Source organism: Mytilus trossulus, chromosome 1, assembly GCF_036588685.1.
Source record: "Mytilus trossulus isolate FHL-02 chromosome 1, PNRI_Mtr1.1.1.hap1, whole genome shotgun sequence".
In the NCBI taxonomy this organism is placed as follows: domain Eukaryota; kingdom Metazoa; phylum Mollusca; class Bivalvia; order Mytilida; family Mytilidae; genus Mytilus; species Mytilus trossulus.
The window spans coordinates 57,416,737-57,477,684 of NC_086373.1; the positions used below are offsets into that span (position 1 = coordinate 57,416,737).

The 60,948-nt window shown below is 32.9% G+C and overlaps 3 protein-coding genes across 3 annotated transcripts; all 3 read right to left on the reverse strand.

Moving 5' to 3' along the window:
- Positions 1 to 17,102: 17,102 nt before the first annotated feature.
- Positions 17,103 to 21,433, reverse strand: LOC134728021 (homeobox protein MSH-D-like). Its single transcript, XM_063592424.1, has 4 exons — positions 21,193 to 21,433; positions 19,416 to 19,737; positions 18,441 to 18,796; positions 17,103 to 17,743 (listed from the first exon to the last, which is right to left on the reverse strand). The coding sequence occupies exons 2-4, from the start codon at positions 19,732 to 19,734 to the stop codon at positions 17,225 to 17,227; spliced, it is 1,194 nt and encodes a 397-aa protein (XP_063448494.1). The 5' UTR covers positions 19,735 to 19,737; positions 21,193 to 21,433; the 3' UTR covers positions 17,103 to 17,224.
- A 6,254-nt stretch (positions 21,434 to 27,687) lies between these two features.
- LOC134728032 (pituitary homeobox 3-like) lies at positions 27,688 to 30,672 on the reverse strand. Its single transcript, XM_063592433.1, has 4 exons — positions 30,465 to 30,672; positions 29,603 to 30,020; positions 28,764 to 29,074; positions 27,688 to 28,289 (listed from the first exon to the last, which is right to left on the reverse strand). The coding sequence occupies exons 1-4, from the start codon at positions 30,474 to 30,476 to the stop codon at positions 27,834 to 27,836; spliced, it is 1,197 nt and encodes a 398-aa protein (XP_063448503.1). The 5' UTR covers positions 30,477 to 30,672; the 3' UTR covers positions 27,688 to 27,833.
- Positions 30,673 to 41,007: 10,335 nt separating this feature from the next.
- LOC134709036 (uncharacterized) lies at positions 41,008 to 46,966 on the reverse strand. Its single transcript, XM_063569333.1, has 3 exons — positions 46,910 to 46,966; positions 44,896 to 44,965; positions 41,008 to 44,222 (listed from the first exon to the last, which is right to left on the reverse strand). The coding sequence occupies exons 1-3, from the start codon at positions 46,953 to 46,955 to the stop codon at positions 41,435 to 41,437; spliced, it is 2,904 nt and encodes a 967-aa protein (XP_063425403.1). The 5' UTR covers positions 46,956 to 46,966; the 3' UTR covers positions 41,008 to 41,434.
- Positions 46,967 to 60,948: the final 13,982 nt, after the last annotated feature.

Genomic DNA, 60,948 nt, shown 5'->3' on the forward strand with positions numbered 1-60,948 from the left:
ACTGCTGCACTTACCTTTTCTTGCATCTTTTATTTCTTTGTCAATTCGAAATTAAATACCTTAAATTCTAAATTTAGATATTGTTCTATCAGATTGTATTTAAATCAGAATTTAAGAATGATAACTTACCCTTAAAATGCAGATTAATATACACATTTTTAGTTTTGAGGTATGGCTTTGAGTTAATCAAATGATCAGTTGAGATGAACACTTCTGCTCAGTTGATTAATTAAATGTCTACTGATTACTGTTCAAATGATCATTCAACTTTTTAACCAAAGAGCTTTTGTTTCACAATTAATTAATTAGGGTTTTACTTTCCAGGCTTTGTTATTTGATTATTAGTCTGTTAAAATATTGACTAATTAATGGTGTCCGTGAAATTAATACACCAGGACTTTCGACTTCAAATAAATTTCCAACATATTTTGGGGGTTTATTTTTTTTTAAACTCTTCCAAAGAGAAATCGGGATATAGAGAGAAGTGATAAACTAAACGAAAGACAAATAAGGAAACAGGTGAAAGAGAACCGATAATTGACGTTTATGAACAAAAGAGTTCTAGTCGTTGTAATATTGCTGTGTTGGTCGCACTTTATATGTTTACAGTGGCGGATCCAGAAATTTTCATAAGTGGGGGCCCACTGACTGACCTAAGAGGGGGCCCGCGCCAGTCACGCTTCAGTGATCCCTATATAAGCAACCAAGTTTTTTTTCAAAAAAGGGGGGCGGGCGGGCCCCTGGGCCCCCCCTAAATCCGACTATGGTTTAATGTGATAATGTACGTATATTGAACATTTTTTAGTGATATAGATTTCATCTCTTCTGCAACCACAGGCACTTGTTTCTATCCATGGATAGTCGACATTCCCATGGATCAAAAACAAGTGCCTGTGAATGCAACATATCAGGTGTTTTTATTTGGAGGATTTGATCCAACTATTCAATCGGAAAACTTATATCTCAATGAAATTTTTAAAAAAATGGATATAAAACGCAAAAAAAAACACAGCTAAAATAAACTTACTGTCAGTCAATAAAACACCAAGATACTTGTATAAGGTGTTCCTTCATGAAAACAATACAATGCATATATAGCAAAATCAAATCCTGAAAATTAAGCGATGTCCATACTCCGCTTGTAATAAATGACCCTGTTCAATCAATAATGAAATTGGAAATAAACTCTTATTTGGCGTCTGATTTGAAAGTTTTATATAAATATATGAACATGGGCACAAGTTGATGTAATCATCACTTTTTATGTTCCGCCTACGATAGTAGAGGGGCATTATGTTTTCTGGTCTGTGCGCCCGTCCGTCTGTGTGTCGTATCGTTCGTCCGTCTGTCCCGCTTCAGGTTAAAGTTTTTGGTCTAAGTAATTTTTGATGAAGCTGATGTCCAACCAACTTGAAACTTAGTACACATGTTTCTTATGCTATGATCTTTCCAATTAAGGAGCCAAATTAGACTTTTGACCCCAATTTCACGGTCCACTAAACATAGAAGATGAAAGTGCGAGTTTTTTTATCAAGGTAGTTTTTAATGAAGTTGAAGTCCAATCAACTTGAAACACATGTTCCCTATGGTTTGATCTTGCTACTTTTAATGCCAAATTAGATTTTACCCAATTTTACGGTCCATAGATCATGGAAAATGATAGTGCGAACAGGACATCCGTGTACTTTGGACACATTCTTGTGTTATTTTTAACATTACCATAAAAGCGGGAAGTTATGCTACCCATAAAACCAGGGTCAACCACCATCTTTTCTTAAAATGTCATATACCAAGTCAGGAACATGGCAGTTCTTATCAACTAGTCCGTTTCCATGTATGTCGGCGTTTGTTTTTGTAGGAAGTTCAGTGTTACTGTAATTTCGTTTTTTTTTTCTTTTGTAGTTGATGTGTTACCCTTTGTTTGGGTTGGTGACCCGGATTTATTTCAGTTAAGGTGCACAATACAAAGATAATTTCACTCCCAATCAGACAACTTCAAACGGATGTAATTCATTTCATCCTTCTTTAAATTTTATAAATGATGTACCAATAGAAAAAAGAAAGATTAATCTTTCAAATTGTGATAATTTCATTATAATATTTTATAACACAATTCGTTGTTATGTTATTCAGGGCCGTAACTACAATGAGGCACATGAGGCAAATGCCTCATGTTAGAAATTTCAAAAAAAAAGGAAAAAAGAGATTGTCTAAATTTTAAAATTGTTTTCACGGAAAGTGTCTAGCAAGAAGCAAGTTCTCCTCACTCTGTGGCGTCGCCCCTCCATGTTTCTATTTTACTGTTAGTTTTCAGAGTTGATGGTCAATTGTTTGTACTTCTGTGTCCCGGGTTAATTTGTCTTTTGTTCATTTATTGTCCTATTAAAGTTGACTTTAGTCTGAGTGTTGATTTCTCTTTGTAAACGTGAGGTTTTGCAATGTTGCAGGCCCACCGATGTCCAGATATTGTGCGAGAAATATTTTAAGAATATACGATGCTACAAGACACAGAAAAAAATGGTCGTTTCTTTATGAAGAAATGAACTTGATATCAAAGAATACAAAACTGGCTTATTTTAGTGTAGATGAAACTAAATAGATGACATGGTTTAAATTAAAGTAAGGTCACCAATTTCCCGGTATCAAATAATTTGAAAAAAAACAATTATGTATTGCCATATGACCTTTTACATTGAAGGGTTAAACTTGCATTAAGTCATTTTCAGACCCTTTAACAGAAAATAAAGGAATGTGGAGTAAATGTGCACGAAACCTAATCGCACACAAAGTTAATGCATAGAAAAATTACTAAATGATCAATGGTCAAAGTTGCTGGAGGTCTTTAACAATAATAGAATCATTAATACCGTAAAACAGGGTCAAGATGGTCGTTATTGTTGACTTAAGCAGAATACTAGTACTTAAAGTATACTACTGCACTGTCACTATATTTAAATCTAGTCATAAAAAATCCACCTAAGAGTAATTAATGGTTATGAGAATTGCGATATTTGCTTTATCCTACTTTTCTACATTGACTAGAGGTATAGAGAAAGGTGTTGCGATCTAATAAACATGTTTAACCCTGCCGCATTTTTTTGCCTGTCCTAAGTCAGGAGCCCATAGCCTTTGTTAGTCTTGTATTATTTTTTAACTTTAGTTACTTGTGAACAATTTGGAGTTTAGAATAGCGTTCATTATCACTGAACTATATATATTTTATATGGCCTTCCAAATACCGTTTCGATCCCTAACATCACTGAAGAGACATTTATTGTCGAAATCCGGATATGGTGTACTAAAGAAATATTGACGCCGAAGTTTGTGGCTCTACATCCTGTCCACAAGTTAACAATTTTTTTTTCTGTGACGTATTAAATTTATATTGAGATCCATTTTGTTACATCTTGTGATCAATTTTATTTGGCAATCGCCAATGGCAGTCAGCAGGGTTAAAGAACATCAGTTGTTCGACCTGTTAGTCAAATGCGTTTTGTTAAAATATACTTTTTCACTCTTTTGGTCTTTTGGAAAATGTTGTTTGTGCTGTTTTTAGACCCTTCTACAACGAAATTTGTTTGACATGCACACGTATAAAAATTGCGGTTTTTATCCAACGCAGTCATAGGTTTGAACGTAGTTTTCAAATTAGACTCGTATATATATACATATATATATTTTATTTGGCAATCGCCAATGGCAGTCAGCAGGGTTAAAGAACGTCAGTTGTTCGACCTGTTAGTCAAATGCGTTTTGTTTAAATATACTTTTCACTCTTTTGGTCTTTTGGAAATTGTTTGTGCTGTTTTTAGACCCTTCTACAACGAAATTTGTTTGACATGCACACGTATAAAAATTGCGGTTTTTATCCAACGCAGTCATAGGTTTGAACGTAGTTTTCAATTTAGACTCGTTTATATATATATATATATATATATATACAACTCGTCTAAACATCAACCCAACAATGTTAGATCTGTAAATTTGCTTTCGCAAATTTTTGGTTCTTCCCTCGCCGGGATTCGAACCCATGCTACTGTGATATCGTGACACCAAATCGCCTGCACTGTAGCCGTCCCGCTAGACCACACGACCAGTCCTGGGCTCTCAAAAAAAGAGCCGTCGGTGGGCATGTGTTACCTTTCCACGCCAGTTTTAATCTAGCGGCGTACTACAGTACATGATATATAAGGCATGAAGATGTTATTGTTACAGATCAGCTAAATTGTCTATAGTAAAGGATCCTACAAATTAATGTAAGATACAGTCACAGAAAATAATTATATTCATAAGTACGTCTGAGTCAGTGACAACCCTACACAACAGATGTATCCATCGGATCGCATATATATATGTTTAGGGGCCAGCTGAAGGACGCCTCCGGGTGCGGGAATTTCTAGCTGCATTGAAGACCTGTTGGTGACTTTCTGTCGTTGTCTGTTCTATGGTCGGGTCGTTGTCTCTTTGACACATTCCCCATTTCCATTCTCAATTTTAGATCCTTCTTTGAATGTTGTCCATAAAACATAAACATCTTAGATTAGAATGAATCTATGTTTTTACTTTGCGACCATAATATTGTCGGAAAATTAGGCTAAAAACTAATTGCGTTTCAATGTCAGAAAGAGTCCGGCAAACGCTCAGAATGCACGGTTTTGCGTTATTTTTCCCAGAGCTTCTGCGGGCTCCCAAACCCCTCGCCAAAAAATTTTCATGGATCAGTGAACTAGATTACGTTTTGGTGGTCAAGTCCATATACATGTATTAGATACTATAAGCAATAGGTAATATTTGGTATATGGAAGGATTGTAAGGTGTAGATGTCCAACTGGTAGCTGTCATCTGACCTTGACCTCATTTTTAAGTTTTTTGTTTTTTGTTCTAATACAAGTATGGACACAGACGCAAATTGTCAGTGGGGTTAAAGGTCGTTACAAATGTATTGAAAGCTAGACTGGAAATGTGTATTAACAAATTGAGTTGATGTGTACATGTCTTCATTCAAATGCATTGACTGATAAAAGGGGGGCTTCAACTACCACCCCTCTCTGTGGATTAGTTGTTTGAGTGTTTGAATATGGAGTTTGTTAATAAATAGCTGCACTGTAAGCGCATGATATGCCTTGATTCCTTTTAAGCTTGCTTAAAGGTTGAACTATTTTGTTTTGTACAATTATTAGTCTATTTGTTTTCTCATTTCATTTGTTTTATATTTGTCATTTTAAGGTCTTTTATAGCTGACTGTGCTGTATGAGCTTTTGTCATTGTTGAAGGCTATTTGGGGACCTGTAGTTGTTAATCTTGTTTTAAATTTTGGAATGTAGCTGAAGTCAACAGACTTAGACAATTCACCCAAGTTTTATAAAATGATGTGGAAGTGTTTATGTGAATAATTGAGATGGGAAATGAGGAAAGTGTCAAAGTGACAACAACCCAACCATAGAGTAGACAACAGCTGAAGGCCTCCAATGGGTTTTCAATGTAGCCAGAAACTCCTGCACTTATAGGTGTCCAAAAACTATAAAATCCCTTCTTTTTTTTAGCATATATAAAAATTCATAACACAAAAATGTATAATCTGAAATTTATTACAATCAAAAGGGACCTAAGGTCAATAGTGTAAACAATTCACCAAAGTTTAATTAAAGGTGATGGATGCATTTTTGTGTTATTGTTCAAAATTGGAAAATTGTCTCTTTTTTAAGGATAAAATCTCTCTTCATAACATGGAAATGAAAATTCGAAAATTTATAAAATCGATGTGGAGCTTATGTCAATAGATATAAACATTTCAACAAATGTTTTTGAAAGTAGGGGGAAGTGTTTTCTAGTTATTGTCTGAAGTGTGAATGATGGACTGATAGACAACAGTATACTATATTATGTTGTGTGTGAGACATTGGTATAATAAAATGGTTTCGAATGAATAATGATTAGAAACTGTTTAATGCAGTTATTGAGGGAACAACAGTGAAGAAATTCCTGAGATCAATGCGTTTGAATCCGAAGAATTCAATTTTTGTTGAAATGAAACAAAGTTCAATTTTTGACCCTTTGGATCTTAATATAGACCAATTTGAAAAAGGGACAATCCTGTGCAATTGAATATTTCTTGCTATTGTGCAATACTGTGCAATTAAAAATTTCTTGCTATTGCACAATACTGTGCAATTGGAGATTTCTTGCTATTGTGCAATACTGTGCAATTGAACATTTCTTGCTATTGAACAATACTGTGCAATTGAAGATTTCTTGCTATTGCAGAATACTGCACAATTGAAAATTTCTTGCTATTGCACAATACTTAGTATAATAATTTTTGACCCCGATTTGGACCAACTTGAAAACTGGGCCCATTATCAAAATCTAAGTACATGTTAAGACTCACCATATCAAAGAACCCCAAGAATTCAATTTTTAATAAAATCAAGCTTATTTTAATTTTGGACCCTTTGGACTTTAATGTAGACCAATTAGAAAACAGGACCTAAAATTAAGAATTTGGACATGGTTAGATTTGGCATATCTGGCATATCTAAGAAGCACAATACCGTAATTCATTTTTTTAATGAAATCAAACAAAGTTTAATTTTGGCCCCTTATTCCTTGGGACCAAAACTCCAAAATTAATCCAAACCTACCTTTTGTGGTCATAAACCTTTCTAGATTTCTATTAACTTATACTAAAGTTATTGTTCAAAAACCAAGAAAAATGCTTATTTGGGGCCTGTTTTTGGCCCCTAAATCCTACACTGTTGGGGAACTAAAATTACCAAAATCTATCCCATCCCTCCTTATGTGGCCATAGACCTTATGTTAAAATATCATAGATTTCTGTTTACCAATACTTAAGTTATAGAGCAAAAACCAAAAACAATGCTAATTTGGCCCCTTATTCCTAAACTGTTGAGACCAAAATACCCCAAATCAATCCCACCCTTCCTTTCATGGTCATAAATCTTTTGTCTAAATTTCATATATTTCCATTTTACTTTTACTGAAGTTAGAGTGCGAAAACCGAATATCTTTGGATGATACCAATGTACAACCAAAAAGTTTTCAACTTTTGCGGTTGTATAAAAATGATGTCAAATCAAATTTTTAATGGGGTTTGCAACAGTAATTATTCAACTACTCATTTTAATACATCATAAAGTATTAAAGTGTAAATGTCATACAGTCATGGTGATGATGCCTCCGCTAGCATATAATGTATAAAGGTACATAAATCAAGAACTGTAAAAGTGAAGCTGCTAAAAATTGAACTTAAACCAAGTTTAGAGGTACCGGTAATAAGCATTGTATACACATTTCACTAAATTTAGTTGAGACAAACTTGAGAAATTTTTCCATTTGTGAAAGGGGATAACCCTAGAATGATAATTAAAGTGCTTGTAATCACTGAATGGCTATTAAAGACTGCTTAAATTTATCAGTTGGTAGTAAAGTGAATTTTGCATTGTATATTGTATATATATAGCATTATTTTAAGTCGATTCAACTACTATTCTGGACAGAGAAAGATAATTCCAATTTTCAAAGAAGATTTCATAAAGCAAGGGTTTTAGGTAATATTAATTCAACAACCATTCTGGACAAAGAAAGATAACTCCAATTTATTGTCTTGAATCTACAAAAAATTTTGTTTTTGGCCCTCAATTCCTCGACTGTTTGCCCCATAACCCACAAAATAGACCCCAAACTTCTACTTATGGTATTAAATATTATGGTACAGTTTCAGAACAATTGAAATACTTATACACAACTTTTTGTACTGACACAAGATTAATGCTTGTTTTGGGCACCTTTAGAACCCTTATTCATAAACCTTAAGGACTATATATATATAACCGCCCCAAAACAATCCCAAGCTTCCTTTTATGATTATAAATATTATGTTATAATTTAATGGCTTCCTTTTTACTTATACTGAAGTTATTATCTGGAAACCATCCGTCTTGGGAAGACCACGACAGGATACCTACATGTATTTCAACTGCAAAAATTTCTGTGGTTGTATAAAAATTTCAAATATGTACAATGAAATATAGTTTCAAAATTGGTAAGCCTAGATAGGCCTTATAATTTTTTTCCCACATAGTTGAAGGACCATTTACACTCAGGACCGAGTCATAAGTAGGCAGTACAGTCTACAGATGTATTAAAACAACCTAGCATCATATTGCTAGTAGTGGGAGTAACATTCTCGGGTAAATTTGTTCTTTTTTTTTTCTAATATGTTTGGTTCAAATTAAAATGGAATGCTTTTATCTCCCCAATACTTACATTGTAAATAGAGGTGGTACTACTTTGACAAATCCTTGTACATGAGAGTTTTCTGTCAAATCTTTATTTCACAAAGAATGAATTGCATAACAATGAACTGAGCTCAAAGCAAAGTACTTTAATAATACACTTAGACAAAGAGCTAAATCCAGTGATATACTTTGTACTACAGGTCCTTCATTAACATCCATTGACCAAAACCATATCTCAACGACATTCCATACTACATGGTTGGATTCGGAAGTCCTGAAAAAGACATGATTTTTTTTAACATATTTTAAGTATATATATACACAAGTTAAAACTTTCTTGTTGTATAATCATTCCGTATCTAGCAACAGCTATCAATTTGCTTAATGCACATATTGATATATGTTGAGTGTACCTCTGTTGGAAATAAGAACACACAAACCTCCACCTAGTTTTAGTCAATGGACAAAACATTCAAAACTATAAAATATTATAGATCTAAGACTTGTCAGTGTCTATTTACCATTGCCACTGAATCAGTGATATATGTATTGTACACCTAATTATATACATGCAAGACTAAAATTATAAAGTACATACATGTTTGTATATAAGACTAAAACTGACATTCAGTCTTTACAATATCTTCATTCCCAAAGTCATTTTCAAATCTGACTTCATGGTAAAATAAGATTCCATATCTACAACCAATTAAAAGGAAAAATCCCTCTGATAGACTAGCATTTAAATCCGATTTCTAAAATGGAAGCTAGGTCACCATGGAACTTAGAACTAAAAAAAATCAAACAATATATCTGATATATTTCAAATGCATGTACATGAAATAATATAAATCTCTAAAATTCACCATATTGTTCTCTTTTTCATCTTCTGTTAGATACTGTATATCCAGTGGCGGATCCAGAAATTTTCTTAAGTAGGGGCCCACTGAATGACCTAAGAGGGGGCTCGCTCAAGTCATGATTCAGTGATTCCCTATATAAGCAACCAAATTTTTTCTCAAAAAGCAGCCCCCCCCCCTAAATCCGCCTCTGATATCAACCTCTAGATGTCTTTCAATTACATTCAGTTTAGTGTGGGTTGATCTTTGATTGTTGTACATGTTACAACCAGATTCCCAGCAGGGGGCAACTTTGTAAGACCGCAGAGGTTCAAGCTTAGATTTGAAATAAGGCGGAAAATGTAACCTTTTCAATTTATAAAACAGGTTCAACATCATTTCTATACATATATAAACATATTCTAAATTGTGGACACACCTTCATTAAATATTCTAATTCAATTAGTGGAGGAGATCAAATTAAAAAGTTGCAATGGTTAAATACTCCAATCACAGTCTTTCCTGCTAAAATCTCATGTGTAGAATGTGATAAACGGTTTTTGGGTCAATATATTGTCCTTGATATTGAGGTTATTTTGACACAGCAAAATATAAAGAAAATGTAAACTATGATCTGGAAATTGACTTCGTTTTCCCAAAATAAGCCCACTTAAACTGAACTTTAAATGCAAAAGACCTCTAAATGGCTAACAGATATTGCTATATAAAAGAATAGTCCTTGATTATACATGTACATGATATTAAAGAATTAATGAAATTTACACTGATTCTGTCAGTTGAATGGACTAGAATGAGATAAGTTATATACATGATAGACATAAAGGTTTTTTCCAACAGTTGTGGTGTAAATTAAATTAGTTGTATTTTATGGATGATATATTTATGTATATACATGTATGTAAATCATTGGCTCTTCAACCAATGATATTTTACAATATCGATTATTTGTTTATTTTCCTAATGTTGGTATTTTTCAGCATACTAAAAATGTTTTAACACAACACGAGCACAAGCTTGATAGGGTGTCCTCACACAGGGTTTCCGCTGGCGGTCCCCATTTTCCCAATTTGCGAAAAAATAATACTTGTGGCGATAAAAAATTGGTCATTTGCTGAAGAATTTGGCGAAAGAAATATATAGAAAGATTTATTTTCCTCCTTCTTGTTTATTTACTTTTTTCGAGTTTCTCTGACTTTAACTTATCAGACAATACTCGGAATTCACCTTGACGTCATTAAGATTTTGACAGAAAATCAATTATCAGCTGATTGCAATTTACAGCTATCGACAACCAAGGACTAATTAATAAAGGTGTTGATTGAATTGTTTGACAAAATGATATGGTTGAATGGCTTCCACTAAATGTCACATACAGGAGTTATTTACCACTTTTCAACTCACGTGTTTGAAGAACTCTTTTGACGTCTCCTCTCCATGTAAAGATAGTTTAGAAAAGAAAGCTGTTGTTGTGACAATAAATGTTAAAGGGCAAGAAAAATCTACGATTTAAAACTTGAATTATCCTTTGACTTTGATGTAAGTAATTGATCAGGGAGACTACTATAAAGTCGTTTGAGTGACACACGTGTTTCAAGCAAGTTTTACGTCTCAACTTTTTCATTTAAGAGATGGTCAAGATGGTGATTATGAAGAAAGGGGGGGAGGGGGCGGAATGCATTCTGGCGTCACAATTTCAAATGAAATAGGATAACATATGATCTGTCCATATACATGTATGAGGGTAGAAATGGGGGTATCTTATTGAAGTATTCTTGCCAAATGAAGATTAAACAGTAATTCTTAGACATGACCATAAAAGAGGGGGATAGGACCTTTATCGGGACTCCGGGATCGGGTGTTTTTAAGCTCGGGATTATCCCCCCTCATAAAATGTACACTTTTTTCAAGACGATTAAAAAATCAGCTGAATTTGACAAATCACACTATTTGTTTTCCAAAAATAACCGTAATTGGATGGGGGTTTTGTGTATTCACATTATTTGAACAACTCTCCTTGGGCCGAGAAAAAAAAGATCTGTGTTTCAGGTAACCTGACCGACCCGTGTTTTAGCCCCGACCCTAACTTTTTTATTGGATCTTTCAAAAAAAATAAATAATAATTATCAACCGACCCTGTTTTTGACACAGGCTTCTGATAAATGACATAATATTTTTTCTCTCTTGCTTCCTCTTGCATAGAAAGTCAGTAAAACATTTTACTAATGTCAAAAGGTATTCCAAAGAGGTTAAAATCCAAGAAATTTGCACAGCAGGTGCTTCAAAAACATTGCAAATGGCCCAAGACCACAATTAATGACCCCGCTTTTAGATTTTATTCCGTGGAAATGAAAGATGAGAGGTAAAATAATTTTTTGGATGTTGTATTTAAACTCATTTTGATATGGAATGAGTGATTAGGCCAAGTGCAAAAAGTTCATATATACAGTTTTCGGAACATCTCTTGACTTGTCCATAGGGGTAAGGATGTATATTGGCTAAATTTGTAAAAGTGATTGCTTCAATCTTTCTGAATATTGGATATATTTTTGGACTAGTGCTATACATAAGACACACAAAAAATTTGACAAAAGTGCATGGTGCAATTTTTTTAATGATACAAAATGTTCTAAAGAAATGATAGAGAAATTAATTGTGGTCTGTGGCCAAATGGCACACTTCCCGTTTTTGAAACTAATTATGGATCCGGACTTGGAAAAAACATGATAAATACTCAATAACTCAAATATGAAATTTTGAATCATCACCAAAAAGTATACAGATATTAAGATAAATGTAACTAAGAAGTGTTTAAAGTTTTAAGCCATTATCAAGAATTGTTTTTGAGATACGGTGTGACATGTGAAAAAAACACCCCCCTGTTTAAGTTACAATGTGCCATAACTCAAAAAGTTTTAATCTTATTTTCACCAAAAAGTATACAGATCATGTGACCATCATAAGAAACAACTATATTAAGTTTCATGAAATTTGGATAAGTCGTTCTCAAGTTATGGTGCCACATGTTTACGCTGGACAGACAGACGGACACCTGACATTTGTATACCATAATACGTCCCGTCTTTGACGGACGTATAAAAAGCAGTACTAAGCGTGCATGTTACGCTAGAAACATATTCAAAGAATAAAGTTTTATAACTTCTTAATGTCATATCCAATATTTATCAAAACCTAAAGGGGTTACATTTATCTTACTTCCTATATTTTTTCGTGGATGTCAATACACCTAATCGCTATATATTCCATACCGGATAAATTCTAAAATTACACAACTTTTTCATCCAGTTGAAGCTATCTGGGGGCCGTTGAAACAATTCACCATGCACAATACTTTTTAATGAGACCCGTTTTAACTTATTGTAAATACTTTAAACAAAATAATTTTTTACTTCAATTTTCAATTTCGAAAAATAGTGGATCATACTCTATTAAAGTTTCTTGATGATCGCTTTCTAAAGTTTTTCCTTCCTCAGCTCTCTAGTAAAAAAACCTTTATTTTCAGTCGCATGACCCAAACAGAAAGTTGTACATACAGTGTATGACTGTTTTTCCCAGATTGGACTAAATAGCGATAATTAAATAAAGTGTAATTTCCGGGATTGTTGAAAACTTGCATTTTCATCCCTATCTGATTTTGTGGTTTTAACAATCCAGACAGACAAATAGCAATAAGGTGTTTAGGAAAACATGACCTAAAACCTCCTTCATATAAGACAAAAAACATGGGAACTCATACTGAATGGTCAAATGTGTGCAATATGAAAATTTCAGTTAAGATGGTAAAATCACAAATCAGCCGTTAATGTAAATGGACTTTAAGTATGACTTTGGAGCAAATTTAAAGGGAAATGACGGGGAAGGGGCAAATTAGCTCTCAAGGGGAGCAAATGCTGTTTAAATTGGTAAGCGGGTTTTAAATATAGAGGGAAAGTGGAGTCATCTTTTTTGACTTTAGTTACATGTAAATATAACTTATGTAGACTTACCTTCTAATTCTATACTAGCCTATTAAAAAAAAAACACACACTACTCGGAACTATTTCTAATTCACTTGGACTACTGATATGCAAACCTAAAAACAAAAACAAAAATATCATAAAATAGGGATTGAAAGATTCATAATACTTTGAAAGGATAATTCAGACACGTGACGTGTTACACGGGGAGCATGTTTGTTTACAAATAATAATGTCACATGATCGCGCACTGACCTCGCATGCTGCATCGCCCTTACAATTCACTAATACATGTACATAACCATTTTCATGCAAACATGCAACGTGAATGTGATTGGTTATCAAATAATACAAAAATAATGCATAAACCGTTGAAGAAGAAATTATTTCATCAAATAGATTGGATTTTCACTTTCGACACGAATAGGTCGAGTTGACATTCCTGTCATCGGAGATAGTATTGAGATAAATGGGATAAAACGAACCGTCAAAAAGGTCTAGAGAAGCACATCAGTAGAACCTTAACATAAATAAGTAATACTTACCAACATTTCTCTAATTGATAACAATTAGAACTGAAATTTCACAAAAATACCGGTAAATAATTTTGTTGTGATGCTGGTAAATTGGCGCTAAATAAATATTCTTACTCCTATTGCTTCATGTAAAAAAAAATGTATAGAATTGAATTCGACTACAGTTCAGAATAAAAAAACGTGCATATGCAAAAGCCAGGTAATATGTTAATGATAAAGTGTGTATAAATTTTCGTAAAGGAAGTTACCCGTATACTTCACCAAGAATTACATTTGAGCGCAAAGTTCTGTATGTGTGAAAAAATTTGGTTGGTTTATGTAACATAATTTAGACTGGGATCCTGGCTAATCTTGATCTTACGACGCGCAGCTAGATTGGGCCGGATCCCAGGCTAATGTAACATCGTAGAACTCAAGGTAACGGAATTTTTTGCGTTGCTATTAGATGATTGAGGCCATCTATTTTTATTGCGGGTTCCACATATTTAAATCAAAAGGAATTATAGAAAAAATGGAATGTTGTGAGCAGAATCAAAACAGAAATGATGAACACTGCAACATTTCCAGCAAAATATAAATAGGATGGAGGATCTGTGTATTCACATTATTTGTAAAACTCTCCTTATTCATGTGAAGCGTGTGCTTTACATCGAGGCTTATTCTTTACATCGAGGCTTATTATGCTAATCATTGACGCCACAGTACTTCAACCAATCAGACAATGTTTATTTGGGGCATTCGATCGATTTTTACTCAGATTTTGGAATATTTCAATCGAAATTATAGAAAAATGGAATGTTGCTGGTACATATAAAATAGAAAATGATGAATACTTTTAGCTAAAGATAATTTGGATGGGGGTTCTGTGTATTCACATTATTTGCACAACTCTCCTTACTGATGCCATATTTTGGAATTTCCGTGACCTAAATGGTTCGCGAAAATTAATATTTTTATATATAGTATAGTAACTATAAAATGTCGAATATATTTGATGTATGCAAATACTTTAGAATGTACAAACTATTCTCGCATGTTTTATTTTACCTTGATTTCATTTTCACGATTAAGTGATCTTGTTCTTAAACTATAAGTAATAGTTTAAATATTTGTGTTGTATCATATGGAATGATTGTAAGGTGTATATATGTATGTCTGGAAGGTATTATCTGACCTTGACCTCATTTTTATGGTTTATTGGTCAATGTTAAGTTTAAATGGTTAAGTTTGATTCTAAGATACTATAAGTAATAGGTCAACTAGGTTTAATGCATACGTTGATTGTAAAGTGTACATGTCTGTCTGGTATTGTCCCTCTGACCTTGACGTCATTTTCTTGGTTCATTGGTCAATGTCACGTTTTCTTTTGTAAAGTCTATTTCTTTAAAACTATAAACGATAGGTCACCTTTATTTGGTCTAGGTGTACATCTATTTCTTGTTTAGTTTATCAATTATATCTGACCTTGGCCTCATTTTCTTGGATCATGTTCAGTTTAAGTGATACTTGTAGTAAAGCTTTAAATCTAGGAAATTCATTTCAGTGTGTACACTCTTGTTGTTTTGGGCATTGAAATTTTCTACATATTTCTTATTTAGGCATTTTAAATGATCATGCGTTACTTCTTGTACATTTTATGGCGTTTGCATATTATATTTCTACAATGTTCAGTCGGCTATATTACAGTGTATAGAGCGGATGGTGACAAAAATAAACGACACAAATATTCAGACATCTAGATGGCCACATACAGTTTTCAACCATAGACAGTTGTCTGTACAGCATATTAAAAAGTTTTGAATTAGTTGCATAAAAAACTTTCGATTATACCACTGGTCTGGACGATGAAAGAATGAGTGAGTAACTTAACAAATAGTTTTACCTGGCAAATATTCATATATTTGAGTGTTCTTTGTCCTTGCTATTGATTTTGTTGCATCTTTAATCACACATTTTCTACTATAGACTATTTAAAACTTTAAAATTGTATGGACATTTGTCTACTATTGAAGGTCTTTTATTTCTTTTAAATATCTTTTTTGTATTGACGCAGACCAAATTTTAACCAGCAGTGACCAAGTGGTATAAGAAAAGAGGAGAAATACCACAGAGGACTAACAAAACCACCAGGTTTTAAAAGACTAAAACATCATAGAAAATCTATTATTTAATTTTACCAGCTTAAGGTTGAGCGCTCACAAACATGTTAAAACTGGGTTTTGTTTTGTAAAATGTTCTGCGCCTTTGTTTTTTTCCGGTTTGAATAATTTCACAATATATAACCGACTATACAACCCAGGATTTTGAAGGTCGTACGTTTGCCTTAAATTGCTCACATCAACTTCATTTGTACTCTGGTGGATGATCGCCTTATTGGCAATCATACTTCATCTTTATTTGTATATCATTCATATAAACACCGTACCTATTTATGACTGTAAAATTGAAAAATTTCCCTCAAAGCAACGACTGAAGTTAACAGTCCATTTTTGCAACATTGAAAAATTAACAAAACTTACTAATATTAATATGAAATGTGGTATGAATGCCAATGAGATAACTCGTCACCAGAGAACACGGAATAAAGAAGTTAACAACTATATGTCACTGTACGGCCTTCAAAAATGAACAAAACCAGTACCGGTCCGCATAGAAAGACTATTTATAAATACATGTGTGATAATTTGGGTTCAAAGCTAATGGCAATTATTCTGTCAATAGTATTCAGACTTTCGATTTTTTATGTATAAATTGGATGAGAGAGTTGTCTCATTGGCACTCATACAGCACCTTTTTATTTCTATGTACAACATTACTATTTTGAATTTGTGTTTAGTGACGGATACATACTACATGTAACAAGGTTAAAAGAGGGGAACAACTAAAGCATATCCGCAACTGACAACAACACATTTTGACATGTTTGTGTCACATGTGCAGATTATAGTAGCCGTTTCGCCATGCTTGGTCGTGGTTTTCGACATGGAAAATAGCAAAGGTTAAAGTTTATGTCTGAGGAAGTTGGGCCTAGTATTACGTGACCTGTGATCAATGATGTTGATGCCTATCATTATTTTCCCGCAACAATATATTTACGAAGTTACAGGATGCTCAGTGGTGAAAAGGCGCAGACCTAAACAAAAGATAAATGATGGTGCACCTCATCTCAGTATCATTAAATGGTAAAGGCGAGATAAATCATATTCTGTTCATTCACTCAGCATGCGCAGGTCAAATTTAGTATTGTAGACTTTGGCATCTTTATGGATTTTTGGGGCCCTTTATAGCTTGCTGTTCGATGTGAGCAAAGGCTCCGTGTTGAAGGCCATACCTTGACCTATAATTTACTTTTATAAATTGTTATTTCAATGGGGAGTTGTTTCATTGGCACTCATACCACATCTTCCTATATCTAATCACATAAACATATTAATGATAAATATTTTATTTTCAGGTGCACTATACATGTATAAATAAAAGATAGCATATATACATATATTTGTCACATTCGGCACTATTATTTTAAAAGCATGACAGTTACTATAATTTACATAAATTTAATGTTAGTTTGATACAAATGTACAATCAAGTATAATTTAATAGCCATAATATGGCGGACACAATCCGAACGGGTAGGAGAATTGCTGCAAGGGTGGCGTAAACTTTTTCTCCGCTTTTTCTGAAGTCTCTAAATTCTGCAAACTTGCTGATAATAATGTCGGTTGCTTTGACGTTGATAAAGTTTGTGAACTTGGAAGATCTCCTTGTTGACTGATGGTAAGATGCAGGTCATTCTCATTCCTGATTGGTGGATTCTCTAAAATAGTTCTATCCATTCCCATAGGATGGCTTGGCTGGAAAAGCGGATGTTGAATAAAATGAGCAGGTGACCCGTATAACATAGGGTGATAGGGTGGCAACATTTCATTTGGTCCCATGAATGGCATCGTTGTTTGTGACATCATCGTCTGTGGCATTATGGCCTGTGGCATTGTGGTCTGTGGCATCGTCGTCTGTGGCATCGTGCTCTGTGGCATCGTGGTCTGTGGCATCGTGGTCTGTGGCTTTTCTTTACCTTGTCGTCGACTTTTAGCCCTCTTGTTCTGGAACCAAATCTAAAAAAGTAAAAGGTGAAGTTATATCAGTAACATCTTTGGTTTAATCATCAACCATATATTGTATAACAGTATTTATAGAAACAAATATTTATCAAGGAGGTAGGCCTATGTTCAGGGAAATAAGTCTTAAAATCAACAGTACGTATGAGGCAACCATTTTCGTAAAATATATTTTAAACTTCTAGGTGACATGAATTATTTCTTATGTGTTTCAGGTTAATGCTTGAAATACATTGATGAAAATTGACTTTTACAAATGCATTTTTTTATATAGATTACACCGTTGGCATTCCCGTTAGAATGGTTTTACACTAGTAATTATTTGTTGGAGCCTTTATAGCTCGCTTTTCGGTGTGATCCAAGTCTCCGTGTTGAAGACCTTACCTTGACCTATAATGGTTTACTTTTATATATTGTGACTTGGATGGAGAGTTGTCTCCTTGGCACATCTTCTTATATCTAATAACTTATTTAAATAGTTGTCTGCTTAGACCTTGTTAAGTCAAAATGCTCTCGGCTATGGAAATATATTTCTTACGGATTTTCTACAATAATGCGATAACATTTAAGGATGTATTTTGTTTATCATATATCTTATGTATTTCTTACTGCCTACATGATTGACGCATACATATCATCTCCTTTAATTGACGTTGAATTAAAATGAAAGAAGAAACAATTATACATTTCATACCTTCAGTCTAGTTTCTGGTATGCCTAAATCTCTACACAATAATTCTAGTGTTGCATGGTCTGGATATTGATTTCCTAAGAACATTCTCTCTAGTTCCTGTATTTGGCGGTTCGTGTAATTCGTCCTGTTTCTCTTCTGTTTGCCATTGTTTGTAGACGGGCATTTTCTAGAACTTGAAGATAAAATTTTGATTGGCATTATGTCTTTATTAGTTAAGCTGTCAGCAGAATCAGGAGAATCTAATTCTCTTTCACTCTCCGGTGATCTTTGGTTGTTAATTTCGGATCCGTTTGATGACCATTGACTATTGATTTCATATCCATTTGATGACCCCTCACTGTTGATGTCAGTTGCATCTGAAATAAAAGGAGAAATGAAGCTTTGTAAATCCATAGCTTTTTCAAATGAAATTAATAAAAATCTTCACACCAAATTAACACTCATATTCCATATATAACCACGACCCCCCCCCCCCCCAAAAAAAAAATGAATAGATTTGGAAACAACTACCCAATCAAAAATTGAATCACTCCCCCTTCACACAATCATACTCCAAATAAAAAAAGCAAAATGTAAAAATAGACAAACAATCAAAGAAACAACAATTTCAATTGAGGGAAGACTGATGGGATATAAAAAAAGAACGAAATTCAGATGAACAAATTAATTATTTAAACACATACACTTCATAGAATGTACTTGAAAATTAGCGTATGTTGTCACGTGTGTTTGTGCTATAGCTGCAAGAGCAATCGATTGCATTTGTCATATACAAAACAGTTGCTACTTTCAGAAATACCATTAAGGCTATAATTTTTTTTTGCAATGAGACAGCAACCCAACCACAAATTGTGAGAAATATCAAATTGGAAATAACAAGTCGGGAAGTATTTGACACCCAACACAAAACATACCCTTGACAAGTGACCTCAAAAAATAGTTGACGTGTCATATATGCTTTTTATGCAGCCTTACCATATTCATACGATCTATGCGAGTCTTGGTCCGATATTGTTCCTTGTACAATATACATCTGTGGAGGGGACACATTAATCGGGGATTGTAACTCCTTTTTCGTCTGTAACATCGGGTATACGGAGTTTCGGTTCATCAGAAGACCTGTGTTCTGCGGTGCAGGATATGGTGGCATATAGTAAGGGTATGTATCGTGTATTGGAGCGGACGGGTCTTTGGGTATATCAATAATTAGCTGTTGTGCCAGTCTGTTGTTTACTGATGACAATACTGTTGGTCCCGCCTTCTCAGTAACTTCAATGTTACACATGTCTTGCATAATCTATAAATAAAATTGTCATAACTTAGAATTAAACAAAAGTATCATTATTAATAACTCAAAGCAAATATTGTAAGCAAAACGTAAATGAATAGATATTATTAAATCATGTAACCCCGCCACATTATGTACAGAAGATCTGTATGTATGTGCCTGTCCCATGTCAGGAGCATGTAATTCAGTGGTTGTCGTTTGTTTATGTGTTACATTTGTTTTTCGTTCCTTTTTTTGTATATAAATGGGGCCGTTAGTTTTCTCGTTTAAATTGTTTGACATTGTTATGTCGGGCACGGTCTTTTATAGCTGACTATGCGGTATGGGCTTTGCTCATTGTTGAAGGCCATACGGTGACCTATATTTGTTATTTTTTTTGTCATTTTGGTCTCTTGAGGAGAATTGTCGCATCGGCAATCATACCACATCTTCTATTTTTATATGTTAATACATCTTTTTCCTAAAATCTAAGCGTCTTTCATACAAGAGACCGCGAGATGACACAAAGTATTTTATCTCTATGCAATTTTAATGACATTTTACTCCATTAACCCTCCAATAATCGTATGTGTTTTGTAAGAGAAACGCCAACACTGCTCTCCTGACCTGGTGGCAATAAGCTCCACAGTCTCGCTTTATCAAAAGTTTACTTTTTATTCTTCAAAATATATATTTGATTAAAATCTCTAGGGAAAGCAAAAAAATGTGAATATGCGGAAAGTAACACGCATTTGACCCCAGCTTTCATTAAAAAATATCTATTACTATTTTACAAAGAAGATGTGGTATGATTGCCAATGAGACAATTCTCCACAAGAGACCAAATCGACACAGAAATTAACAACTACATGTCACTGTACGGCCATAAACAATGAGCAAAGTCAATGCCGCCTAATCAGCTATAAAAGGCCCGGAAATGACAATATAAATCAATTCAAGCGAGAAAACTAATGGCCTTATTTATGTTCAAAAAATAAACAAAAAACTAATATGTAACACATAAATAAACGACAACCACTGAGTTACAGGCTCCTTATATCATGTTCTCAAATCTAGATATCATCTCCCATTTAGAAAAAAAACACGTGAAAAAATGAACCTATTATGTGTTGTTCTCCCAGCTACAAAATGTATCCAAAACCAAAGACGTAGAACATGTTCTATCATAATCATTTGGTAACTAATGTAATTACTGTCTCCCCATGTCTGTATTGAACATAAACAAATATTAAATAATAATACTCATAATGCTCAGATCGGTTGTCACCGTGCAACACAGTTATTACACCATATAGGAAAAACGTAGAACTCCTTTTGTCATAAGACACTGTCAAACATCCAAACATACTATCCACACTCATCTGTGTCCACACTTGTACTATTTTACAACAATTTACAAATGTCGACCAAACTACAAAAACAAAAATGAATATACAAATCCGGAGATTTGATATTAAAACTTACGTTTCCTGCAGTTGAAAAATATCTCTGTCCTTTGTTAACTAATGTTGGTTTGAATAAACTGTTGGATTTAAGATTTTATGGAGCTTCTCTGAATTTACAGGTTAATATAACTAGATTTAGTTCTGAGGTATGGCTTTGAGTTAATCAATTTACTAGTTGAGGTGAACACTTCTGCTCAATTCGATTAATCATGTCCACTGATTACTGTTCAACAGAAAATCCACACTTCTAATCAATTTAAGGGAATCCTTACACATAATCCCTATATTATATGTGTAAATTATTGTTGATTGATCTTGATTGTTTAATTATTAAAATGAAAATAGATCTTATAAAAAAAATAAAAGATTGATATATTTTCTATCTGGATTTTTCATTTATATAGCATGTGGGATTTGATTCACAAATACATTTGATTTATTTCTGGTGAAAATTATTGCCAGTGATTGTAAACAAAAAAAGTTTATAATACGTGCGTAATTATAACATTGTACATTGTAGGTATTCCTATGAAAACGTATTCAACTTTTTGTATCGATGAGTACAGAGCCCTTTTCGTTTCAAACCGATAAAGTGTTGCGTTTTTTTAAGTCCAGCACTGTAAATCAAAAGCCCAGAGATATAAAGTACAGCCCTGTAGATACCGAGTTTAACGGTGTACAAATATAAAAGTCCAGCTGTGGAAATAAAAAGTCCAGCACATTAGAAATTAAGTCCAGCGCTGGAAATGCACGGTCCAACGCTAAAGATGCAAAGTCTAACGATGAAGATGTACCCATGTTTTTTTTTTATTAAGTGTGTTGTTTTGTCATGAAATTAAAATGGCAATTAATATTTTGTTTGAATTGTTTCATTTTTTGTTATGAGCCTTTATGGATTAATTTATCTTTATTTCTCAACAAACCAAATTACATTAGTATAGAGATGACTGTATGTATTGTTGAGGGCTGTACGAATCGATGACAAATGATTGCTTACATCCACGTCCTTTGTGCTCTTGTGAGGCATTGTCGAATTTGATTTTTCTATTCGGGCATGTGATGTAATCTGGATTTTATTGTATAAAGTTTTTATTTCTGTTATTTTTTTGTGTAAATGTTGTAAATTTTCTCCATTGGTCTTTTTTGGGATTTAATGTTTGGAATGTTATAGAAGTTTTGTTTCGATCGCGTCACATTCGGATTTTTTTTTATAGCAAAGGATTGAGTTGTCAGCAGACACGGGATCAATCATATTTTATAACCAAATGTTCTGTTTTAAATTTGTTACAGTATATTTTTTCTCTAGATCGTTCAATTGAAATAGTTTGAAACACAACTTTGTGTGATTTTTTTTTCTTCAAATTATGAACGTGAATTAATTTCGTAACCAAGTGCTCCATGGGGCGCAGCTTTATACGACCACAGAGGTCCAACCTTAAACAGTTACGAGTATGGACAGAACATTCAAGCTTGATACAGCTCTGAAGTTGGATTGTGATCAAATTTTTTACATATTAATATGAGTTTCTGACACATAACAAATGTCAAGATCTTACAAATCTATTGCGCAATACTGTGCAATTAAAAATTTCTTCTTCAAACTTTTAAAAAATTTGGAATTTGAGAAATTTGGAGAAAAAAAAATGAAAACCGCTACCACCCCTTTTTTTGCAATTAGTCCAAAACCTGACATTTCTTTATACATAACTTACAAGTAGTGTAAGGAAGGTAAATCAGAACATAACCAGCATTGTATGTTAAATGTTTTTGAATTACCTCCCTTACACTGCTTTTAAATTGTCTTAATTGTCCATTGACCTTAATATAAAATCTATAAAATCATTCATGATCTTGAATAGCATGCACAGTTTGTTTGTTTCCTCCGTTCTTCGAGGCTTTTCCGTTTTAGAGTTCTGATCATATTTGTGATACAGCCAGATCGAACATCTGTCTGTTTAATTGTTAATCACAAATCGTGCTGCTCTTTTCTGTATCTGTTCTATTGCCTTGATATTATTTTGGGTTGCTGGGTCCCATACTGTGCATATATATTCTACTGCAGGTCTTAGGTATAAAAAGATGTGATGTGAGTCACAATTTGTAAAAGTAAAGCATTATAGGTCAAAGTACGGTCTTCATCACAGACCCTTGGCCGGCACCGAACTGCAAGCTATAAAGTGCCCCACAACTGACAAGTGTAAAACCATTCAAACGCGGAAACCAACGGTATAGTCTATATAAAACAATGAACCAAACCAACAAACGACAACTACTGAACATCAGATTCCTGACTAAGGATAGGTGCAAACAAATGCAGTGGGTTCAAACGGTTTTTAGGTACCTGGATACATATTCAGCTGCCTATACAAGTTATAAGTGCAGCCTTTGAGATTTCTGCGTATACATACTGAAGTTCTATTGCCGACTTAATTATCTCTTTGAGATGACTCGGTTTTTTTAATGTTTTGTTATTGCTGCCCTTTAAGGTATAAATTTTGCTCACTTTTGAAAGCCTACGGTTGTGTAAATCACAGTCATTTGGTCACCTAAGTCTTATTCAGTATCGCAAATTAAAGTTTAATTTCTCGATAAAATATTAAAAATGTTTAAAACTGTCAAAACTTGGAAAGATTAATAAGAAAGTGTATGATACCATTGCTTTAAAAACTGGCAAAGAGATAGATATTTAAAATAATGTCTTCGTTTATCTTTTCATAACGTATAATTGCATAGAAGAAAATCCGACACAAGGGGAAAAGTATTAATTTTAGACAAAACCAAAATGATGTTTCTAGTAAAATAAGCTCCAAGGAACCGGAATACTAGTAGCTCACTTGGTACAATAGACATGAAACTGCTATTCATTTGGTTTTATATAGCATCCCTTAAGGATGTTTGCTACTCGGATTAAAAATAACAAGCTTTTAAAAGGACTGTTAGAAATTGATAGTTTATATTATGAAGTAACTAAAAGGCAGAAAAAGATGAAGGGTCATTGTGCTTGTTTTCTTTGTATAAGCCATTGGAAATTTGGGGGACATGATTCTATCTATATTTTTCATACATTTAACATCAGCACATTTTTTCTTTAAATTTAACTAGGAAAAAATAACAAATATATTTATAAAGAACAATATGTAATAAAATTATGAAAAGAAAAGTACGGGTTAGTGTGAAAAATGTCTTGTCACGTGGCAATACCTGAATAAGGCTAGAGGATTCTGAATATCTGAATAGTCAAAAACAAGAGTAGCAAACATTCCTAAATTTGAATGTTCTTTTAACTTTAAGTGTTTACCTACGTACCTTATTGATATACCACTTTACGATGTATTCGAATAAAGCACTACATGAGAGTTCTTTACTATTATCAATTCAAGATACAAAATTACTATCTAAGCAGGAACACATACATTGATAGATATAGTTCCAAGAAGTAAGTAAGTAAGTAAAAAAGTAAGTAATCCACTGAGTATTACTAAGAAAAAGCAAGTACTCCACTAAGTAAGTAATTTTTATTAAGATAAAGTCCAGACATCGGACTATCATCAAAAGACAATTACATATGAACATATGCATACATGTGTTTACATAATAGAATGCAATCCATGAAATGTAATTGCTGTGAGACATTTCTTGTCACAATGATTTTACCTCACTTTAAGTTCCAGTAGGTCCGATCTAGATATCGAGAACACTAAATGGGTGTATTGAAGAACACATTTGCTGGGTAATGTCAACAAAGTAAGTCTTAACACACATGTTAGAAGATAGCTCATCTTTTTTTCATTTACTTGGGAAAATGTTTAATTTTTATTGCGGGCATTTAAAGCCATACCAATAATTCTTCACGAAGTACTGTAAACGTCATCTTTCGAACATTTTTTGATGATCTGATGACAGATTGTGAAATTATATGGTTCTTTTTTTTGTTTCATCGTCGTTTGGTTGTTGTCTTGTTGACAAGTATCCAATTTTATCATTCTGATATCGTAAAATTCAATCAAATCGAACCAAATAATGACAAAGCAGTAGTGAATCAAAAGTGTCAGCAAAGTCAGTTCCATCAATGTATTTAGACAAGAGCGCACACACTGAAAAGTTTCGCCTTCTTTGCCAACCATTGATATTATGTTTGTAGTTTTAAATATAAAGCTTTACTACAACTATCACATAAACACTACTTAATATATTCCAAGAAAATGAGGTCAAGGTCATTTAAACCAAAGGAAAAATACATGTTAAGCTTACAATCATTCAATATACTACATGTAAATATAGTTGACCTATTGCTAAGTTTCTAAGAAAACAGATTTTACCATGAAAACTAAACATTGACCAATGGACCATGAAAATTGGGCGAAGGTCAGATGAACCGTGACATGCAGACTTGTACAGCTTGCAATCCTTCTATATAGCAAATATAGTTAACCTATTGCTTAAAGATTAAGCAAACCACGATAACTTGACACTGATCAATTAACCGTGAAAATGAGTTCAAGATCAAATACAACCTGTAAGACTGGTATGAACTTGACCACCAAAAAAACATTGTTCACTGATCCATAAAATGAGGTCGAGGTCAAGTGAAGTGAAAACTGTCTGACATGCATGAGGACCTTGAAAGGAACGCGCATACCAAATATAGTTATTCTATTACTCATAAAACCATTACAAAAACTTTTTTTCAAGTAGTCACTGAACCATGAAAATGAGGTCAAGGACAATGGTCATGTGACCAACGAAAACCTTGTAACATAAGACATCTATTTTTATCTATATACAAAGTATGAAGCATCCAGATCTTACATCTTTTAAAATATTAAGCTTTTAAGAAGTTAGTCAACGCCGCCGCCGGATCACTATTCCTATGTCGAGCTGTCTGAGACAAAAGTCACAGGCCCTACAAAACCTATTAGTATATTTAGGCTAACAAACACAACTTTAAAAACAGTTAAACAAGGAATGCTTATGATGTTAAAAAAACAGCTTTTTAAATAAAAGATACCTATTGATTTTTCAATTAAAAATATTCTCATCTTTCACTTTTCGGTGATTTGGAAAAATTAAAAAAGAAATATGTCTGACATCTTTCTAAAGTTAATTATTACCAAATAGCCAGTACAGCAACCAATACCAGTAGTTACAACGAATACATAACAACTAAGTTCTGTAAAAGAAGGAGCTGTGGTATTATTGCCAATGAGACAAACATCCTCCAAAGTTAACGGTAGACAGCTACCTAACAGACAAAAAAACAATAGAGGTAAAATATAACGACATACTCTACAAGCACTGGAGCACATCCTACTGCATTCAAACAAAAAGAAGCAATAAACTCTGTAATCAGTATAAAAAAGGGGATGTGGTATTATAATTGTCAATGGAAAAACGAAGATGACGTTTTACATTGAAAACTAAAAAGGGAAAAAGAGAAAAAATATTTTCTATCTCAACCCACTTCAACATGGTGTGAAAATAACGTAAATTAAAAAAAATAATAATACTGAATGGATAGTCGTCAAGTGGTTCTAAATGTTCTGTTTTCTACTCATCACAACAATCTGTTTAGTAGCTTCATAATACAACACACTAAAAAGAAAAAAATCATCCACTTCATTTGGGGAGATTACGTCTCTAATGCTGTTTTAACTTGTGTCCACTACCTTTTACTACTTTCAAGTACACACTAAATGCTGTTGCATATTATCGAGTCCATGCAATGCTAATTGTTTATTATAGACGTTAATGAAAAGGGTGGCGAAAGATACCAAATGACATCCAAACTCTTAATCTTAAATGAACTGAGAACCATATGTTGAAAAAAGAAAATGACCCGAGAACAACTACACAAAACACAACATGGAAAACTAAAATCAACAACACAAACCCAACCAAAAGCTGGGGTTGATTTGTAATTTTGATATTCGTTTTAGAATGATATAAATCAAATATGATAATTTGAGTCAAATTGGAAAATCACGAATTACACAGCTGATTCCCTTATAACTGAATTTATTTGAAGTCTGGTGGATCGTCCTCATTAGCAATAATATCACATCTCCCCCTTTTATACAGCTGAAGAAACAACCATGGTGAATATGTGCAGTGACTATGGTGAATATGTCTAGTGGCCCTAAGTTACTTTCAATTGTACTTTTGTTTTCCCTCAAAATTATGTGCAGTTACTGTTTATAAACCAAATATCATATTTTGAGATGAACTATATAAAGTAAAACAAATATTTGCATATTATTTTTTTATTTCTTCATTGTATATTTCTGTACAGATTCAGAATTTACATTATATTACATATACCATTTATATATATATACAAAACACATTTTGTTTATTAATATGATGCACATCATCTATGTGCACACTATGCATTTGCACACATTTAGTCACTGTTGTAAATTCATATCTTAGTAAAATAAACATTGATATATTTTTTCTTTATTTTGAAATAATTAAAATAAAATATATTGAATATAAATACATATAATTGTAATTTCAAGTCATTCAATATTTGTATAAAAAAAAGCTTTTTGCACCAATAAAGCCTAGAATTTCAATGTACATATGTACAAGAGCTAAAGTATTTACAGTATGATGTATGTACAATTGCAAAACAAAGTCAACAAGGATAAATAGATAAAATCAACAAAAATATGGCGGACACATTCCGTATGGATACGAGAACGGCATATACGGAGAAAAGTGAGGCGGAAGTCTATGTTGATAAGGCGGTGTCATTTGCATATGAGGTGACTGTTTCTGATTGTCAGACGTGCTGGCAGGCGACGTTGTCGACGACGTCGTTGAAGCTGGAGAACCATTACTGACAGGTGTCGAAGGCACTGTTTGTCCTGGTGTTCCGAAATGATGACTTGGAACTGAATGGGGCCCGGGCGTTCCAACAGCCTGATTTGGATAGAAAAATGGTCCCGGTACCATCTGTGCTGGTGATCCATGAAGCATTGGGTGATGATGTGGAACCATGCCATATGATGCATGCATAGGTGACATCATCGGTGACATCGGTGTCATGTAAGCTGGGTGGGGATTCTCTGCTGCACGTCTCCTCCATCTTGCACGCTTATTTTGAAACCAAACCTGAAAAAATACACGATTATAGTTTAATAAGTATAATTTTCGCAAATAATGTATTTATTTGTATTGTAATGATTAATAAATAATTTTTAAGATTGGTTGGTTATTGGGAAATATCGTTCTTTGGTCTTCTTTTTACTGATACAGGTTTTTCTAAAGTCCGTAAGAAAAGTAACAAAACAATAGAATTCCTAAAATTTCTTTAATTGATAGTTTAGCTTTCAGCACTATGTGTTTTACTAAGTATCAGTCAAAAATTTGTGAAATTTAGATTTTTTGAAAATACTTTGCAGTTTCCGACTTACAAGTATTTTGTCTTCCTGAGTACGCATGTAATATTTGTGACTGGATATTAAGCAAACATCAATCTATCAATGACAATTGACAGTAGATATTTTTTTCTCATAAACAAAATAGTAGGGAAACACTAACATACGAACTTAAACTTCACATTGTCTATGTCACAATTGTACATACCTTAATTTTAGCCTCTGGAATATTAAGATCACTGGCCAACATCTCCATCGTCTCTGGTTCAGGATAAGGATTTTCATGGAATATTTTTTCCAATGCTTGAACTTGACTTGGTGAATAATTTGTTCTGACCTTCTTCTTGACACTACTATCTGACGATAGTGGACTATGAGTCGAGATGGAGGCTGGAGATGAATTGTTACTGCTTCCGGTCGACGGAGATTCAAGTACTGATGTATTGTTGGTAGACATGGATGAATCTATTTCTCTATTGTTATCTGGTGATTTTCTATCATTTACCACGTCGATTTCATCTGAAAGCATTTGAAAGATCATAGTATAAAAAATGCAATATGTAAAGGACGAAGCAATCTTCTACATATTAAATGATTGATTGATGGTTGCAGTGGCAAATATTTCATTAATGTTCAGGACGATACACATTATTACGTAATAGGTTTGCAAGTTTCTGAATGTGTTTCCACTGTATTCGTTTAGCTCTCTAAATATGACAGTAGTTTTCCATTCAGTTACAGTTAATTTCGTGGGCGTATGGTAGGCATAGACGGCTCTTCTTGTGAAAAAAAAAAGAATTGTTACTGAGAGTTAAGAAATAAAATTAAACTTTCCCATTAAATTGGATCCTTCATTAAAACAGCGATGAGGATGATAATTTTGTTTTTATTAAAACTATCTGAAACAATCTTGCATTGTGTCATACCGGTTCTTTTATAGCTTACTATACGGTATGGGTTTTACACAGTGTTGAAGGCATCTGGTGACCTAAAGTTGCTTTTTTCCCCAGCCTATATAGATATTACAAAATCATATATATATATTACCTTCTTCACACGATCTTTCTGATTCTCCATCTGATGGACTGGCTTTCCTTTTTTGTTGTTTCAGCATATGTCTTGTTGGTGGTGTTTGGTATGCTGTCATGATTGGTCCACTGATACGACTTGGTGTAAGAAATGTCATACTGGGTGGAGTTTTTGGTCTGTTCTGTGACGTCATTAAGTATAGCATACTATGATCTGTCTGCTGTCTTGCTGATTCCTGAGTATGTTCACCGTTATAAGATTGGAAATATCTTTGAACGGGCGGAAGAAAAGCAGTCATTTTCTCTCTCGAAGTTTCTGTGGGTGTTGGTACCTTCAAACTTATTTGTGGAATAGGTCTGTTGTCAACTTGCTCAGTTGGTGGCATTGTGACTTGCTCGACTTGGCTATTATTGTCATAACAGGGATACTGTAAAATCTGAAATAATAAAGACAGGGTTAAAATTCTGTGGTATATACAACAATCCTTCTAAGCTTTATTTTTTGTTTTTAAAGAAAACGACATTATCTCTATAATGACCAGGGTCGTATATTAATTGGGCTTAATACCCAAACACTAAATAGATGTATTTACCACTGCATGTAGAGTGTTGTGCTTTTCTAAAATGAATCAGCTTCAAATCTAATGGGGCCCACGCCGTCTTAAATGAAAACGTCCATCTTTCGAGTGACCAATCTTACAAAAAAATACAGGGTCAATTTTATAAATGTAAAAAATGGTTTCAGAATATCAATATTTAAATCTTTACAATATTAGCGATTTGCATCAATATCTTTTTTTTTCAATTTTCATTTTAAACGATTAAAGAAGCAAATCTAGAACGAAATAAGTATCGACGTTCTAAGTCATATTGACACAAACCTTTTCCTGCATCTTGATTGTCTATTTCTTTCTCTGCTTGTAATTTCTGTTTCAAATTCAAATAATAATTGTTGAATAGAGGCACAATCAAGTTTATATACTAAAACTATGTGACCTTTTGACATTGACGAGTAAATAAGAGAAAGTTTGAGTTGAACATTTCGTGGTTGATTACTTTCTCACAGTTCCTGATTACTGTTCAAGCTAAATCATCAACTGTATTGTCCATTTACAAACTCTATTGTTTGAGAAAACTAGCAACTCACACGTTCCTGGAGTGGTGACTTGATTGGTCCATAATAGATTAATTAACATGTTAATCAAATTAGATAAAACAAATCAAGAAATTATTGTTCGTAAATAAAACTTTATTGGTTAAAATTAAAACATGTATTTATTGTCTTTTGCTGATTGTTTTCACTCGACATTTATTTACTTGACTAATACAAAAAATTGTATGGGCTCAAAATAATTTTTCAAAGTTTGACACAAATTGGACCAAAATGCAGTCTTTTTTTGCATTCAGAATTATAATTAGAGAATTAGATTATCCTTGAAGAAATTTCAATGTTAGAACGTTAAAATTGAATAGCTTATCATATTATAATATAAAGGAGATATATATAGATACCCATCAACATATTCGCTCTTAAAAAAATAATAAACAAAATGATACATATATACTGAGAAAATAAGTTTAGCAAAAATCATAATTTATAAACTTTAAAATAAAAATTTACAAAGATGAGGTACTAAACTTATATTTCTTTTGTCGATTGCGAATTTCATCTGACGGGTTTGCTTTGTTAAAACAACTTATTCATTGTTAGTTTAGATGTGCATTTTTTTTTGAAGATGATAGTCAAAATATGTGTTGCTTCAATTTTTTAATCAGTATATATATGCTAGTTGAATTGCCATAATAAAAACGCAATTGTAGAACTGTATCTTTTGCAAGTAGAAACTATAACAGTACTATCGCTATCCTTCAAAGAATGGATTTGCGACAGTGCACACATAGAAAAAAGGATACAAGCATTATTTGTTGTTGTTGTAGAATTAAAAAAGAGAGACAAAAATAGAATAAGATAAACATTACAAATTGGAATACTGGATGGCAATGATCATTGGATGATTTCGAATGAGCAACCATCCAACGGGGTCCAAACAAAACAGATTTATGCAATCATAGATCACCTTACAGCATTCAACAAGGAGCAAAACAAATACCGTATAGTTCAGCCATAATAGGCTCCGGCATATTTATTTGCTATGAAATTTATATAAATGATGCCAAATGGCTTATTATGGGAGCATACAAGCCTCCATCCATGAAAAATGATGACTTTATTGAAAATTTTACAAAATCACTAGATAAATGTTTTGTGTCATATGACAATATTATTCTTTTTGGTGACCTAAATTTTGACATGTTGTCTGCTGAAAAATCTCAAACTCTACATGATATATGTGATATTTTCAACTTGTCCCAACTGGTTAAAGGCCCAACATGTTTTAAAAAGGGTTGTAATCCATCCCTTGTAGATGTTATTATAACAAATAAAAGAAATTGTGTTTTAAAGCAATAAATAGTCCAAATGGTGTTAGTGACTGTCATAATATTATTTCAACAGTTGTGAAAGGAAATTTACCTGCACAAAAAACGCAGGGATGTAACATATAGAAGTTACAAAACTTTTGACATTGATGAATTAACAAATGATTTACAGAAAATAAAGATTTCAGAAAATTGTAATGAAAAAGATTTAAATAAAATATATGATGATTATGAAGAAGATTTTAAAAACATATTAAATAAACATGCACCTGTAAAATCTAGGGGTCAAAAAAATAAACCACTTCCATGTATGAATAAAGAACTGAGAGGGGCCATATATAGAAAACAAATGCTTTATTCACAATATACTAAAAACCGGAGTGACAAAAATTGGGAGAAATTTAGAAAACAAAGAAATTTGGTAACAAAGATAAAGAGAAAATCAATAAAAGTATACTTTTTAGAACGTTGCTCCGGTGGGTCAAAATCTTGCGATTTTTGGAAAACAGTCAAACCATTTTTCTCGAAAAAAAGGGGAACTGTGGAGAGCAAAAAAATTTTTTATGTGAAAATGACAAAATTGTAAATTGTTCAAATGAAGTTTCAAATGTTTTTAATATTTTTTTCTCCACAGTAGCAGACAAAATTGGAGCAGATGTTGTATATGACCCCTCAAATCACCCTAGTATAAAAGAAATTTTGGATAACAGAAAGCATAAATCTGATTTTGAATTTAAAAAAAGTATCAAATGAAAATGTTGAAAAAATTTTGAATAAAATAAACATAAAGAAGGCTACAGGAGCTGATGGTATTCCAGCAAAAATAGTGAAAAATTGTAAATCTTATATTGCACCACAGCTGACAACTCTTGTAAATTTGTCAATTGATAATGAGTGTTTCCCCGATAAACTTAAAGAAGCCCAAGTGACCCCCCTTCATAAAAAAAGTGACCCATTATTAAAAACAAATTATAGACCAGTTAGTGTCATACCAATATTTTCTAAAATCTTTGAAAAAATATAGGAAATTCAATTAACTGATTATTTTGATAAAATATTTAATCCATTTTTGTGTGCATTTAGACGTGGACATGGATGTCAGACCACACTTCTCAGAGTGTTAGAAGACTGGCGAGAAGCTCTTGATAAAAACCAGTTCATTGCAGCAGTATTAATGGATCTTTCTAAGGCTTTTGACTGCCTACCTCACAATATTATGCTAGATAAATTGTCAGCATATGGTTTAACCCCCAATGCAGTTGCTCTTTTAAAGTCCTATTTATCTAATCGAAAACAGCAAATTAAAGTCAACAATGTTCTTAGTGGTTGGGCTGACATCCATAAAGGCGTACCACAGGGTTCGATACTAGGGCCATTGTTGTTTAATATATTTATAAATGATATTTTTCTTTTTGTTAAAAATGGTAGTTTATATAACTATGCAGATGACAATACTTTATCTTTTTGTACTCCAGATTTCGATTTATTAATTTCAACTTTGGAATCTGATTCAAAAATACTTATTGAGTGGTTCAGGGTAAATAAAATGCAAGCAAATCCTGACAAATTTCAAGTTTTGGCTGTTGGCAAAAAGACCTTTGAAAAGAACCCATTTATACATATTCAAAATTCGAACCTCACATGTGAAAAAACAGTAAAATTATTAGGCATTAAAATAGACTACCAACTAAACTTTGATGTTCATATCAGCTCAATCTGTAGGAAGGCATCACAGCAATTAAATGTTTTAAAACGTGTAGGCTCATTTTTGGATAGACTTAGTAAACTTACTATATTTCATACTTTTATTCTTAGTAATTTTAATTTTTGCCCTTTGGCATGGCATTTTTGCACTGAGAAAAATCCCAAAAAACTAGAAAAGGTGCAGGAAAGAGCACTCCGTTTTGTTTATGAGGATTTTACCAGCTCCTACGAGGACCTCTTACTTAAATCTAAGGTGCCTTCCTTGCAGATCAGACGGATAAGAACAATGGCTCTAGAAACTTTTAAAATTATAAACAACATCGCTCCTGTGTGCTTACAAAATTTGGTGAATGTCAAAAAATCTAAATATTCTTTCAGGTATGTAAATATTCTTGAAATTCCACAGGTAAAGTCAACCCGGTACGGTAAAAAATCGTTCAAATTTGCTGCTGCTACTTTATGGAACAGTCTTCCAAACCATTTCAGGACTGAAAACAGTTTTTCACATTTTAAAAGTCTTGTTCAGTCCTGGAACGCTTTGGAATGTCACTGTTCTGCTTGCAGATAATTCTTAAACTGTTTTATTATTTATGCTGCTTTTGGTTGCTCTGGTCAAGCATGTTTTAACTTCATTCTAAAAAAAAATTGATTATTTTTATTGCATGCTATGTATGTGAGATTTCAACTTTGTATTACAGGTTGTTTTATATGTCAAAATGCACTGTTTTTATGTTATTTATATGTTTTTATATTCGGTCAAAAGCTCCTTAGAGCTTGTGTTGCTTATTTGTACTCATGCCGAATCAAAATAAAGTTTTCTTATCTTTATCTTATTCTTATCTTATCTTATCATAACAAAATGTGAAACAATTAAAACGGAAAAAAATATATCAAAACAATAACATACATACACGAAATACGAAAACGACAGATAACAACCAACGAAAACCAATGAATAGTTACATACTTCTGACTTTTGGATTACTGACTTCGGTAAAGGAATGTGGTTATAGTTTATTAGTGATCAAAAACTTAGTCAAACCTTTATGGAATTTTAAGAAACTTGAAAAAAGCTTTTTATGATTAAATCACTTTGCGTTATCAAATGACAATATCAAACCAATTTTCCATATTTTGCTTATAAATGGACTTTATTTTTTTTAGCTCAAATTTAGAGGTTACAGCTATCAACACACAAGTATCTTTGTGAAACTTTTGTAGAATTTTATGAATCTTGGATTTTGAAAATTTAAACGTGATCATAACCTTTGAACGAGTTTCAATATTTAGTAATTTTCCATTTCGAGTTTCAAATTGCTATCCATATTTTCAATTGAAAGAAGCAAATTCTGGTGGCCTCCTGAATATGAAACAGCACGCAGGAATAGAGTAAAAAAAAAACTCGATAAAACTGTTCGACTAAAGACCAGAGGACAAAAACAAAAGACAGGGTATATCAGGGTAGCGACAAAATACGTTAACTACAAAACCAGAAGACAAAAACAAAAGACAGGGTATATCAGGGTAGCGACAAAATACGTTAACTACAAAACCAGAATACAAAAACAAAAGACAGGGTATATCAGGGTAGCGAAACAAAACGTTAACTACAAAACAAGAAGACAAAAACAAAAGACAGGGTATATCAGTGTAGCGAAACAAAACGTTAACTACAAAACAAGAAGACAAAAACAAAAGACAGGGTATATCAGGGTAGCGAAACAAAACGTTAACTACAAAACCAGAATACAAAAACAAAAGACAGGGTATATCAGGGTAGCGACACAAAACGTTAACTACAAAACAAGAAGACAAAAACAAAAGACAGGGTATATCAGGGTAGCGAAACAAAACGTTAACTACAAAACCAGAATACAAAAACAAAAGACAGGGTATATCAGGGTAGCGACACAAAACGTTAACTGCAAACCCAGAAGACAAAAAACAAAAGACAGGGTATATCAGGGTAGCGAAACAAAACGTTAACTACAAAACCAGAATACAAAAACAAAAGACAGGGTATATCAGGGTAGCGACACAAAACGTTAACTGCAAACCCAGAAGACAAAAAACAAAAGACAGGGTATATCAGGGTAGCGACACAAAACGTTAACTACAAAACCAGAGGGCAAAAACAAAAGACAGGGTATATCAGGGTAGCGACACAAAACGTTAACAACAAACCCAGAGGACAAAAACAAAAGACAGGGTATATCAGGGTAGCGACACAAAACGTTAACAACAAACCCAGAAGACAAAAACAAAAGACAGGGTATATCAGGATAGCGACACAAAACGTTAACTACAAAACCAGAGGGCAAAAACAAAAGACAGGGTATATCAGGGTAGCGACAAAATACGTTAACTGCAAACCCAGAGGACGAAAACAAAAGACAGGGTATATCAGTGTAGCGACACAAAACGTTAACAACAAACCCAGAGGACAAAAACAAAAGACAGGGTATATCAGGGTAGCGACACAAAACGTTAACTACAAAACCAGAAGACAAAAACAAAAGACAGTCTATATCAGGGTAGCGACACAAAACGTTAACTGCAAACCCAGAGGACGAAAACAAAAGACAGGGTATATCAGTGTAGCGACACAAAACGTTAACAACAAACCCAGAAGACAAAAACAAAAGACAGGGTATATCAGGGTAGCGACACAAAACGTTAACTACAAAACCAGAATACAAAAACAAAAGACAGGGTATATCAGGATAGCGACACAATACGTTAACTATAAAACCAGAAGACAAAAACAAAAGACAGGGTATATCAGGGTAGCGACACAAAACGTTAACTACAAAACCAGAAGACAAAAACAAAAGACAGGGTATATCAGGGTAGCGACACAATACGTTAACTACAAAACCAGAGGGCAAAAACGAAATACAGGGTATATCAGGGTAGCGACAAAATACGTTAACTACAAAACCAGAAGACAAAAACAAAAGACAGGGTATATCAGGGTAGCGACACAATACGTTAACTACAAAACCAGAAGACAAAAACAAAAGACAGGGTATATCAGGGTAGCGACACAATACGTTAACTACAAAACCAGAAGACAAAAACAAAAGACAGGGTATATCAGGGTAGCGACACAAAACGTTAACTACAAAACCAGAAGACAAAAACAAAAGACAGGGTATATCAGGGTAGCGACACAAAACGTTAACTGCAAACCCAGAGGACGAAAACAAAAGACAGGGTATATCAGTGTAGCGACACAAGACGTTAACAACAAACCCAGAGGACAAAAACAAAAGACAGGGTATATCAGGGTAGCGACACAAAACGTTAACTACAAAGCCAGAAGACAAAAAACAAAAGACAGGGTATATCAGGGTAGCGACACAAAACGTTTACAACAAACCCAGAGGACAAAAACAAAAGACAGGGTATATCAGGGTAGCGACACAAAACGTTAACTACAAAACCAGAAGACAAAAAACAAAAGACAGGGTATATCAGGGTAGCGACAAAATACGTTAACTACAAAACCAGAAGACAAAAACAAAAGACAGGGTATATCAGGGTAGCGACACAATACGTTAACTACAAAACAAGAAGACAAAAACAAAAGACAGGGTATATCAGGGTAGCGAAACAATACTTTAACTACAAAACCAGAAGACAAAAACAAAAGACAGACTATATCAGGGTAGCGACACAAAACGTTAACTACAAAACCAGAAGACAAAAACAAAAGACAGGGTATATCAGGGTAGCGACACAATACGTTAACTACAAAACCAGAAGACAAAAACAAAAGACAGGGTATATCAGGGTAGCGACACAATACGTTAACTACAAAACCAGAAGACAAAAACAAAAGACAGGGTATATCAGGGTAGCGACACAAAACGTTAACTACAAAACCAGAAGACAAAAACAAAAGACAGGGTATATCAGGGTAGCGACACAAAACGTTAACTACAAAACCAGAAGACAAAAACAAAAGACAGGGTATATCAGGGTAGCGACAAAATACGTTAACTACAAAACCAGAAGACAAAAACAAAAGACAGGGTATATCAGGGTAGCGACACAAAACGTTAACTACAAAGCCAGAAGACAAAAAACAAAAGACAGGGTATATCAGGGTAGCGACACAAAACGTTTACAACAAACCCAGAGGACAAAAACAAAAGACAGGGTATATCAGGGTAGCGACACAAAACGTTAACTACAAAACCAGAAGACAAAAAACAAAAGACAGGGTATATCAGGGTAGCGACAAAATACGTTAACTACAAAACCAGAAGACAAAAACAAAAGACAGGGTATATCAGGGTAGCGACACAATACGTTAACTACAAAACAAGAAGACAAAAACAAAAGACAGGGTATATCAGGGTAGCGAAACAATACTTTAACTACAAAACCAGAAGACAAAAACAAAAGACAGACTATATCAGGGTAGCGACACAAAACGTTAACTACAAAACCAGAAGACAAAAACAAAAGACAGGGTATATCAGGGTAGCGACACAATACGTTAACTACAAAACCAGAGGGCAAAAACGAAATACAGGGTATATCAGGGTAGCGACAAAATACGTTAACTACAAAACCAGAAGACAAAAACAAAAGACAGGGTATATCAGGGTAGCGACACAATACGTTAACTACAAAACCAGAAGACAAAAACAAAAGACAGGGTATATCAGGGTAGCGACACAATACGTTAACTACAAAACCAGAAGACAAAAACAAAAGACAGGGTATATCAGGGTAGCGACACAAAACGTTAACTACAAAACCAGAAGACAAAAACAAAAGACAGGGTATATCAGGGTAGCGACACAAAACGTTAACTGCAAACCCAGAGGACGAAAACAAAAGACAGGGTATATCAGTGTAGCGACACAAGACGTTAACAACAAACCCAGAGGACAAAAACAAAAGACAGGGTATATCAGGGTAGCGACACAAAACGTTAACTACAAAGCCAGAAGACAAAAAACAAAAGACAGGGTATATCAGGGTAGCGACACAAAACGTTTACAACAAACCCAGAGGACAAAAACAAAAGACAGGGTATATCAGGGTAGCGACACAAAACGTTAACTACAAAACCAGAAGACAAAAAACAAAAGACAGGGTATATCAGGGTAGCGACAAAATACGTTAACTACAAAACCAGAAGACAAAAACAAAAGACAGGGTATATCAGGGTAGCGACACAATACGTTAACTACAAAACAAGAAGACAAAAACAAAAGACAGGGTATATCAGGGTAGCGAAACAATACTTTAACTACAAAACCAGAAGACAAAAACAAAAGACAGACTATATCAGGGTAGCGACACAAAACGTTAACTACAAAACCAGAGGACAAAAACAAAAGACAGGGTATATCAGGGTAGCGCCTGATGTCTGACTTAATGGAACTTAATAGTGAAAATGAGTTTTAGATGAAAATTCCTTAAGTAATGAACATAGAGAATATCTTGTATATATACGTTAGTATGTTATGTGTTTTGGTTTCCCATGCCATATCTGTTAATATAATAGGAAGACAACAGGCGACACTTGTTCTCCATGGTAGACCACATCATTTGTATTCGGAAAATTTAAGATTAACATCTTTAATTTAATTGCAGTCTGGAGCCTGTTTTTCAATGGTTCATGTCTGCCAAATTTGTGTAGATTTTTTTAAAATTGTTTCATATTTTTTATGTCGGGGTTATAGCAGACTTAAAGGTACCTGTATTTTTTTTTATTGTTGAAGTCAGTATTGTTGCCTATAATTGCTTACATTCACTTCATTTTGAACTTGAAAGGTATATTGTCTCTCTTGCAATCATATCACATCTTCTAATTTTTATATATTCTGATTATATTTGTATCATAACAAAAAATTGAAAACAAATTCAAATAATATTACCAACTATAGTAAGTTCTTTGACTACAGCTATTCGGTGTCAGAAACCTATTATTTGTAAAATATTTAATTACAATCCAAATTCAGACCTGTATGAAGCGCGAATATTGTGTCAATTTTTGTCCCAGGATTAGACATCAGCGGTCGTATCCAGCTGTGCTCATCGAATCAATTTATCTATACATGTACAATACATGGGTTAGGTCCCTGAATTTGAAAAAATTTTGCATACACAATGACGATTTTAGAAGGTTTTTTTGTTGATTCCATGTCCTTTCTATACAAATATTCAACCATAATGCAAGAAATCAATCTGTAATATTTCAGATAAAAGAGAGAGATTCATTTTTTTTAAATTTTCAGTTGTAGTTAGTGGATCTTTATACATTGTAAATCACACTAAATAAAATTCTATACATATTATAGTCTAAATGCTCGTTCAAAACAAGACCAAGATATTAAGTATAATTACTAAAAAAAACTTAATAGTATGACCATCACAATTAAAAATTACATCAAATCTAGGTATAGATGGCGGTCTAAAATGTATAACGTTACTCTTGTTTGCATTAATTGTCATACAATTGTCTTTCCACCATGTAGATAAAGCATTTAACAGAAGTTGTAGCTCTTTTTCATCGATTGCTATGATAACAACGTCATCAGCATATAATAAAATACACAGTTTTTCATCACCTATTTCTATTCCGCAGTCAAATGACTTACGAAATGTAACTAAATCATTATTATACAAGTTGAACAAAATGGGCGACAAGGGACATCCTTGTTTCAAGCCACAGTTAACATCAAACCAATCTGTGAAATGACCGTTTATTCTTACAGAACATAAAACATTTGTATAAATTGAATTAATAGCAGAACGAAAAGGCTGTGCAACACCAATTCAATTTAGTTCATACCATAAAACATCCCTTTGTATAGTGTCGTAAGCCTTTTTAAAATCTATAAAAGCGCAAAATGTTGATTTACGGAGTTTTTTTCTTACATCAATCAAATTAGTGCGACTAGATAATTGGTCAACTGTACTACGTTGTTGCCGGAAACCATTCTGCTCGTCAGCCAGTACATTGTTATCATCTACCCATTAAGCTAATCTATCGCTCAGTATATTACAGTACAATCCCTCTATAACAAAGGGGGTCTCTCGCGTCTGACATGTTAGATTTAGCATAAATAACTAAGTTTGAATGTTAGTGGCTCATAAACTGTATCACGTTTCACTATTTCTCCTTGTGTTACATTTCTAATGAAATATCAGATATTTAGGTAGTGCAATGGAGATTGGCACATTGACAAAAATATTGTTTTTAATTTATTTTATTTACAAAAAAAATATGTACACATATGCAATATGATTTCTTTCTTTTGTTGCTATTGATATTATATACATATTGAATATGCTATTTTATACTGGATATTTCATTATGTATATTCTCACCACTTTACAATTTCAAAGGTCCTTGGACCATGTTACAGTCCTCCTTTGCCATTGCTGCTAAAAATTGACTAGGAATATTGAACATTTACAGACAAATGATTCACCTGAGTATATCAAACTATGTTAACATGTATGCTCCAAAGATAGTCTTTTGAATATATGAATTGTGAATGTATCACACAATAAGATTTTATTTTATAAATTTTCAACATTTTTCCTGCAATATCTCTTACAAGTGGAGGTGTCCACTAAAGATTTTCTTTTAAAAATATAAAACGTATACATGTATGTATGAAACAATCAGAATCTTATGGTTTTGCGATTCTGGTAAATTGTTACTTGCATCCATTTTTCATCCATATCGTTTACGTCTGAAGTTTGGTGTTTTTGGTTTTGGTGAATTGGGTGGCATAGGAATATGTTGTGTCTTGATATTCGTTCCAGGGCGGATTTTTATAATTTGCCATTTTGAAGAAAGAGTTTCTGTCGGTTGACATTGGTAACCGTTCGTTATGCAATCTGGAATAAGTTTTTTAACAAATGATTTAATTGTTGATTTCAATGTACCACCATTTTTTCCTGCATCTTGGTAAACATTTAGTGTACTACCTGAGCTCGAGCTCTGAATGTCATCTACGGTATTACTTTGAATGACTGCAATACGCTGGTCTTGCAGTTTCTTGAACAATTCTATCCCTTTGATGTCACTCACATTTTCGATTACAGGAAACAGATCTTTGTCTTGCACCTGATAAAACCCTATTAGTTCGTTATCATCCAGCTTGAGAAAGATGTCTTCAGTGGGATATTTATCATCCACTGCAATATCAGGCATATAATGAGTTTGGTCTGGTTCTAAGTAGCTTTCTAAGTAGCTGGCCGATTTTTCTTTTACTGTTTGCTTTCTGACATTCCTATTTGCTTTTCTTGTGGAATTTAAAATTTTTATTGAATCTGTTGTCTCATAAAACTGCTGTTGTGTTGATTTAGACATTTTATCGGAATCTAATGTCTTATCAGCCTGCTGTTGTGCTGATCGAGACATTTCATTGAAAGCTGTTGTCTCGTCGACCTGCTGTTGTGCTGATTTAGACATTTTATTGAAAGTGTTTGTCTCATCGGCCTGCTTTGGAGCTGATAAAGGCATTGATTTCACAACTTCACTTTTATCTTTGTTTTCATTCCTTATCTTTTTTACGATTAATATCTTTTTAAAATTTTGTTGCCAAGTATGACTTTGATCTGGTGCTGGGTAGCTGTCTGATTTTTCTATTTCTGTTTGCTTTTTGGCATTCATTTTTGGTGTTTTTGTGGTACAATATTTTTCAGTAACAATTTTGCTTACTTTATCACTCTTGCTTTTAGGTATATAGCAATTTTTACCAGATGACTTATCCAGCCTGGAAAATCGGTACGTTCTCTCAGAGATGAAGCAATCTTTTTCAGATGCCTTTTGCAGCCTGAAAGTTGGAAACATATTCTCCCAATCTTCCCTTTCTAACGCTAATTCTGAGTTCACATCAAAAGTTTCGCCGTTTGCCGTTGTCTCAGCAAATTTCTGTGGAGCTGATATAGACGTTGTTTGCGTTGGAATAACTTTACTTTTCTCTTTCTCTTCATTCTTAATCTTATTTTCAATATATGTCTCTTTTATAATTTGTGGCAATATATGAATTTGAGTTTTGTCTGGGTATCTGTTTGAATGTTCTTTGACTGTTTGCTTTCCTTTATCCATGTTTTGCGTTCGTTTGGTGCAGTATCTTTCATAAACAATTTTGTTTACTCTATCACTTTTGCTTTTAAGGATATAGCATTTATTACCAGATGAGATATGCAGCCTGGAAAATCGGTACTTTCTATCACTGGCGTAGTTATTTTTACGAGATGCCTTTTTCAGCTTAAAAGTTTGATACTTAGTTTTCAATTTAACCGTTTTAGAGACTAATTTTGGGGTCATATCTATAATTTCATTGGAAGCTTTTTTCTCAGCTGGTTGCTGTGGTGTTGGTTTGGACATTGATTCTATTGGCATAACTTTACTTTTATCTTTGCTTTCATCCCTGATCTTGTTAACTATTAATGTCTTTTTGATGTTTTGTGGCAAGTTCTGTAATGGTGGAAGCAGTTTTGGAGAATCAGGGCGATTAGTATAGAGGTGTTCTTGCATACATATTTGCTCTTTAAAAGGTAACAATAGTGGAAGTTTAAGAGTAGTGTCAGAGGGTTCTTTTGCGTATATTATCTTAGTGTTTGGTACCAATGGTTGGAGCTTTAGAGTCTCTGAATACGAATCTTCCACACATTTTATCTTCTTGTTTGGTAGGAGTAGTGATGGTTTTGTTGGAGTAAACGGCGACTTTTCCTCGTATTTCATTTTCTTGTTAGCTAGCAATTGTGGCAGTTTAACTACGACAGGAATTTTCGATTTCTTTACATGAATTTGGAGCTCGTTCCTTTGTGTCATCTCCTTTCTAGAACAGTTTTCAGTCTCCTTGCTTTCTAACGATAGTTCAAACATATTATACTCAACTTCAAATTCATTATTCAGAAAACTAATTTCCGAGTCGGACCTACGCAATGTGCAGCAAGAGTCAACACACTCGCCGGTAATGCACTTGTCTGATTCTAGTATATTTTCATGGATTGGTGTCATCACGCGTGTTTTACCAGTTCTCCCAATATATAACGTGGTGTCATCAATAATGACAGCGTTAACTTCGGTCATTTGTCTTTTATACTTGTTTGTGCTACCATTTGATGAAATCAAAAGTTCCTCGTTGAACAGTTGGTAATGTTCGTGTTTCACGTCAAGGATGAATTTTGGAAAAGGATTTGGAATTCTTGAGCGGTTGCTCTTTTCAGTTGTTTTGTAAACATTGTTCAGTGTTTTCTGTTTTTCAAGAAAAAACTGTTTCTGTTTCCTTAAGTAATCAAGCCTATCTTTCATGAAGATTTGTAGATTTTGCATACATCGTTTCATAACATGTCTGTCAGCCTCTATAAAATCGATGTATTGCTCTATTTCTTGTCGGAGCCTATTCTCGGAAAGTTTGCTTGGTTGCATATTCTGTAGTTTGTTGGAGGTTGTTTGGATTGCTTCCTCTTTTTCTTGAACTATGCACTTCCAGTTGGCAAGCAATCTGAAACAGTGTTTTATTTTTGCTCTTAGTGTATAAATTTATAGCGATTCTCTCCATAAAATCGCGCTTCTTCAACATAAAACTAGTACATTACTTCATTTTTTGTTTGTTAAATAAATCAGTTGTATAGAACCGGACTCTTATCACAACATCAGCAAGTAGTGGCTACATTTACTAACCCTTTAAAACATGAAGTATGGTCATTCCTAATTTATTATTCTGAAGAGATGACAATACAAATACGAATGCAAAATCATTATAATTTTTTTAGAGGATAACCTAATATATGCTGCCCAGTCGAATTACAATGTAGTATACCATTATAATCATGCATTTTTTTCTTTTCTTATATTACTGTTAAATTATTGGACATTCTATCTGTATATGAACTCGATTGCATTGTGTTCGTTCGTCCGAATTTTTTTCTGTTTCGTGTTGAAAGTACAATGTATGCATCCGTGTCTCTTCTACCTTAAGTTTTTGTAAATTTTATTTAGTTTGAAATTATATATCTGGTTTGGGTTTTTTTTGTCGAAAATATACCATTGTCGTAAGGATGTGGTCATCCGGTATATTTTGCTGTAGTTAATGGTTTTGGACTTTTTTTTACAAAGAACATTTAATTTGATATTGTCTCTTATTCCATATTTGTATAAAGATTAACAAGACTTACTCATTCCCTGCCCGGTCTACGTATTCCACTGTATCATACTCTATCTCGGATTTCTGGCTTCTTAATCCGACTACAAAATACACAAAGCTTTGTAATAGTTAATGATGTGGTATTTTGATACACATTTACATAAACAATCCATCTATTACAATCAGTCTGATATATTGTTATCATTTATTTTTGTTCAATTTTGCAATTTGTATAAATGAGTTGGGAATGTATGTTAATGGGATGATAAAAAAGCACCAAAACAAATAAAAGAAGAGAGAAAAAACATATTTGATAATGTCTGTGTCATTTTGGTCTCTTGTGGACAGTTGTCTCATTGGCATCATACCACATCTTCTTTTTTTTTTATATATATATTGAATTCAATATACTGGTTAAAAAAATCTGTACATGGTCAAGCTCCAAGTTAATAAAATTTGTTCACAAATAAAGATTTACTATTAAGAACTGCCATCAACTCTTTACCGAAAGGAGACAAACATGAAGCATAACTGAGCATTACCTATGGCTATAGTTCTAGACATGTGACAGGCATATCAGTGGTGGATCGAAAAGAGGGGTCGGGTCGGTGGTTCCGGGGATTGGAACCATCCTTTTTTTATACGATCAATGCATTTGATTTGAGGTATATTTTTGAAAACAGGTTCCATGCAGTAAAACACTGCCATACAACACCATTTCCAAAAATGCTTAATGCTACTGAAGGCAAGTAGGTAGGGAGCGGATTCATCGATTTTTTTTAATGTCCCTATTCAAATGCACTGGTCGTCAAACAAAAATGGGTTCCAAAGAGATGATTTCAGCCTCACAATTGTAAAATTTCCATTTTTATGCAGCAACATTACAGCAGCGCCTGTATACGGATTTAATATATCCAAATTGATACGATATTCTCGGGTTTGTATTTCCTATCATGATTTCTTTGATAGAGGGTTGCTGCTCACATGCAAGGAAGGTATTAAACCAAAAGTCTCAAATTGTGAAATTGAAATCATGCCGTCGTAAATTTTACGGACAGCATTACGAGTTGCGTGACCGTTATGGAATTACCCTTTCACAAATGATATTAGGTATATTTTTTTATGTCGTAACTACGATCCCCTTCCCTTTTCACGAAGGTGACCTACCGAATTAGACTAGTTACCGGGTTTGTAATAACATGAGCAACACGACGGGTGTCACATGTGGAACAGGATCTGCTTACCCTTCAGGATCACCTGAGAACACTCAGTTTTGGTGGGATTCGTGTTACTGGGTCTTTAGTTTTCTATGGTGTGTGTTATTATTTGTTTGAGTCTTTTTCTTTTTTAGCCATGTTGTTGTCAATTTATTTTCGATCTACGAGTTTGACTGTCCCTCTGGTATCTTTCGCCCCTCTTTTCCAACCACCGACTCCCCCCTTTTCCCCTTTTTGATGCGCCACACCAGGTTATAGGAATGGGGATGAAACCATGCTGTTCTATACTGTAATACTTGCCGCTTTATTTCGGTATCTATTTACCGCATCAATGTTATTTACGGTATTTTTGAGAGTATTTCAAATCATATTAATGAAGATAACGCTAAGTCTTATAACAGCACGGAGCTAATGTTAAATAAATTCGAAGACGATATTTATAATTTATATGTACGAAATAAGCATTCGTTTTATTGTGTACCTATATTGTTTATTTATATTCCTGATTGAAAAAATAAGTGAAAATGATATAATATGTTTGTCAATATTTGCTTGTCACTTCGGCGCAGAAACATGTGATTATGATCCTTTATTTTTTTCAAATACAAACTTTTTTTTTTGGGGGGGGGGAGGGGGGAAGAAGTAAGCACAGTGATCAAACCAAATTCATTATATGTTGAATAGTAACTAAATACTGAAATGCATGGAGTAGAATCTATACTACACCGAACGTCTTGTAATATAGTCTATTACCTGATTTCCTAGTCTATTTAACAAAGTCTCTAAATATAATGTACCATTCCCCAGGTAAACAATTCTTAAACTTACTTCTTTCTATCGTCTGCTTGTGTACAGCCTGCTTTGTAGGTGCCATAATTTTGACTCTATCACTACAAAAGAGACAAAAAATAAATTTTTGTTTTCACATTATTTTGCTCAGCTAAAAAAAAATAGGAATCACTGCATACCCGTAGACAGAAGGGGGGTCGGGGGTTGAAAACAAATATGCACTGTTAAATTCAACATTCTGTTCGAATTGTGACAGTTAAAGTCGAGATCGCGATTTTTTTATGAGACTATTTTGTCGCCCCTTTTTTGTTAATCAGTCTATATAATTGATTATGTTTTGATTAAATAACTGTTTTATTTTTAAGCCAATAAATTGCTTACTTTGACTACAGTTTTAAATAACTGACAATTTATTTTATTTTTATCCAGGTAAAATCTTTAAAAAAATGTCTCATCATCTAATATATATACCCAGTAGTAATGGCAGTTGTTTTGTACTATTTTTATGCCCCACCTACGATAGTAGAGGGGCATTATGTTTTCTGGTCTGTGCCTCCGTTCGTCCGTCCGTCTGTGCGTCCGTCCGTCTGTACCGCTTCAGGTAAAAGTTTTTGGTCAAGATAGTTTATGATGAAGTTAAATTCCAATCAACTTGAAACTTAGTATACATGTGCCCTATGATATGATCTTTCTAATTTAAATGCCAAATCAGAATTTTGACCCCAATTTTACGGTTCACTGAACATAGAAAATGATAGTGCAAATTTCAGGTTAGTTTTTGGTCAAGGTAGTTTTTGATAAAGTAGAAGTTCAATCAACTTGAAACTTAGTATACATGTTCCCTTTGATAAAATTGAGAATGGAAATGGGGAATGTGTCAAAGAGACAACAACCCGACCAATTAAAAAAAAAAAAAACAACAGCAGAAGGTCACCAACAGGTCTTCAATGTAGCGAGAAATTCCCGCACCCGGAGGCGTCCTTCAGCTGGCCCCTAAACAAATATATACTAGTTCAGTGATAATGAACGCCATACTAATTTCCAAATTGTACACAAGAAACTAAAATTTAAATAATACAAGACTAACAAAGGCCAGAGGCTCCTGACTTGGGACAGGCGCAAAAATGCGGCGGGGTTAAACATGTTTGTGAGATCTCAACCCTCCCCCCTTACCTCTAACCAATGTAGAAAAGTAAAAGATAACATCATTCTAATTTTAATGCCAAATTAGAGAATTTATTCCAATTTCACGGTCCACTAAACATAGAAAATGATAGTGCGAGTGGGGCATCCGTGTACTGTGGACACATTCTTGTTATTATATCATCTTGCTATCTAAATTTGTCACTTTGGTTGTAAGTTGTGGTGAAAGTTTAAAGTGCTGTTCTTTTGTTGTTGTTGGTTTTTTTTAATTGGGAATCCTTATGTGGCTATAATTTATTTCATGGTCAAAGAAATTAGATGTTTTAAATCAGCTACTCTTGACAGGCTGCATAATAATGATTCTTTTTATACTAATTATTATGGTAACAAAGAAACGCGGTAAAACATAACATTTCGAACATTAAGTATAATTCTATATTTCTTTACATATGATACATTATGAATATTAACATAAACTAATGTTAAATATGCTTACCGATCTTTCTTCATTCTTTCTTCCATAATTTTTAGTATACACTGATTGAAATAATTCAATATATGTTTGCTTCTTTAAAAATCACTGCTTACTGCGACAGATGAAACAGTGTAGTGAGGACCTTTACAATGCGTGCGCTGAAAATCTTTTAATTGCAACGCACGAATTAGGTTTTACGTGTGTCAAGTTAGTATTGTTACTTTTTTGTAGTACTGAAAAAGATTTCATCTGCGGACAATTCACCTATCGGTTATAAGCAGAAGATACCAAAATCAGGGGCAGATTCAGACATTCAGAAAACGGGGAATTCATCCCCTGGACCCCCTTTTTCATCCGCCAATGAAAATGGACTCTCGAAAATCATAGGTCAATTATAACATAAACTAAAATAAAAATATTAAAAGGACAAACAAAAGTTAGCAAACATTACAAAGAATTCTAAGGAGCAGCCCAAATTCCACAAAAAACAAATTGATGCCGTGGTATTACAGTTATTTTTAATGATTCCGAAATTTTACAAATACACAAAGTTGTTTTCAATTGTTTTGTTTTCATTTCTTTTAGGACCCAAGCGCTTTGGTTTGAATTAAAACTTATATCCCTTAAGTTATCGATTAAAACTACACGTTTTGAATTTAAAGTACTATAAACAAAAAATACAAAAACATTATTTATTGTTTTTTGGGGGACACTCTTGCTGTCAAGCAATCTGTAGACTTTTACAATTGACTCCTTTCCAATTCTGTCCATGCCCTCACGTCAACCGTTTCGTTCTAAATATTGAGGAACATTAATTGTGCGTGTATTTGTGTATTCGTTTATATAACATTGGCCCAAAATATAAAAGGTCCCGAAATGACAAATGAACAACAATTCAAACTAGATAACTAACTAAACTAAAGTTCTTTAAACAAAAGTATATTCTTATTGTGGACAAGTGTGGACACAGATCAGTGTGGATTGTATATAGTGTTTTCTGACATAAAGATGTCTCTGATTTTCCCCAGTAGGATTCCATGTTGAAATGTGGTGCATAGTGACAGTAAACTACTAAACACTGAAGTAGCAGTGTCTTTTATTCAATATTTAGTTTTAATGTTAAAGTTTGTCATGAAGGAGACAATAATTTAAATCAGTGCCAACTGTTCATAGATTTTATTTAGTTAGACATTGCTTTTTAAAATATTAAATCTACATATTGGCCAACATACTAGTTGAGTGCTTCGTGTATATAAATATGCACGTTCTTGTATTTAAACTTTGTGCAGGGATTCACGGTATTGCCATACATGTGCCGCTTCATGCAAAAGTGGTTTCTGATCTGCCGGTACCTTATACCTAGATTACACAAAAAACTATCTAATATCAGCATCTCGGTCTGTGGTACCAACCAACCATTCACCGCCTCCCTTTTTACCATCAAAGAACTTATCGTTAACTTCTGTTAACATAGGCGAAACTTACTAAATATGATTTAGACAAATTATGTTCCTTTGATGGTCCTTTCAAATCGGTTAACAGTTTTGTCCTTTTTACTCTCTGCACTTCACTTCCATACAATCTTATTTTACACCAGTTGTCCTATATTTAAGAATTGAATGCTTCTTTTTGTAAATTTATTGGGGTGTTAAAGCGTTGACCGAAGTACATTTTGTATGAAGCGCGGAAGCGCTTCATTCTAAAAATGTACGCACGGTCAACGCTTTTACAACCCTATAAAAATACAAAAAGAAGCATTCAATACTTATAATTACATTTTTCAGCTAGGATCATCATCGATTCATGAAAACACGATTTTTATCAAGTTTTATCTAATTCACCTGTGCACTTTATTGTTGGACCTCGTGTCATCATGAATGATAAATGTTATTGTCTGATACAATTGCTTACGGAATAACATGTGATGTGGAGTTAGCCAATCAGAATAACGTATTATAATGAAACATACATCTAATGTAATTATATAGACAATAACTGTTTCGTGTCTTTAAATATCAGCTGTATTTTTACGAGGCTAGGAAACAAGGTGTATGCGAGCTTTAAGCGAGCTACTACACCTGTTTCGAGCCGAGTACAAATACAGCCGATATTTAAAGACACGAAACAGTTATTGTCTTTATCCTGGAATTAATTCTGTATATAATTGTTTGTGTTCAAAAACTAACATATTTAGCATTTATTTTCGATGTGTAATCCCTTGATAACTAACTAAACTAAAGTTCTTTAAACAAAAGTATATTCTTATTGTGGACACAGATCAGTGTGGATTGTATATAGTGTTTTCTGACATAAAGATGTCTCTGATTTTCCCCAGTAGGATTCCATGTTAAAATGTGGTGCACAGTGACAGTAAAACTGTACTAAACACTGAAGTAGCAGTGTCTTTTATTCAATATTTAGTTTTAATGTTAAAGTTTGTCATGAAGGAGACAATAATTCAAATCAGTGCCAACCGTTCATAGATTTTATTTAGTTAGACATTGCTTTTAATATTAAATCTACATATTGGCCAACATACTAGTTGAGTGCTTCGTGTATATAAATATGCACGTTCTTGTATTTAAACTTTGTGCAGGGATTCACGGTATTGCCATACATGTACCGCTTCATGCAAAAGTGGTTTCTGATCTGCCGGTACATTATACCTAGATTACACAAAAAACAATCTAATATCAGCATCTCGGTCTGTGGTACCAACCAACCATTTACCGCCTCCCTTTTTACCATCAAAGAACTTATCGTTAACTTCTGTAAACATAGGCGAAACTTACTAAATATGATTTAGACAAATTATGTTCCTTTGCATCTTCGCTAGCCAAGGGTAACGATACACTCCCGCTCTCTTCACTGTGAATAGAGCGGGAGTGGATCGTAACCCTTGGCTAGCGAAGATGGTTCCTTTGATGGTCCTTTCAAATCGGTTAACAGTTTTGGCCTTTTTACTCTCTGCACTTCACTTCCATACAATCTTATTTTTACACCAGTTGTCCTATATATAGACAATAACTGTTTCGTGTCTTTAAATATCAGCTGTATTTGTACGAGGCTAGGAAACAAGGTGTATGCGAGCTTTTATCGAGCTATTACACCTGTTTCGAGCCGAGTACAAATACAGCCGATATTTAAAGACACAAAACAGTTATTGCCTTTATCCTGCAATTAATTCTGTATATTGTTTGTGTTTTGAAAAACACAAAAACTAACATATTTAGCATTTATTTTCGATTTGTAATCCCTTGTGGCCCGCGTAGTAATATCAAAATCACACATTACGCTGAAGACGGATTCGCAAAAAAGGAATTTCAAATGGTCAAAAATAATACATCGCTCAAGGTGAATAATTATCTAATTTAACATAATAACTAATTTTAACAGAAAAACAAATAACAAAACATTGTACGAGTTGTCCTACGCTTCAGATTTGACATCCACTAAACATGCATGCTGAAATTGACATGGTTGATTTTGTAACACAATCATAAACATTCAAGTTTTGAAATCGACAATTGTCATCGTCATTTGAATACAACTGGAATACACGTGCTGAGTTCACACAGGCTCATACAATACTCAGTCCGGCAGTGGGCGGAGCTTGAAAGCGATATCTGACTGTATAGTATACAGATACAGCATAGCGATATCTGTAGGGCTGTATCTGTATAGTAAGATACCCAATTGCGGGATAAATGGACAATAATAGTGCATTGACTTGACATATCAACGATATAAGGATGAGGCTTAGAAACGGGGAAAGCGAGGCTATGCCGAGCATTTTCCCCGTTTCGCGCCGAATCGTTATATCGTTGATATGTCAAGTCAGTGTACTATTATTGTCTTCATACTGCAATCTAAAAAAACATCTCAATTGTTGTATAATTTGTTAACTTTACTATTTAATTTAAATATTGGGAAACTTCCCCTTTTATAAAAAGGCCTCATATCATGCAGGCGGGGAAATATACAACACAATGAAATGTACATTTCCTGATGAAACCCGAAAATCGATGGTGAAGGAATTGTTTGAGAATGAACTAAAATATCAACAATAAGCATAAAACATAATGATTAAAGTGAAATATTTATTTTCTAAAAATCGTAAAAGACATAAGTTTGAGTCGTGGTATACATTGGAAACAAGAATAGGTTGAATAGGTCACATAAATAATTAATTTACAAGTTCGGCAATTTCTTTTTAAATATTCATGAGGAAAAGTGATATCAGGTCAGTGGCTGTATATGACATAGAAATATACAGTCAACGCATTTTGCCTGCTCAAATAGAACGAGTGCAGTATAAATCTTATTATCATATACTTAGACTAAAAAACATATGATTGTTACTGTATGATAATAGCATTAAATTAAACGTAAATTCCATATTTTTCGAATTGGTGCTTAGCGGGCTGATATGAAAAGTGTATCACATGCTTCGATTGTTATCACATGCCTTTCCGTAACGTTATCGCATGGCATTCCGGTGATACTCGGCAAATTCCGGAAAATACACCTCAATACTACGTTTCCAGTAGAAAACATTACAAAATAATGTACAAAACAATTATTTAGATACTGGAAAATATATTGTGTTAAATAATTACAAAAAAATCAAAAAAAATCAAACAAACAAATTAATAAATCAATGCTTTTTAAAAGTTTCAAACACAAATTAGAAAATTACTTTAAAAAATGGACTTTTCCAAAACAGTGTTCATTATGAATATTGTTTTTTTTTTTTTAACAACATAATATAATATTTATTTCAAATATTGGCTTGTTACAATATACTTCAGGAGTCCAAGCTCCTCCTGATGTTCCCTGTTACAATCGACTAATCACTCAGGGTAGTGAATAGTTGTAAAATACATATTACATTTGTATATCAAATATATATTAAATAATATCACTTAGTATGACTATTCATATGTTTTCTAATAGTTGCTAAAAAATTACTTTTAATTTTCAAACATACTCTTCTATTGAACTCATTTAAAAAAATTGAGAAAACATTGACATTTTTCGTCTTTTGATCAGATATGTAATAGGCTTTGTAAATTGAAAAACCAACAATTGTTAAAAAATAGTTAAAGTCAAAATATTCTTCGTCAGAAGTTTTATATCCAAATACCAAGTGTCTTAGTTTTATCTTAAACATTATTTTACTGTTCTTTAAAACTTGATCTATTTTATTCCAAAAAAGTTTTAAATACGGACACAGTATAAAGAAGTGATCATAATCCTCTTCCTGTGTACAAAAATTACAAGAGCTATTGGTTACAATTTTCCACCTGCATAAAAGTTTCTTTGTAGGTAGAATATATTGTAGTAATTTCCATCTGAAAATTTTAAGTTTATTTTCTTTTAAATATCTGAATAAAAAATTGTTTAAATTGTTTTGATATAACACATCATCTATATTAAATATACGTAGCCATTTTTTTGGTCCAATAGCTGGTTCAAATTTTTTATTTATAAGAGACTTGTATAAAAGTTTATTCGATAGTGATTCTAATTTTATAGGTAAACCTTCCAATATAAATTGGTTTCTTTTTATATTAACAATACTTTTTATAGAGTTTTCCGATTTTAAAATTACTGCCCAATCTTTTGGTATTGATCTCTTTACTAAATTAATTTCAGCTATCCAGTTTGATTTATTTTTTAGTTTATTTAAAATGATGTCTTGAGAAATACAGCCTTTTTCATCTATGATATCATTTACATAAATAAGATCGCTTTTAATCCAGTTTTTGAAAAATAGAGCTTTATTTTCAAATTTAATAAATTTATTGTTCCATAATATTTGTTTTCTTATATCTGTAAATGTATCTGGCTTTTTTGTTAGACCTCCACCAGTTAATTTCCAACATTTTATGATATCTTTATAAAAATCTGGGATGTGTTCAATGCTTTCGTCTGGCTTATCCCCACTGTTTGTCTGAAACACTAACCAATTTGACCCAAAATTATAAAAATAGTGCTGAGGTATAATTTTCCAACCTCCTTCACAATCATTTACTAATCTTTTTACCCAACTAGCTTTTAAAGCAGTGAAATAACTCCTTATATCTATCATATTTAATCCCCCCTTTTCATATGGACCAATAATTGAATTTCTTTTTACTTTATCTGGTTTTTTATCCCAAACAAATTTAAAACAACTTTTTTCTATTTCTTTTAAATATTTCTCTGGAACTATGCAGGCAGATCCCACAAAAGTAAAAATGGGCACAATTAGTGTTTTGATTATCAAAATTTTTCCCAAAATAGTAAGATTTCTTTTTTGCCAAGAACAAAATAATTTATTCATCTTTTCTATTTTATTTTCCCAATTTAATTTTTCACATTCCTCCCTACAATGCCCAAAGTATATGCCAAGAGTTTTAACTGGTCCATTACTCCAGTTGATTCCCTCAATTTTGTCTTTACATGATTTAAGCTTTCCTACCCATAACCCCTCTGTTTTATTTCTATTTAATTTCAATCCTGAATAAGAACCAAATATTTCAATTTCGTTCATAGCTATTTGAACGTCATATTTAGAACAACAAAATAAAGTAGTATCATCTGCTAGTTGCGAAATTTTTATACTATGACTTTTGCAATCTAATTTGATTTTTATACCTTTAAAATTAGTATTGCTTCTTAATCTTGAAGCCATAATTTCCACAGATAAAACAAATAATAAAGCAGATAAAGGACATCCTTGGCGAATACCCCTCGTGTTTTTAAAGACATCAGATATCCAACCATTATTCATAACACATGTTTGAATATCACTATATAAAGTCTTAACCCATCTTATAAAAGAATCATTAAATCCAAAATGTTTTAAAACTGAAAACATAAAATTCCATTCTAGAGAGTCAAACGCTTTAGAAAAATCAACAAAGACTATAGCCCCCTCAATTTTGTATAAATCAGTGAAATCAATGATATCTTGTATCTGTCTAAGATTAAAACCAATAAATCTATTTTTAACATATCCAGTCTGATCTTCTTTAATCAGTTTTGGTAAGATTTTTTTCAATCGTTGTGCTAGAGCATACGAAAGAAGTTTCATGTCTATATTTAAAAGAGAAATAGGACGATAATTATTTAGTGACAATGGATCACCTTTTTTAAATAATAGCGTTAATACACTTGTACGCTGTGAGTATGTAAGTGTTTGATCTTTATATCCACTATTTAGAATATTTACTACTATGAACTTTAATTTATCCCAAAATTTTCTATAAAATTCCACTGTTAAACCGTCTAATCCAGGAGATTTGTTAAGTTTCATTTTAAAAATAGCTTCTGAGCATTCTTCTATTGTAACATCACCATCGCATAGTGATTTATCATTTTCATCCATTTCTTTCTCTAGTTTTGTCTCAAATATATAATTATCACTTGATGTTTTATCAGGGCTGTGCGTCGAGTATAGCTTTTTATAGTACTCTTTAATATTACATAATATATCACTTTGATCCGTTAAAATCTCATCATTTTCCCTTTTTAATTTATTTATTGACTTTTTTACCTGTCTCTGTTTTTCTAAACCTAAAAAGTAAGAGTTATTTTTTTCCCCAAATTCAACCCATTTCTCTCGTGATCTTATTTGCGCCCCTTTAGCCTTTTGTTCATAAATTTTGGTAATATTATTTTCAAGTTCTTTAATATCTTTATCTAAAATGTTATTCTCAATTTCCTGCTCATCTCTAATTTTCATTTTTATTTCTAATTTTTTTTCAAGAGCACGTAAGTTTTCTCTTGTAAATTTGGCTTTAGATTTACAATAAGCTATAGTTGCCTCCCTTACCTTTACTTTAAATATATCCCATGCTAAACCAAGATTTTTTAAATTACGATTACCCTTAAAGCATCTTTCCAGTTCTTTATCAACTAATTTTATGTATTCATTATCTTCTAATATAGAATTATTTATTTTCCAGTACCCCCTTCCCTTTTCTGATGCACCTGTTCTAAACTTCATAAAAACACTTTGATGATCCGTAGAATCAATAACTGCAGGTTTAATCTTGCAACATTCTACTAGTGGTATGAAGTCTGAACCTATCAGAATCATATCAATCCTACTTGCCTGAGATTTATCTTTTCTCCGCCAAGTATATTGTTGTTTATTCTTATTTGAATATCTCCAAATGTCTGTTAAGTTATTTATTTTTATTAAAGATTTTAAACTATTTACAGATTGGATATTTTTTACTTCTGAACTAGTACTTTTTCTGTCTATCGCTTTCATCGTATCATTGAAATCTCCCCCCATTATTGTAATTCCTATCCCTTGTTCTTTTAATATATTATTTACTTTTTTGAAAAATATATTTCTATTACTTTTACAATTGGGTGCATATATACACATTAGTGTAAAAACGCTTTCATCAATTTCTACATTTAAAAGAACTAATCTTCCATCTACATCGTTATGTTTATTTATCAATTTATAATTCAATGACTTTTTAATGAAAATAGCCACACCCCTACTAGATGTCGTTCCGTGACTGCAAAATATATCATATTCTGAGTTATTTCTAATTTCTGTTTCTATGTTTTCATCAAAGTGAGTTTCTTGCAAAAAACAAATAGAAATATTTTGACATTTAATCCATTCAATTACTCTGTCTCTTTTAACTTTATTTTTAGTGCCATTTACATTTAAACTACTTAGGTTTATTAAAAATTTAGAAGCCATTTCTAAGTATAATTTCATTTGTTTGTATTATTTCCTCACATAACTGTACATGCCTACAAACAGTACTTTTAAAACACATGCGTATAACAATCATATAGAAATCAACAATGTATAACTTTCTATTTCTACGAACATTAAAAGTACAATTTATCTGACTACATAAAATTACAGGTAACAAATAAAACACACTACCTGTAAATACGGCATTTAATTTACCGGCCTGATTTGACCTTATGACAATAAAATTGACACTGAAATAATCAACAGCCACGTGTGATTTGTTACAGTCTTACAATGACTATGTGGATGGATATATATGTCTGATATACGTGTCTTATTCAAAGAATGTGTGCATATATTTTTATTAAAATAAGTGAAATGGAGAATATAGACAAATTTAAGATATAAAGAATGTATGTATACTTCGTCGTTTTTAACGTCTATAGCTGTTTCGTTTGCTATGTTTACTAAAGAATTAATCTGTTTGCAAGAAGTAGATATTTTACATGTATCTAATAGGAAGTGTAAAGGAATATCCGATAGTGTATTTCGTGGATTTATTACAAGTACAATATTCAAATATGTTTCGAAAATATAGTTTGTTAAACTACAAATACAGTATTGATGAATACTCTGACACTGAGGTAAGTATTTATACATTTTAAACAGCAAACAGTTGTGTATGGTTGTATTCAGTGTCTTACCTAATGTCAACAATTGTTCATTCACTATTAATAGCATACAGCATTCGTTTACTTGTGCTAAATATAGCACAGGTAAAAACCAACATAAAAGCAATATGTTAAATATAACAATAAATATTCGCTGATTGATTTTGTTCAGCGATTGACCTATAATCACAATCTTTGATATCAATGTTACAGTTGTAATGCACATTATTATACAAAAACATATTTTATGAGATAGCTGGTGTTCACTACTCCAAATATGATACATTGATTGATTGAAAAAGTATTTTTGTTTGATCAATGTATAAAGATCAATTATAAAGAACAAACAAAGAAAAATCATGTGTAGTTTTTTCCAGATTTCAAAATAAATAGTTACTATAACTTTTACTTTCCACAAGTATGAATATTGTAGAATAATTTTTTTTGTCGCTTTGTACATATTTAGATATTTTTCTCTTCTGTTTGGGTACAATGTATACGATAGAAAGATATATCGAATGTACTAAATTTGGGGTCCGACATCCGTAAACTTTTCACTCTTTGAAGTTCTATTTTAGAACCACGTAAAAGAATCAATATATGAATCTGTTATTTTTCTCCATTGTTGAAGCATATGATAAAAAGATCATAACATGTCATTTTTCATATCGCATGAATTATCAGCCCTCGGTCAATATCAGCCCTCGAGCCATGCGGCTCTTGGGCTGATATTGAACCTAGGGCTGATAATACATGCGATATGAAAAATGCCATGTAAGTAATCTGATATTAAATGACCCTTCAACAAAATTCTGCTAGAAAATTTAAATGCTGCAACTAATAGATAATAGCTTTCTTTTGTAATTAAAATGCATTTTTCTCCTTCACAATATGTATGTACGTTTTCGACAAAACAATTTATCAACAAGTTATGTGTATTCCCATGAGCACCCATGGTACCCCTTTAATAACAGACTTGTTCCTGTTATGCCGCGAATCGCAGTTTATGAATAATCTTAGAAAAGATCGATCTAAATTTTAATACATTTAATTGATTAATTCCAATCGTTTCATTGGTGATATGTTTCGATAAATAATCGAATTCTCTGAACAAACTGCAGAACTTTACCCAAGGGAATTAACTTTGAACAAATCTAATATAAAGTATCCTTTTTCGTTTCCTATTGGTAATATTGATTTGTAGGGCAGTGATGTTCCTTATTTTTCTCTACTAAATACATTTGATGCATGCTGATAGATATTTTTAATGGATTTTGACTAACTTTCAGTTACTGAAAGTATTCTCACATCAGTATTTTGTGTCTTTAGAGTGTTTGTTGTTTGTTTTTTGTGCTTTGTATTGGTCTGAAGAGTCAAACATTTTACTTATCTTATAGTTTGTTCTTATTCTATGCTGTTATACCATTCACCCAGGTTTTATATGAGATGGTTAGGCGCAAACAAGTTTACACCCGCAACATTTTGTTATGTGCATGTCTGTCCTAAGTCAGGAACCTGTAATTCAAAGGTGTCGTTTGGTGCCATTTGTTTTTTGTTTGTTTGTTTGTTGTCTTGTACATATATCAGGCCGTTGTTCTCTCTTTTTTACATTTTGTAATGTGGGACCTTATATGTCTGTTATAATATGGTGTTTTTTTTCAGTGTTGAAAGCCGTGCGGTGACATATAGTTAATAACAACTACGTCAATTTGGTCTCTGGTGAATAGTTATCTCGAATTCGAAAGAATAAATAGTAAGCTGTATGAAAAATGATATACATGCTACAGACTGTAAGTTAAACATGTTAATCAACTATTTTTTTTACATAAGAATGTTTGTACCAAGTCAGGAATATGTCAGTTGTTATCCATTAGTTCGATGTGTTTGAGCGCTTTCGAGACGCGACGGCCATACTTCCATGACGGCCCTAGGATGTGTCGGCCATACCGTCATATCGTCCATGGGACATATCGGCCACACATTGTAAGACGTATCGTCCACACTTTTTTTTTTTTTTTATTGAGTTTATTACATAAAATATAATACGAAAAATAAGTATTTGTTCATAATAATAACATAAATATGATTGTGAAGTAGTTTTTTTCTGCACATACGATCTTATTTATTCTTGTAAGAGTTATCTTTGCTTGATCATCATCGCTCGTGTTTACAACTTGTTACGGCCATATTATGTAAGTATATTGATTATTTCTTCATTATCAGTTGTACACATTTTCTAAAGAATCATTTTTATTGTAATGAGATATAAAGGCATCATATTTTATATGAAGTTTAAACTGTAGTAATGTTGACTGTCAATGTCGATATATAAATACAAGCACATGTTACAGATCTTCTTATTATATCTGTAAAAATATATATTATTCTAAACTATAAAAATCTTCTCAATCTCAGTGTTGGTGAAATTAAAAACAGGACTCAGTGTAAAGGTCAACTCTAAGGAAGGCAATTCATCAAGTTCGAGTTATATTTGTCATGATCCTCAGACACATTGTTTAATATTTTGTTTTTCTTTCTTATAGTTTAGAGTCATTCTATTTGCTGAACATCTTTCCAAGACAGAGACTGCTGCAGAATTTTCCAATAACAAAACAAATTACCCGTAAAATCTGACAGGAATGTGCACCCGATTGGCTAATTACATGATAAAAGATGGCCAGTTTCATTTTTATCATACTGAAGTTTCTTTTTGCGTTGTTATTTGTATTGAATTGTGTTGAATACTATTTGTTGACCATTTAAATGTTCCCATTTTTGTGCATTTGTTGATGGAAAATTGTATTATGGGCAATGATACCAATATACTCTAGTATAAGAAACAAAAAATTTTTTTTAATATATTTTATTTATTCATTCAGTCATACAGATAAACAAATATACAACAAACATATAAACCTTACATCATACATACAACACACACAAACCATTCATATATACATTTCGTTCATACATGTAGGACATTCATCTTATATACATTTTTTAAATTAACAATCTCATACGTTTTCTCTCATATGCTATTGTCACTCATTCATTTATTCCACTGCATACACAT

Bases quoted from the DNA above. Each gene is read 5' to 3' on its own strand.
- LOC134728021 (XM_063592424.1), bottom strand. From the start codon at position 19,734: ATGCAAGACATGTGTAACATTGAAGTTACTGAGAAGGCGGGACCAACA. The intron at 18,797-19,415 runs GTAAGGCTGCAT...CTTTTATTTCAG, and splicing joins GCATAGATCGTATGAATATG to ATGCAACTGACATCAACAGT. The intron at 17,744-18,440 runs GTATGAAATGTA...TTACTTTTTTAG, and splicing joins TACCAGAAACTAGACTGAAG to ATTTGGTTCCAGAACAAGAG.
- LOC134728032 (XM_063592433.1), bottom strand. The intron at 29,075-29,602 runs GTAATATATATA...AAATGCTTTCAG, and splicing joins AGAAAGATCGTGTGAAGAAG to ATGAAATCGACGTGGTAAAT. The intron at 28,290-28,763 runs GTATGTACAATT...GTATTTTTTCAG, and splicing joins TTCCAGAGGCTAAAATTAAG to GTTTGGTTTCAAAATAAGCG.
- LOC134709036 (XM_063569333.1), bottom strand. From the start codon at position 46,955: ATGGCACCTACAAAGCAGGCTGTACACAAGCAGACGATAGAAAGAA. The intron at 44,966-46,909 runs GTAAGTTTAAGA...TGTATTTTGTAG, and splicing joins CAAGCAGACGATAGAAAGAA to TCGGATTAAGAAGCCAGAAA. The intron at 44,223-44,895 runs GTAAGTCTTGTT...ACACTGTTTCAG, and splicing joins GTAGACCGGGCAGGGAATGA to ATTGCTTGCCAACTGGAAGT.